We start from the raw sequence: 72089 nt of genomic DNA on the forward strand, positions 1-72089 counted from the left end.
TAATAAACAAAAAATTATGTTGCAGTATATGTAAGATCAAAGTTGTTTTTTGCATGTTTCTATCAAAGTCTAAGTTAATTAAATAACATTTAAAATGTTAAAAACACATTAATATTTAATGGACATAGCATTTTCTCTTCTTCAAAAATGACACACAGTAGTTTTTAATCCAGTGAAGAAGGCAGTTTTTCTGTCATCCTCATCCACAACCAAATATGCTTTTAGTCTGTCAATCCCAAAACACAGTGACGCATGGGCAGGCCCGAGGGTAGGAGACGCCTATCCAGAGAAGAGCCGGGACCCACGATGTTCCACCGCCAACGGAGACCTGCAATACGCGAGAGCCGCCAAAGTCCTGAGTCCCCAGGTGGCCACCGCTTCCAGCTGTCAGATCCGGTACTGCTGGCAGGAACAAACACAGGTTAAGGTGGGCGTGTGTACACCCAGCAAACAGTCAGCAAAAACAGAAATCCTCCTGAAGGAATAAATCCAAATACTCCCAGTGTGCAGAGGAAAACTGGAGAACGTGCAGTGTCAATGGTTATACTCAGTAAGTCAGAAGTGAGGAGTGGAGACGCCAACTCCTCCAACTTCCACAAACTCGGCTACAAGCTGCAAGTATAACTCACAACTGCAAAGGCTTTAGAAACAATGAATGTGCGAACGGCACAAAATGGCTGAGAAAGTTTATCTGTAGGGTAAGCTGATAACTCGGCAGAGTGTGATGTCTCTCCCAGACTTTTATAGATGGTGATGATGATGATGATGATGATGATGTCATGTGTGACAGCTGTCAGCTCCGTGCACCTGGTGGACTCCTCCGACAACTGCGTCCTCTGGTGCCTGAAACCCGACAACAGGCAGGGCACCCACTGGTGGTGAGCCAGCAGTACCTCCTCTTCGGGCGGCCCACACAACAGGACCCCCCCCTCAACGGGCGCCTCCTGGCTTGTCGGGGTGACGCTGGTAGAAGTCAGCCAGGAGGGCGGGATCCAAGATGAAGCTTCTCTTCACCCAGGAGCGCTCTTCTGGTCCGTAACCCTCCCAGTCCACCAGATACTGGAAATCCCGACCCTTCCGACGGACGTCCAGAAGTTTCCGTACTGTCCAGGCTGGCTTGCCTTCAATGATGCGGGCAATAGGTGGCGCTGGTCCGGGGGGGCAGAGGTCCGAGGTGTGGTGTGGTTTGATTTTTGACACATGGAAGACCGGATGGATCCGCAGTGAAGCTGGGAGTCTAAGCTTCACTGCGGTGGGACTGATGATCTTGACGATGGGGAATGGTCCAATGAACCGGTCTGTGAGTTTGGGTGAGTCCGTCTGCAGAGGGATCTTCCTGCCCGAGCTGGTAAGTTGGGGCCGGGGCTTGCCGGCGATCTGCATCTGCCTTCAGGAGAGCAGAGCGGGCTGTCTAATCCCAGGTGTCTGCTTCAACTGACGCCCTCCAGAACCGCTGCCGGACCACTGCCACGGTTCTGTGCACCCCTGGATGGCAGGAGAGCTTGGAACCATGACAGAAGTCCAAAACTGCAGTCCGTGCGTCTGGTGGGACGTACAGCCGGTTTGGTGGTCCACCGCCGGGATCCAGATGTCGGGTCAGGGCCTCCCTGACCACTTCCTCAACGTCCCACGTGATGGTGCGATGATAGTGGACTCCGGCAAGATGGTATCAGGTGGATCCGACAGCTTAGGTCCAACCTCATCTTCGTGCACCCGGGACAGTGCATCAGACCTCTGGTTCTTAGTCCCGGGGCGGTAGGTGATCTTGAAGTTGAACCAAATGAAAAACAGTGACCAACGGGCTTGCCTGGGGTTCAGATGCCTGGCGGTCTGGATGTATTCCAGATTCTGATGGTCAGTGAGAACAGTAAAGGGACCACAGCTCCCTCCAGCAGGTGCCTCCACTTCTCAAGGGCCTCTTTCACTGCCAGGAGTTCCCGATTGCCAACGTCGTAGTTCCGTTCTGCGGGGGTTAACCTGCGGGAGAAGTAGGCACATGGGTGGAGAACCTTGTCGGACTCCCTGCTCTGGGACAGCACAGCTCCTATCCCTGAGTCAGACGCATCCACTTCAACTATGAACTGGCAGTTATGATCGGGCTGCACCAGTTCTGGTGCAGCCGAAAACCGGTGTTTCAACTCCTAAACGCCTGGCTTCGCATTGATCCGACCAGGTGAAGGGGACTTTTGTGGGCAGTCAGGGCAGTAAGGGCACAACAACCTGGCTATAGCCCTTAATAAAACTCCTGTAGAAATTTGCGAAGCCGAGGAACTGTTGCAGCTTCCTACGGCTTGTCGGTTGGGGCCAATCTCTCACCGCTGCTACCTTAGCGGATTGGGTGTGACGGAGTTGGAGGAGATGATGAACCCCAAGAAGGACAAAGAAGTAGGGTGGAACTCGCACTTCTCGCCCTTCACAAACAGCCGGTTCTCCAATAACCACTGCAGGACCTGACGTACATGCTTAACATGGGTCTCAGGGTCCGGGGAGAAGATGAGGGCTATCGTCTAGATATACAAGACGAATCGGTGCAGGAAATCCCGCAAGACATCATTAACCAAGGCTTGGAACATCGCGGGGGCGTTGGTGAGGCCGAACGGCATGACCAGGTACTCAAAGTGACCTAAAGGAGTGTTAAATGCCGTCTTCCATTCGTCTCCCTTCCGGATCCGAACCAGGTGATAAGCGTTACGAAGGTGAACACTGAATCCAATAGAGACAACGGGTATCGGTTGCGAACCGTGATCTCGTTCAGCTCTCTATAATCAATGCATGGACGGAGTCCGCCGTCCTTCTTGCCCACCAAAAAAAGAAACCTGCACCCAACGGGGAGGAAGAATTCCGGATTAGCCCGGCAGCTAAAGGAGTCCCAGATGTAGGTCTCCATTGATTCGCGCTCAGGATGTGAGAGGTTGTACAGCCTACTGGACAGATACTCAGTGCCGGAACCAAAATCAATGGCACAATCATACGGTCGGTGCGGGGGAAGCGTGAATGCCAGATCTTTGCTGAAAACATCAGCAAGATCATGATACTCAGCCGGCACCATCGTAAGATTGGAGGGGACTCGGACCTCCTCTTTAACAGCCTCACCGGGTGGTACCGAGGATCTTAAAGACTCCCGGTGGCAGGTTTCGCTCCACTGAGCCACAACCCCAGATGGCCAATTGATCCGGGGATTATGCTTAACCATCCATGGAAAACCCAAAATAATCCTGGAGGTAGAAGGTGTCACATAAAACACAATCTCCTCCCTGTGATTACCAGAGACAACCAAGGTTAAAGTCTGTGTCTGGTGTGTGATTACTGGGAGGAGAGTGCCATCTAGTGCCCGCACCTTCAATGGTGAAGGAACGGCCACCAGAGGGAGCCCTACCTCCTTAGCCCATCTACTCTGTCCAGTAGATTCCCCTCTGACCCTTGTGTCAATCAGTGCTGGTGCAGAAAGGGTTAATATCCCCGCTGAGGATTGTGACTGGGAGTTGTGTGCATTTGCGTGAGACACCCGTGTGGTTTGTATGACTCACTCTTAACCCAGTCTCTAAGGTTTGAGTCTTGTTGTTTGACCGCCTGGGGCCCCTTATTCTGCGTATGCTCATTCGAGCTGCAGTAAAACCACTCTCCACGTGCCAGTCTCCTTTGTTTCTCCTTTGCCATTTTGGCCCTGCTTGTTTCCATAGCAACATCAGCAGGGGGAGCTGGTGTCCCATGGAGAGCCCTGGCCTTGGAGTGGGGAGAAGGCGGGGCTGCTTCGGACCCGGAAGGGGGAGGGACGACGCGCACCCGGCCACATCCTTCGCATCGCTCCAGATCTGTCAGCCCATCTAAATCCCATGGTTGATCTTTACCCACCAGGTGCGCCTTTTGGGCCGGAGACAGCCCCTTTTACAAAGGTGGTGCAGAGCGCCACCGAATTCCAGCCAGCCCTCCCTGCCGCAATGCAGCAGGCGACTGCATATTCAGCTGCACTACGGTGCCCCTGTCGGATGACAGTAGCACATTTGAAGCGGATTCGCCTCTGTTAGGATGATCAAAACACCTGTTGAAACTCCCTGATAAACCCAGTGTACATCGACAGGAGCCGTGAGTTCTGCTCCCAGAGCGCCGTAGCCCAGGCGCGTGCCTTGCCTCGAAGCAAATTAATCACATAAGCCTCCCGGCTGTGGTCTGACGCATACATCACGGGGCGTTGTGAAAAAAACGAGCGCGCACTGCATCAAGAAGTCCGCGCACGTTTCGACACAACCCCCGTACAGTTCCGGGGGGCTGATGTAAGCTTCGGGCGACGGGGGGGTAGACCTTTGAACTACCACTGGATTTTCAATATTTAGCAACAGGGTCCGCAGGAGGAGTGGCTGCAGCTGCGCCTGACTCGTGCGCCTCCACCTGAGCGGTGAGAGCCTCCATCCTACGGGTGAGGTGAATATCCTGCTTGGTTAATAGATCCAATCCGAGCAATAAGGTTGGTGAGTATGTGCTGCAGCGCACCCAACTCACCTCCTGGTGGAGCCTGTGCACCTTGCCTTTCCATTGGTGGTTCAACTGGTGGAAAACGCCCCTCGGAGTCCATGATGTGGCCGAGTTATCCTGTTGGGAAAGTGAAGTACACGGACCCACGCCAGGGGGCGTGAATGAATGGCCAATAGGATGTCCGAATAAATAAATTTATTCTGCAATGTGCACAAACAACCAAATATGCTTTTAGTCTGTCAATCCCAAAACACAGTGACGCGTGGGCAGGCCCCGAGGGTAGGAGACGCCTATCCAGAGAAGAGCCAGACCCACGATGTTCCACCGCCAACGGAGACCTGCAATACGCCAGAGCCGCCAAAGTCCTGAGTCCCCAGGTGGCCACCGCTTCCAGCTGTCAGATCTGGTACGGCTGGCAGGAACAAACACAGGTTTAAGGTGGGCGTGTGTACACCCAGCAAACAGCAAAAACAGAAATCCTCCTGAAGGAATAAATCCAAATACTCCCAGTGTGCAGAGGAAAACTGGAGAACGTGCAGTGTCAATGGTTATACTCAGTAAGTCAGAAGTGAGGAGTGGAGACGCTCCTCCAACTTCCACAAACTCGGCTACAAGCTGCAAGTATAAGTCACAACTGCAAAGGCTTTAGAAACAATGAATGTGCGAACGGCACAAAAACGGCTGAGAAAGTTTACCTGTAGGGTAAGCTGATAACTCGGCAGAGTGTGATGTCTCTCCCAGACTTTTATAGATGGTGATGATGATGATGATGTGTGACAGCTGTCAGCTCCGTGCACCTGGTGGACTCCTCCGACAACTGCGCCTTCTGGTGCCTGAAACCTGACAATAGGCAGGGCGCCCTCTGGTGGTGAGCCAGCAGTACTTCCTCTTTGGGCGGCCCACACAACACATGAAGCCTTTCAGCTGTAAAATAAACCAAATTTCTGAATGTATCTTCAGATACGGATACAGAAGGACCTGTAGATGAATGTCGGTTTTTCGTGGTGGCTTTTTTTTCTTCAGCTCAGAGCAGAGACATTGTTTCTAGCTGCTCTTCACAGATGTGTGGCCACAGAATGCGCTGACTCTCTGATCTCTGCTGTTTGCACTTTGATACACAAACTTTAATTATTGGTTTAAAATTGCAAAGCTACGACTCTATAATCTTGAAATATGATTGATTTGGTACATTTTCAGCAACATTTCAGTTCATTTTTCAGAAATTCTGTGCTTGGTGGCACAGCCAATTTGACCCCAAGAGCTGGGGAGAAATTTGCAGTACTGGGCAGGGCCACCCAGCGCAGCCCACCATGGCTACAACCCTGGCTACAAGGTACTTTACAATGTACTTACAAAGCAGTGCTAAAAGTGCATGCTGTTCTGTCCCACCTGTCTCAGTCCTTTACTGATGATTTACATGTATTTCATAGCGGATTTAATACCATAAATCACTCTACTGAGTGTGACAGTTTGTAAATTTGGCCCTTGATATGCCCCACTCCCACTGACTGACCATCTACTGACCATATACTCCTGTATACCAATAGCTGCACCTCCAGTCACAGTCTGTAAAGCTCCTGATGTTCACGGACGACACAACCCTCATCGGACCCATCTCTGATGCATCCCATCAGTCTGCCTACATATGGGAGATCGATTACTTGGTGTCCTGGTGCAAACAGAAAAATCTGGAGCTCCCTGGAAGTTCAACCTGCCAAAAACAGTGATGGTGAACTTCTACACTGCCATCATTGAGTCCATCATCTCCTCCTCCATCATCATCTGGTACACTGCTACCACTGCAAAGGACAGGAGCAGACTGCAGCGTATCATCCACACAGCAGAGAAGGTGATCGACTGCAGTCTGCCATCCCTACAGGACCTGCACGCCTCCAGGGCCCTGAGGCCTGCAAGAAAGATAGTGGCCGATCTCTCTCACCCAGGACACAAACTTTTTGTCACCCTCCCCTCTGGCAGATGGCTGAGGTCCATCAGGACTTTAAAACCTCAAGACACAAAAACAGCTTCTTTCCATCCACAGCTGGACTCATAAACAATGCCAGAGACCCCTACTTACCCTTCTCCCCCACTCCCACAAAGTACAGACTGATCATCCCTGCACTGAAAAGTACGTTACGTCTGCATGTCTTTGCACAGCCCCATTCCACTATATCATATTTATTTGACAGTGAACATATGTAGTTTTGTCTATTTGACTCCTTTATGTCCTACATAAGTATTTTTTTCCTTTTATTTTGTTGTTGTTTGTGCACCAATGACACCAGATTAAATTCCTTATATGTGAGAACTTACTTGGCAATCAGTTAGATTCTGATGAGTCCCCCCCAAAAAAGCCCACAGAGTGTTAAAAGTCTGTCTTTACAAATTACAGAGAGTTTGGTTTCAGATACTCGTTGACACTTGCACAGTAACCAAATAATTGAAAACCTCAAACATTGAGCCCATTCTTACAAATTAAATGTTTTCAGGCCCACTGCACTGACATCTCTTTTATATAAATGTATGTATGCAGACATATTATTTTCTGCAGATTTCAGTTTGGAGCACTTCCAGTTTGCATATAGAATTCAGAGGAGCATAAAATTCACACGACATGCAGATGGAAATGTTGAAGCTGAACAACCACAAATATTCCAGTCTTCACTCGGAATCTTTATTTCCATGTAAAGTTAATTAAAAATAATAGTCACAAGGCAGATTTATTTCAGCTTTGTTTCAGATTCACAGTGGGTCAGAAATTTGCATACACCAACAACACAGAAAATTCCAGAAACCGATGGAATTAGTTGTAAAAGCTTCAGAATGACAAACTGACACAATTCAGGGTTAAAGTGGCATCATCACGGCCAAACAATAGAAAACCTGATACTATATTAAAAAAAAAAAAAAAATGCTCTGAGCTAATAAAATATTAAAGAATAATTGCTGTTTTTCCCAGATACATACATACACACATACATACATACACACACACACACACACACACACATATATATATATATATATATATATATATATATATATATATATATATATATATATATATATATATATATATACAGGGCTAGAATCTGTAATTTGAAAAAGTTCCTTATCGGTAATTTTGTCTTTCCAAGTGACACCATATAGCTCTTAAAGATCTTGTATGAAAAGCACTGTTCTTGATGGCGATAAGTTGTCCGGCATGAGGAGTCGTACAGAAGTATGTTCAAAACACAAGCTTCATGTACTCCAGCTTTGCAGTCATAAAAAGTTCAGTAAAAGTTATGACTTATTACTTATTATTACTTATGATGTCAGATTTCTACAGATCATTTCTTAATTGGCTGCATCAATAAACAATCTCACAGCCACACAGTAGTGACAGTGTTGCCAGATGCAGCTGTAACAATAAGCTAATAAGCTGTATAATAAAAAAAAAAAAAATCAAGACCAGGCTTCCAGAGCAGAATTTTGGACCTCCACAAGTCCAATTCCTCCTTATGAGTTTGTCCTTGTAAGTAGTATGGCTGGTCCGTCTCCTCGGTGTTTCACTTCTCATCACTTCACAGTTATCGCCGGGCAGATGGGGGCCACACGCACACCACGTTCACTCACCCACTACATACCTTCTGTCTTGCAAGAATAAACTGCACATATGTGTATTAATGTACATAAATGGTTCTGTCAGAGTGGCATTTACTATTACTATATACTGCAGGCAGGGGAAAAAACAAAACAAAAACTAAGGATGTAGGTGTGGTAGTTGAAGGCATCAGACAGAAATGTTTCATTATTAAGCCAGAATGCCATCACTCTGACCTGAAACAGTGCCGACCAATGAGGAAGCCATTAAACCAAAACACAGACTAAAGAAAGGCTCGGACTTTCTGCTGTAGAGGAACTCCATCCTTTGCTGCTTCTTATTTACTTCCCTGGTACGGGACACAGATTACCTTCCCAGCCAAGACTGGTACCCGTTTACAGCTGGGTGGACTGAGACAATGGAAACTAAATGTCCTCTCCAAGGACACAGAAATGTGCCATAAGCAGGATTGAAACCCAGGTCTACATATCGGCAGAAGTGCTCCTTAACCACTGGGCTCCCTGGTCTGTTCTGTGGTCAGATGTAAACTGTTTTCCAGTTTGTTTGCTTTTTAAAGTTAGTTTTGGGTTAATGGCTTCCTGCATAGTTGGCAACGTTTCCAGTCATGGTGATGGTTCCTCAGGCCAAACATCTGTGAGTTAAAACGGTCTTCAAACGCTAACAGCAGACATAAAAATTAATCACTCGTATGAAGAATTTTGTTTCTGGTTTGTTGCAAACTCACATGCAAATACGTAAGAAAATGAACTCTGGAAGTAAATCTTTGACACACCATGTTGGACAGAAATGGTTACATAGATATCACTTCAAACAAAAGCACAGTCGGACTATGAGGTCCGTGGATTCAGTGCATCAGATGGAGAAGATGAGCTCCAGGATTCCATCAGTCTACCCTGCTGGAACAAAGACAGAAACAGAGAGAAGGAAGAAGATTTGTCAGCACTGGTGATCTGGGTCTGCTGATTTACTGAACAGTTCCTTCTTTTCTCCAATCATCTTTCTCGTGAAAAGAATTTTTATCTTCACCGGCCACGGCTCTTTGTTTTTAAACCTTCCCCATGGATGTAATTTTGGGGCTGCAATTTATCTGAAAACACTGGAATTGGAAGGTATTTAACGTCGTCAGAATTAATCAGTCTAGGACTGTGGTGTCCAAAGTATTCCAGAAAGGACCAAGAGGGGGCAGGTTTTCTTTGCAGCCACTGACTCCAGCGGGTGATTTCACTGATGAATATCACTTTGCAGATGCGATGGGTTCATCAGTGAAATCACCTGCTGGACTTGATGGCTCCAAAGAAAACCTGTCCCCTCTTGGTCCTTTCTGGAATACTTTGGACACCACTGATCTAGGATAAGTAGAAAACTCAGACATAACCAAGCCTATTCAGTGTGTTAATCCAGACTGAGGTGATATGAGCAGGACAAACCAGGCTGAAGATGTGAGAACTTAGAGAGCAAAAATATGAAGCTTTATCTGACCTGGACACACTCTGTTCACGTCTACTGGTGCCTTTCTACCATCTATCTTTCTGCAGTCTACCATCTCTTCAGGACCTGTACGCCTCCAGGTCCTTGAGGCAAGCAAGGAAGATTGTGGCCGTTCCCTCTCACACAGGACACAAACTTTTTGTCACCCTCTTGCTGGATGGAATGTTCCATGACGACTGTCCTTAGACCACTTAATGTTACAGACTGGATTTGCCCTGACTGCTTTTGCGTACAGCTCTGACGCATGCCCAAAAATGTCATCATTTGCATACAGTCTAAACTGATAAAAACAAGGTCTTCGTATCTCTGTTGGGGTCAAACCCATCGGCTCCATGAAGTGTTCCATTCTTTGCTTATCATGTTGACACAAACACAACACATGCATCACAAAGTTTTGATATAATATGGCGAGGAGCCAGGGGTCGTCTGTGCCCACACAGGTGTTGACCACGCTGAGCTTCCTGGCATCAGGGGCATTCCAGCGTGAGCTGCCTGATTGGTCAGGAGTGTGCCAGTCAACCTTGCGCCGAGCTGCAATCCAATCCAAATGTCATCAGGTACATTCCAACATTACAGTGCATTTTGCAGCGAGAGCCGGTGTCGCGGACTGAACGGTCCCCCCCGATGACGCGGTTCACGGATTAACACCTTGTTTCTTCTTCAAACTGCCTCCAGTTATCATTTATCTCAGTGACAGATATCTGAAGCTTTTGTACAATAATCATTTCCACATAAATTCAGCATTATTTCATCATAAAAGGCGGCGGAAATGATCAGCGCACCGCGGTTAAATGAGCTGCTAGCTGCTGCATTGACTGAGCATTGGACATTTCAAAGCGACATGGAATTTTGAGTTTCTGCTTAAAACGGCCTCGTTTCTGCTTAAAACTGACCTTTGAATGATTTAAGAGGTTTTTCCTTTATCATCTGATGATTAATAATCCCATTAATCCATTTGATCGCTTTGGTTAAAGAGACTCTGTCTCAGACGTGCTGCTGTGATCTGAAATGACGCATGATGCGCAGATGCAAAAGATGGACCGATTTTTAGGGGGTTTGGACCGTTTGGTCTGCGACACCGGTTTCCCGAATGTAATCAAAGCTATTACTAACTGAACACACACTGATATGAAGGCGCCACCACATGATGAATTTGTTTCTGTTAATAGGAAAAATTTTCATTCCATCAATGTTCAAATCAAATCATATGTGGAGGCTGCACAGTCTGCAATGGGGGGGGGGGGGGGGGTCTTGTGTTTAAATAGTTTATTCATGCAATTGTTCTGAACAAAAAAACACATTTGCTTGATGGGGAACTGCAGAGCTTCTTAATAGGCTTCCTGTGCGCCATATTTGTCAATAAACGCGTGTGTAAATTGTGAATGGTCAGTGGAGGCGCACCTCACCTTTTTAGTGTCAGTGTGTGTGCGCTGTTCTGTTCGTAGTTTTCACATTTTTCCAGTTTCATAATTAATCGGTTTAACAGAATACTGAATAAACTGTCCCTGCGTGTCTCCACGTCTTTTGCAGTCATCTGTAGTATCATTTCTTTTCTGTGTTCATGTTGTCTGATGTTCAGAACCTCCATGACCAGTAAAAAATCAAGGACCGAGACATCACCCGGTATGACGTAGCCGGGGCCCCACCCTGGAGCCAGGCCTGGGGTTGGGGCTCGCACGCATTCACCACCTGCAGAGGGGGCCATGGGGGTCGGGTGCAGAGAGGATTGGGTGGCGGTCGAGGGCGGGTGGCCCGGCGGCCCAGTCCGTGCTCACAGCCCCTGGCTGTTGGGACGTGGAATGTCACCTCACTGGGGGGGAAGGAGCCTGAGCTTGTGCGGGAGGTTGAGAGATACCGACTAGAGATAGTCGGGCTCACCTCCACTCACAGCTTGGGCTCTGGTACCCAACTCCTGGAGAGGGGCTGGATGCTTCATTTTTCTTGCGTTGCCCACGGGGAGAGGTGGAGAGCTGGGGTCGCATTGCTTATTGCTCCCCAGCTCAGTCGCCATGTGTTGGAGTTTACTCCAGTGAACGAGAGGGTCGCGTCCCTACGCCTTCGGGTCGGGGACAGGTCTCTCACTGTTGTCTCGGCCTACCGGCCAAGCGGCAGTGCAGAGTACCCAACCTTCTTGGAGTCCCTGGGAGGGGTACTAGATAGCGCTCTGACTGGGGACTCCATTGTTCTCCTGGGGGATTTCAATGCCCACGTGGGTGGTGACAGTGAGACCTGGAGGGGGGTGATCGGGAAGCACGGCCTCCCCGATCTGAACCCGAGTGGTGTTCAGTTGTTGGACGTCTGTGCTAGTCACAGTTTGTCCATCACAAACACCATGTTCGAGCACAAGGGTGTCCATAAGTGCACTTGGCACCAGGACACCCTGAGCCGGAGGTTGATGATCGACTTTGTAGTTGTATCATCTGACCTTCGGCCACGTGTCTCGGACATTCGAGTGAAGAGAGGGGCAGAGCTGTCGACCGATCACCACCTGGTGGTGAGTTGGATCCGCTGGGAGTGGAGGAAGCCGGTCAGACCTGGCAGGCCCAAACGTATTGTGAGGGTCTGCTGGGAACGACTGGCGGAACCCTCTGTCAGCGAGGTCTTCAACTCCCACCTCCGGGAGAGCTTCTCCCAGATCTCGGGGGAGGTTGGAGACATGGAGTCTGAGTGGACCATGTTCTCCACCTCCATTGTTGATGTGGCCGCTCGTAGCTGTGGTCACAAGGTCTCTGGTGCCTGTTGCGGCAGCAATCCCCAAACCCGGTGGTGGACGCCGGAAGTAAGGGATGCCGTCAAGCTGAAGGAGGAGTCCTACTTATCTTTGTTGGTAGGTGGGTCCCCGGAGGCAGCTGACAGGTACTGGCAGGCCAAGTGTGCCGCAGCCCGTGCGGTCGCAGAGGCAAAAACTCGGGTCTGGGAGGAGTTCGGGGAGTCCATGGAGGAGGACTATCGGTCAGCCTCGAAGAGATTCTGGCAAACCGTCCTGCGCTTCAGGAGGCGGAAGCAGCAGGAGCTGTTGACCCTGACTGGGGATGTTGTCGGGCAGTGGAAGGAATACCTCGAGGATCTCCTCAATCCCATCGTCACGTCTTCTGAAGAGGAAGCAGAGACTGGGGACTCAGAGGCAGACTCATCCATTATGCAGGCCGAAGTCACCAAGGTGGTTAGAAAGCTCCTTGGTGGCAAGGCTCCTGGGGTGGATGAAATCCGTCCTGAGTACCTTAAGTGTCTGGATGTTGTGGGACTGTCTTGGCTGACACGCCTCTGCAACATCGCATGGCGATCGGGGACAGTGCCTCTGGATTGGCAAACCGGGGTGGTGGTCCCTCTGTTTAAGAAGGGGGACCGGAGGGTGTGTTCCAACTATAGGGGGATCACACTCCTCAGCCTCACCGGTAAGGTCTATTCCAGAGTACTGGAGAGGAGAATTCGACCAATGGTTGAACCTCGGATTCAGGAAGAGCAGTGTGGTTTTCGTCCTGGTCGCGGCACACTGGACCAGCTCTACACGCTCCATCGGGTGCTCGAGGGTTCATGGGAGTTCGCCCAACCAGTCCACATGTGTTTCTAGGTGCAGCCAGGGTGTAGAGGGGGTCTGGTTTGGGAACCACAAAATCTTGTCTCTGCTGTTTGCGGACGATGTGGTTCTGTTGGCTTCGTCAAATCAGGACCTTCAGCGTGCACTGGGGCGGTTTGCAGCTGAGTGTGAAGCGTCCGGGATGAGAATCAGCACCTCCAGATCAGAGGCCATGGTTCTCGACCGGAAAAAGGTGCTTTGCCCTCTTCAAGTCAGTGGAGTGTCCTTGCCTCAAGTGGAGGAGTTTAAGTATCTCGGGGTCTTGTTCACGAGTGAGGGACGGATGGAGCGTGAGATCGATAGACGGATCGCTGCAGCGACTGCAGTGATGCGGTCGCTGTATCGGACCGTTGTGGTGAAGAGAGAGCTGAGTAGGAGGGCAAAGCTCTCGATTTACCGATCGATCTACGTTCTGATCCTCACCTATGGTCATGAGATTTGGCTCACGACTGAAAGAACGAGATCGCAAGTACAAGCGGCCGAGATGAGTTTCCTCCACAGGGTGGCTGGGCGCTCCCTTAGAGATAGGGTGAGGAGCTCGGTCACTCGGGAGGAGCTCGGAGTCGAGCCGTTGCTCCTCCACATCGAAAGGAGTCAGTTGAGGTGGCTCGGGCATCTTTTCCGGATGCCCCCTGGACGCCTCGCTGGAGAGGTGTTCCGGGCACGTCCCATTGGGAGGAGGCCCCGGGGAAGACCCAGGACACGCTGGAGGGACTACATCTCTCGGCTGGCTTGGGAATGCCTTGGGGTTCCCCCGGAGGAGCTGGGGGAGGTGTGTGTGGATCGGGAGGTCTGGGCGGCTTTGATTGAGCTGCTGCCCCCGCGACCCGACTCCGGATAAAGCGGAAGAAAATGGATGGATGGATGTTGTCTGATGCGACGTCGTGGGGAAACCCTGCTCAAAGGGCCTATTTCAGGGGTGGCCAAGTTCGGTCCTTGAGAGCCACCTTCCTGACACTCTTAGTTGTCTCCCTGCTCCAACACACCTTAATCCAATGAAAGGCTCATTAAAAGTCTGCTAACGAGTCTTTCATTGGACTCAGGTGTGTTGGAGCAGGGAGACAACTAAGAGTGTCAGGAAGGTGGCTCTCAAGGACCGAACTTGGCCACCCCTGGTCTATTTACATGAAATTGCACATTTAAATAGGGCGTGGTCAGGGAGGAGTTTGATTCCACACTCAGCTCCATATTCAGTGGGATGTACAAACACAACATGTGTGGATTCATGCCTACGCACACTTTCATGCATCTCAATATACTTGTGTTTACGCCAGATTCAGCGTTTTGGCGGACGCCAAGTTTTAGTAGAAAGTCCACGCAAGTCTTTGTACATGAGGCCGCTGGTGTCCATCACAGCATTACCACATTATCATCACTATTAATATAAAGCATTTACTTTTACAACTGCTTCACAGTCTAATTGAGTCGACTCCAGTTCTCAGTGTTATCACAACAAAATTAACGCAGTTATCATTTGAAAAACAAAAAAACAAAAAACAAAATACAGTCTTGTAAATTTTGCAGTTAATTCATGGTTTATGTGTTTGCTGTCCATATGGAACTACACCACAACTTCTTACAATTTTACTCCAGTATGCTTCATCATCTTCTGGTCTCAGCTGCAGTCTTACCTCTTCCGCTGTTGCATCCAAGACCACTTGTATTTCCTATTCGGTCCATTCGGGCTCCAAAGCAGCCAGAAGCTCGCTTTTTTGCAGCCATCAGCAGATCCTGCAGCAGGATCTTCTGACTCGCAGTTCTGCTGTGGCCCTGTGTTTGAGATCGCTCTGGATCCAAAGGCTCCTGCTTGGCATCATGGTTCATGCTCCATTCCTGGTTGTGGTCAGACTCTTCGTAGTCAAAGTTGTCCTCCTGGGCTGCGTCAGCCAGAGTGTCCTCAAACTGTTCCACTAAAGACTAGAAGAGATGAAGATGGTTTCAATGAAACAGGTTTCAGACAAATGTTCTTAAGGTGATATTCTCACTATATTACATCACAAACACCTAAAGGGAAGTCATAACTTGGACCTTTGTTTGGCAGAGGTGGCAATAGTTGCGCTTTGTTGCACAGACAGGGGAACATGTTCAAAGTCTGGATCTGCACTCAGCTGGGGCCTCATGTACAGTGCTTATACACAAAAAGCTGGCGTACGTTCGTCTCCCATTTGATATTTTAAATGATTAGTCTTGCCAGTACTGATCCGATACCTATTTTGAAAGCATTAAAAACACAACCATTATTACTTCACAGTTTTTATTTTGCTTGAACATGACCAACAATATTGCTTGGCTTTTGTAACAAACAGTTTCTGAGTTATTTTGCTTGTATCAACTACATCAGGGCACAAGTTCAAGACTTGGAAGAAATTATTTTAAATTTTGAGAACATTTATTGTGTGGATCTCAAAACTAGAGCTACAATTTGCCAGAAGGTACATCTAAGATGCAAGCCTAGATTTGATATTTTGGTACACTTATTGTTCGGTCAGTGACTGAAGTTTCTTCTCTTGAACAGTATATGGCACACTCACTCTGAAAACATGAACTGTTTTCAGGACACAAGCATTTCCTCATTTCCAAAATGAGACAAGAACCCGCCCCAAAAAGTCCTTAATTTACTCATATTTGAAGACAATCTGGGTGTCGTTCCCTGGCTGATGTGTTATTTTAGAGGTATAAAACCCTATAGCTCATCAAAAAGCGCCACATTAAATGTTACTGGCAAGGCCTATTTTACCAATTTGGAGTGGTTTTAGATTTATTGAAAGTAAGAATAATTGACAAAAATGACTTGTGTTGTAATATTTAATATCAAACTTTTCTGCATGTTTCTGTCAAAGTTAATAAAATAAAGTATCTTGAAAAGGTTAGAAATAATGCTAAAAAGGTTAAAAACACATCAATATTTCATCATGGATATAGCATTTGCTCTCAGCTTCAGAAATGACACAGTACCTTTTAATCCAGTGAGGAAGAGGACTGTATCTCACAATTTAACACTGACACCGACTGTGAATGTAAATTTGCACACAGTAGCTTAGTTTTTATGTTGTATTGACAGTTTTGGTTTTCCAACATTTTTAAGTGGGATTGCATAACTTTTCTTTAACAGAATAAATTAAATCTAAATATAAAAAACAATGTTTGAACAACAGCTGCCTGAACCTGATTTGCCAAACCAGGTCTTTCAAAAATGAAATCTGAATTAAACAAACAAACAAACAAAAAAAACTTTCTACAAATGATTGTGGGATCATTTGGAAACAGTAAACAGTTTGTACAGTTGCTCTTTTTTTAAACTGGGGTGAAAGAGAAGAAGAAAAAAAAAACCACCACATCCCAACTCCAGGTGTTTGATCATAAGAGCATAACTTAAGTCAGTAACAAACTTCCCAGAAAGGAACCAATTAGCAAGGGAGTGGCCAGTCCCCTCACCAACATAGACACAAAAGATACACCTTTCTACTCATAGGCAATGGTCTGTACAAGACTCTCTGCAAAACAAGCAATCAGTAACACATGAATCTCAGAAACATCAGCAATCTACCCAGAAAACATGTTTCTCACAAAAGAAACCAAAGAATCAACTGTCGATGCAGAGTCATTGACAACCTGCTCATTCATCTCACAGATGAGTCGAACTGGGGGCTTTACAGTGCAAAGGGAAGCTGGCTGCACACAAACATTGCCCTGTTCAAACGCACTGAGCTGTATAACAGTGTCACATTCAGGGAAGGAAACTCATGGAGCATCATCTACTGAGGGATAGAAGACTTTATCTGGGGTGCTGAATGGACGGGGTGGGGGGGGTGTCCACTCCCGTCCCAGCCTGAGAACATGTTCCGTGTTTGGAAGGACACGAACTTACAAGTATAACATTCCTTCATGAGGCACGTGTCTCTGCCTTCTGTCCTCGTGGAAATATATAAAACATCTTTCTCGTTTGCGCTGGGCTGCAGCGGCCAGACACAGCACACCTCATCCATGTCTTTCTTGATTTCAGGCATTTTTCCACACTGATTACAGGCCAGTGCAGGAGGTGGGGGAGGTGATGGTCTCGTGGTTAAGGTGTTGCGCTTGAGACCAGAAGATCCTGGGTTCAAATCCCCGCCTGACTGGAAAATCACTAAGAGCCCTTGGGCAAGGTCTTTAATCCCCTATCGCTCCCGGTGTGTAGTGAGCGCCTTGTATGGCAGCACCCTGACATCAGGGTGAATGTGAGGCATAATTGTAAAGCGCTTTGAGCATCTGATGCAGATGGAAAAGCGCTATATAAATGCAGTCCATTTACCATTTACCATTTTAGTGCAGTGGTAAAATTTCCATCTGGTAATCAGAGTTTACAGGTTTGAATCCCATGAGTGACATTTTATTTAAACCAGGGTTATTTAACTGCGGGGTTCTGTATTGCCTCCCCTTTTATGTATTATTTATATCAACCCAGTGATATTCACTAATTATACAACTGGTTTTTATTTTATTGTTCTCCACATCAGTGGCATGACGTGATGCAGCTGCTTGCACTGTGTTCCTGCTCGACAGACACCGTTGCATGTGTGAACCGTTGCACTGGGATCATGCACGCCTGCCCATCGGCATGCTGTTTTTGTGGTTCGCTTATACAAGCTGCTTCGCCGTCAGCTGCCCTACGTTGTAGTTATTTATACTATGTGTGAAGGGGCCCTTAACAAAGTGTCCTTTGAGAACGAGGAAATGGAGAGTGATAGTGACTTACAGTTGTATGTAAAAATTTGGGCACCCCTGATGATTTCCATGATTTTCCTTTATAAATCATTGGTTGTTTGGATCAGCAATTTCAGTTACATATATCATACAGCAGACAAACACAGTGATATTTGAGAAGTGAAATTAAGTTTATAGGATTTACAGAAAGTGTGCAATAATTCTTTAAACAAAATTAGGCAGATGCATATAAATTTTGGCACCTCAAAAGAAAAAAAAAATACATCAATATTTAGTAGATCCTCCTTTTACAGAAATAACATCCTCTAAACGCTTCCTATAGCTTCCAATGAGAGTCTGGATTCTGGTTGAAGGTATTTTGGACCATTATTCTTTACAAAACATCTCAAGTTTGTTGGTTTCCGAGCATGGACAGCCCACTTAAAATCACACCATAGATTTTCAATAATATTCAGGTCTGGGGGCTGAGATGGCCATTCCAGAATGTTGTACTTGTTCCTCTCCTTGAATGCCCTAGTAAATTTTGAGGAGTGTTTTGGTTTGTTGTCTTGTTGAAAAATCCAGCCCCAGTGCAACTTCAACTTTGTCACTGATTCATGAACATTGTTCTCAAGAATCTGCTGATATTGACTGGAATCCATGTGATACTCAGCTTTAACAAGATTCCCAGTACCTGCACTGGCCACACAGCCACAAAACATGATGGAACCACCTCCAAATTTTACTGTAGGTAGCAAGTGTTTTTCTTGGAATGCTGTGTTCTTATTCAGCCATGCATACTGTCCCTTGTTATGTCCAAATAATTACATTTTAGTTTCATCAGTCCACAGCACCTTATTCCAAAATGGGGCTGGCTTGTCCAAATGTGCTTTAGCATACCTCAAGCAACTCTGTTTGTGGCGTGTATGCAGAAAAGGCTTCCTCTGCATTACGGCATCTCCTTGTGCAAAGTGCGCTGTATAGCTGAACGATGCACAGAGACACTATCTGCAGCAAGATCATGTTGTAGGTCTTTGGAGCAGGTCTGTGGGTTGACTATGACTGTTGTCACCATCCTTCACTTCAGCTTATCTGAGATTTTTCTTGGCCTGCCACTTCGGGCCTTAACTAGTGCTGTGCCTGTGATCTTCCATTTCCTCATTATGTTCCTCACAGTGGAAACTGACAGCTGAAATCTTGGAGATAGCTTTTTGTATACTTCCCCCAACCATGATGTTGAACAATCTTTGTTTTTAGGTCATTAGAGAGTTGTTTAGAGGCTCCCATGTTGCCACTCATTAGAAGAGATGCAAGGAGGGGAAACATTTGCAACTGGTCACCTTAAATACCCTTTTTCATGATTGGATTCACCTGTGTAAGGAGGTCAAGGGTCAAGCTTACAAACCAATTTTGTGTTCCAATAATTAGTGCTAAATGTATTCAAATCAATAAAATGACAAGGGTGCCCAAATTTATGCACTTGCATAATTTAGTTAAAATAATTATTGTACACTTTCTGTAAATACTAGAAACTTCATTTCACTTCTCAAGTATCAGTGTGTTTGTCTACTATATGATATATTTAACTGAAATTTCTGATCCAGACTGTCAGGCTGAGTGAAGGCGAGGCACAGACAGAGGCTGGACACAAATGCAGGCTCACAAACAGGAGGTATGAGTAAAAGGATGGTCTTTAATACAAGCAAGGGTTCAGTAAACAGGAAGGCAGTCCACAGAGCAAAAGTACCAGGCAGGGGTGACAGAAGATGTAGTCAAAAAACAAGCAGGGTCAGTACACAAGCAAACTGGATTTTTAGAACTGAGGCTAAAGGCAGGATCCCGAAAACAGAGCAGAGTCAAAGCACGGCATGGCATAAACAGGACAGAGACAAGGTGCTGGTTGATAATCATCAACAAACGAGCAATGAGGGAGTGATCAGATACAGTTTAAATAAGGAAGGCGATGACAGTAAAACAAGACGCACGTGAGGACAAAAGATCTGGAAAGGGGGGCGTGGCTGACAGATGAGAAACAGGTGCAAGAGAGTGAGGGAAGAAAACGCAATGCAGACAGAACCAAGAGAACTAAGTGACATGCTTAAGGCAGACAATAATTAATGTGAGCAAAACAAAAGGGGAAAGCAACTAGGAAATCAATCAATCAATCAATCAACTTTTTTCTTATATAGCGCCAAATCACAACAAACAGTTGCCCCAAGGCGCTCCATATTGTAAGGCAAGGCCATACAATAATTATGAAAAACCCCAACGGTCAAAACGACCCCCTATGAGCAAGCACTTGGCCACAGTGGGAAGGAAAAACTCCCTTTTAACAGGAAGAAACCTCCAGCAGAACCAGGCTCAGGGAGGGGCAGTCTTCTGCTGAGACTGGTTGGGGCTGAGGGAAAGAACCAGGAAAAAGACATGCCGAGAAGGGGGGCAGAGATCGATCACTAATGATTAAATGCAGAGTGATGCATATGGAGCAAAAAGAGAAAGAAACAGTGCATCATGGGAACCCCCCCACAGTCTACGTCTAAAGCAACATAACCAAGGGATGGTCCAGGGTCACCCGATCCAGCCCTAACTATAAGCCTTAGCGAAAAGGAAAGTTTTAAGCCTAATCTTAAAAGTAGAGAGGGTATCTGTCTCCCTGATCTGAATTGGGAGCTGGTTCCACAGGAGAGGAGCCTGAAAGCTGAAGGCTCTGCCTCCCATTCTACTCTTACAAACCCTAGGAACTACAAGTAAGCCCGCAGTCTGAGAGCGAAGCGCTCTAATGGGGTAATATGGTACTACGAGGTCCCTAAGATAAGATGGGACCTGATTATTCAAAACCTTATAAGTAAGAAGAAGAATTTTAAATTCTATTCTAGAATTAACAGGAAGCCAATGAAGAGAGGCCAACACGGGTGAGATATGCTCTCTCCTGCTAGTCCCCGTCAGTACTCTAGCTGCAGCATTCTGAACCAACTGAAGGCTTTTTAAGGAACTTTTAGGACAACCTGATAATAATGAATTACAATAATCCAGCCTAGAGGAAATAAATGCATGAATTAGTTTTTCAGCATCACTCTGAGACAAGACCTTTCTGATTTTAGAGATATTGCGTAAATGCAAAAAGGCAGTCCTACATATTTGTTTAATATGCGCTTTGAATGACATATCCTGATCAAAAATGACTCCAAGATTTCTCACAGTATTACTAGAGATCAGGGAAATGCCATCCAGAGTAACGATCTGGTTAGACACCATGCTTCTAAGATTTGTGGGGCCAAGTACAATAACTTCAGTTTTATCTGAGTTTAAAAGCAGGAAATTAGAGGTCATCCATGTCTTTATGTCTGTAAGACAATCCTGCAGTTTAGCTAATTGGTGTGTATCCTCTGGCTTCATGGATAGATAAAGCTGGGTATCATCTGCGTAACAATGAAAATTTAAGCAATACCGTCTAATAATACTGCCTAAGGGAAGCATGTATAAAGTGAATAAAATTGGTCCTAGCACAGAACCTTGTGGAACTCCATAATTAACTTTAGTCTGTGAAGAAGATTCCCCATTTACATGAACAAACTGTAATCTATTAGACAAATATGATTCAAACCACCGCAGCGCAGTGCCTTTAATACCTATGGCATGCTCTAATCTCTGTAATAAAATTTTATGGTCAACAGTATCAAAAGCAGCACTGAGGTCCAACAGAACAAGCACAGAGATAAGTCCACTGTCCGAAGCCATAAGAAGATCATTTGTAACCTTCACTAATGCTGTTTCTGTACTATGATGAATTCTAAAACCTGACTGAAACTCTTCAAATAGACCATTCCTCTGCAGGTGATCAGTTAGCTGTTTTACAACTACCCTCTCAAGAATTTTTGAGAGAAAAGGAAGGTTGGAGATTGGCCTATAATTAGCTAAGATAGCTGGGTCAAGTGATGGCTTTTTAAGTAATGGTTTAATTACTGCCACCTTAAAGGCCTGTGGTACATAGCCAACTAACAAAGATAGATTGATCATATTTAAGATCGAAGCATTAAATAATGGTAGGACTTCCTTGAGCAGCCTGGCAGGAATGGGGTCTAATAAACATGTTGATGGTTTGGATGAAGTAACTAATGAAAATAACTCAGACAGAACAAACTATATAATGTGACTAATCCAAAAAGTGGGAAACTAGGAGATCAATAATAATAAACTAAGCAGCAACAGAACTCACACAGAATAATGTATAAAATAAATAAATAGACCGATAATAAGAAGACAATACAAAATAACTAAAACAGAGAATGCAATAAATCACAAACAGAACCTTATCAGATATGAAACACTAAAGATAATAAGCAAGAACTGAGACTAAAGCATAATGTAAAGAATGTGAAAAGCTAAACAAATACATACATGACTAATAAAATAAAAGATAACTAAGAATGAAACTAGTGACCCAAGCATACAGAAAGAAAAGCAATAAATGACTAAACCTAAAATGCAATACATGAGAGAACCAAGAATACAATAAAAAAACAACACCAGGGACACAGAATAATGCATGAAAATGAATAATCAGAACCAAACAAGAATGAAAATAATCAAACGGCAAAAAATAAAACAATAAAGTCAAGGCCAGGCTAAACTGAAGGAAAAGAAAAGGGGACGAATAAGACCGGAACCCAAACAGGACAGAACCATGACACAGACAACCAATGATTTCCAAAGGAAAATCATGAAAATTACCAGGGGTGCCCAAAGTTTTACATATAACTGTATAAGTTAGCTCAACCTAGTACCTCACATGTGTAGGGGATAGGTAAAATATGTGTAACAACTAGAAAAGGTTATGGTTCATAAATGATAGATTTGTATAAGTAAATTAGTAGTTTTAAAGTTGTTTTAAAGTTATTATTAAAGTGACTAAAGAGTTTATTAAAATGGAAAAACAGGAAAGATTTCAGTGGTAATGCAGGCAAAGGTGCCGCATACTGCTGATAATGACCCGATATTGGTTAATCGGGTAGGTTATGACTATGAACAGTACCTTACACTTAGCAAAGATGCAGATACTCACTATGGTGGATGGAGCAGTTGACGGTCATCGTGCACAAAGGAGATGTATTGCATGGAACAGGAGATACATGCTCTACTATGGACTCTACTGTTACTAGTTTTGCATCTTTATGGACTCTGACTCCTACGTAGCGCTAACCTACTTATATGTAATGCTTGGGGACCAAGTGTGGACTGTTGAAAATTAAGTGTTCTTGAGAAGTTGTTTTATAATGTGGGTCGACATTACATTTTTGAAGGGAAAGAGTAGCAGAGGGTAAATAATTTGGGGGACCCTCCCATAAAACATTTTTGTTATATTTAATGAGCTGCTAATGTTAATTTGCTTTGAATGTACACACTATCAGTTAATTGGCAAGTTATTTAGTAGAAGTAGTAGCACTTTGGTGCCACAAGGGGGTGCTAGGTCGTAATTGGAAAAGGAGTGGAAGGTTCATGAGTAAGTATAAAAGGATTCAATGAGAAAGAGTGCGGAAGTACGCAGATGTCAGATTGCCTCTTCTTTAAGACAAGCGTAACATAAAGCACTTTAACACAACCACCACCGATACAAAGTTCTGTACATTATAACATATATTAAAACATACATTTAAATAAATTAATAAGAAATAAAATCAAATAAAGTCACACTGGGGCTGAAAGCCAAGTAGAAAATAGGTTTTAAAACAAACTTTACAAGTGGGGAGTGAAGGGGCCTCTCTAACAGACAAGGGCAAGCTGTTGCACAGTTTAGGAGCAACAACAGAGAAGGCCTTCTCCCCTCTGAGCTTCCTTCTGGATCTTGGTACTTCCAGGAGCAGCTGGTCAGTTGACCTGAGAGACTGACAAGGTATGTAGGGATGAAGAAGCTCAGAGAGGAAGGCGGGGCAACACTGTGAAGAGATTTAAAAACAAACATAAGAATTTTAAAATGGATCCTAAAATATACAGGCAGCCAACGAAGTGAGGCCAGTACAGAAGTTATGTGTTCTCACATCTGAGTTCCTGTCAGAAGTCATGCAGCAGCATTTTGAACCAGCTGCAGACTCGACAGTAGCGACTGACAAAATTAAAGCAGGATCACTGTTCCAAAGTGCTGCCTAGACAGTTGCCAACCGCCTTAGATAATAAAAATTGGATGTAACCACAGCTATGAGGTACTCTTTTTAGGACCACACAGGCTTATGTACTCTCTGGCATTTTTGTTCATTTTGGTAGATAGGTTGCTTTTTGGTGTTTTTGCACTTTACTTTTATCTTAGGTGACATGACTTTAGGTCATGTCAACATGGGGAGTTGTTGGACTGTATGTTTCATGACCTCCTTGGTCTAATTGATAACTTCATATCTCCTCTAGGATGCCATGATGCATACTGTTCTTGGCTTACCATGCTACACAGACAAAACACAGTTTTGATTTGACACATACCACTTCAGATATACAACGCAAGCAGTCAATGATATAAATGTTAAATGCTCTACTGATCCACGCGCAGGGCAGCGGTTCGCCTGTCTGGGCGCGAGGTCAAGAGCTGGCGGAAGACGTAGGTAGAGCGCTGGGTGAGGGCAGATTACAAGCTGTAGTAGCAACTTGGTTCAGTGAAAACATATTTCAATATGAGCTGAATTTGAAGTCCATTTCTTGTCAGTCTTTGAGTCTTCTGAGTTCGCTCCCCTCATTAAACTACCGGGAGGCGGGAAAATCTCCAACATTAGCTAAAGCAAGAGAACTGGTGAGTCGGAGAAATATCTGAGAATGTACAGGAATGTAGGATGAGGTGGTTTGAACATGTGACAGGTGAATAAAAAAGAATGGAAGTAAAGGGGAAGAGAAAGACGGGAGGGAGAAGTGGAGATGGATGAACAGAGCAAAGGAAAAAAGGAGTTGAGTGGGGAGGAGGATCTGGACCAGGTGCAGCAAACAGGAAGCGGGATAAATGAGCTTTCACAAAGCGGTGCATTTGTGTTTCCTACCCAAAGCTGAGCCAGGTCACTGGTTGACGAGGGCCGTCCCAGTACGTGAGCGCTAACCAGCGTGTGCTGCCACACCAAGGCCAGCAGGACACCCAGGACCACCATCCTCACGTTATCCATCAGCTGTGACTGATGCTGCAGCCACGTGCGCTAACATTTATAGTGGCGAACGCGCACATGCTCACAGTCACAGGCTCATCATTCGTGACATGGATTCAAGAGCATTCTGACGCCTCCGAACGATAAGACTGCTGCTCCCATCTCCTTTTAACAGCTTGTTGGTGCTGCCTGATATACATGTGTGTGTGTGTGTGTGTGTGTGTGTGTGTGTGTGTATGTCTACCAGTCAACAGTGACAGGAACTCAGCACCCATGTTGGAGCCTGGAACTCAGACGTTGCGTGTATTGACAGGAATGCAGCATTCAGTAATCAAATACTGACCATGTGCCAGACACGTGCACAGATGTTTTTCGGGGGTGGTGCTCAAGCCCCAAAAAAAAGGGCACCCATCGCCAAAATTATTCATGAAATAAAACCTTATGATCAAATTGCCTAAATAAATGATAAACAGGCAAAAACAGGCCATATTGTGCATGTGTTTTAAGAACCAAACCATACATTAAATAATCATCAAAAATATATATTCTAACCCCGCTGCTCTGAATACATAAAATAAAATACTAAGGAGGCGAGGTTCTCTACTGAGGTGAAGGGAGCAGGATCGTACATTAAGTAGATGCTGCACAGGAGCAGCATCTCCTGGAAGGTTTTTATGACCTCACTGTAGCTTATTTGTATGTCTTGCTCAATGGCAAGCAGGATTAGGTCAGAGAGACTCCCGAGAATGAGAATAAGAACCATATTAATCCTGAAGGAAACTGTTTTGCCAGAGAGCCGAAACAGAAAACATTGCTTTTTTTTTCTTTTTTTTTAACAGTGAGAACAATGAGTGCAACATGTTTATGCAAAATGACTGAAGACACTTGGACATGATGTTGGCAGTATTGCACATAGCTCTGAGTAACTGAAAAACTCTGATCGTGATGTATTCATCCTGCAGAAGGGGGAGGAGTTATACAGTCTGATTGTCACAGGTAGGAAATGGTAAATGGACTGCATTTACAATGATGCCTCACATTCACCCATTCACACAGTCACACTCACACACTGATGTCAGGGTGCTGCCATGCAAGGTGATCATGACACACCGGGAGCACCTAGGGATTAAGGACCTTACCCAAGGGCCCCTAGTGATTTTCCGGTCTGACTGGGTTTTGAACCAAGGATCCTCTGGTCTGAAGCCCAATGCTTAACCGCTAGACCATCAGCTACCCTAAGGAAGGACCTCCTGTGGGGTTCTGTGGAGCACCTCGATGGCCTCAGTCTTTTGCTGAAGGTGCTCTGACAGGACGTCAGTGTGGCATGCAGGGGGGGAGGTGTTGTCACGGATGGTGAGCAGTTTTCTCAACATCCTCCTCTGACACCTCCATCACAGACTCCAGCTCAACCCCCAGGACAAACCCAGCTCTCCTGATGAGCTTGTTGAGTTTGTTCATGTCAGCTGCTTTCAGCTTGCTGCTCCAGCACACTACAGCGTAGAAGATGACACCGGAGAACACTGAGTGATAAAACATCTGCAACATATTTCTGCAGACATTGAAAGATCTGAACCTCCTGAAGAAGTAAAGTCGTCTCTGACCTTGCTTAAACACAGCAACTGTGTTTACAATCCAGTCCAGTTTGTTGTCTGTGTGGACACCCAGGTACTTGTAGTAGACCACAATGTCCACCTCGGTTCCATAATGGTAACTGTTGTGGGCTGGGGTGTTTGGCTGGCTTTGTTTTTGTTTTCTTTCTCCCACCAGGTGGTATGCATTCAGGACTGAGTGGCTGAGCATTAGGACCTCACCCTGAACACCTGAGGCTTGTTTTCACGTGCAGGTCATCAGGGCTCACAGCTGTGGTGTATTCTGTCTTGATCAGAGATTGCTGCACTTAAACCTTGAATGCACAGTGTGTGATTGCCAGAGACTTGACCTTGTGAGCAGACGTGTGAGATCGACGTCAGGAGAACAATCTCACCATTACGGACGCAGAGACCGCTCCAGGTTTGACGCCACAGTCTGTGAAGGAGGATTGGGTGAGGTCTCACGCTCTTCAGCACACTTCCTGAGGTAATTTGGTTTTGGTGACTTTTATGAAGTAATGACAGTGGATTTGGTGTCCCTCACACCTTGTGTTATTGAGCTGTCACGTTATGCTAATTGTCTAATCAGCTTCTGCTGCAGTGGAGATTTGAACTGAGTTGTTCCGTGCCTGCAGGGTGAGAAGCTGATATATATATTTAAGCCAGGAAGTGTTTGCTGATTGTGTGCACCTTTTGAGCTGTGTCTCTCTGGGTGGAGAGTGTTGGACTCCATGTTTTCTTTCTTCACAGACTCGGTTTGTCGCGGCCACCTGGGGGCTGTCGGCGGGGTCCCTGGGTCCGAACTGCTGTGGCTCCGGACCGTTTGCGCTGCTGAGAGCGCGCCGTGTTTTCACCTCACCAGACCGCGGACATTTTTGGTTGTTTATCACTGCACTCATTATGATTATTAAATTCTGTTATCTTTTGAACCGTGCTCTGCTTTTTTCATGCTGGGTCGGTGCTCCAACCGCATCCGACACATAACAGGTAACTGGGTTCGGACAGGTCTTTCATCTTCTGAAGTCCACCACCAGCTCCTTCGTCTTACATATGGTGAGCTGCAGGTGGTTGAGTCTACACCACCTGAGGTGTAGAGTATGAACAGGAAGGGAGACAGGACCGTCCACTGTGGTGCCCCTGTGCTGCTCCTGATGGTGTCAGATGTAATGTCCTGAAGCCTCACATACTGTGGGCGGCCCGTGAGGTAGTTGGTAATCCAGGCTACCAGTGGAGCCTCCACCTTCATGTCAGAGGAACCACCAGTCAGATTCGGTAGAACTGCCATGGATTTTTCACAGAATCTCGCTCAAAGCCCACGTCTTCCTGGGTTTTGGTACTATTCTGTTGGATTATACTTTCAGTTTTTTTTTTTCTGGGTTGACAGGAGCAACTCAAACTGATGGAAACAGACTACATTTTTAGATGTTGTATTATATAGATGCCTTCACTGAATAGCTCATTTCTACCTCAGCATGCAAGCTGAGCGCACACACACTCTGCCTGCCTCTTCACCCTGCCCCCAGATGGGCGGGCCGTTCCCCTCAATGTGGATCAGTAAAGTTACGTGATTATGATAGAAAGCTGTTGCATTTTGACATTTCTGTGGTGGGTGCACGCGTTGTCGTAAACAATATGTGTAAAAGTAAAACTGTGTTCTGTCCGTGTACCGTGATAATCAGAAGGACAGTATGCATCATGGCATATAATGTAAAGTTATTATTATTACAATCATTATCTGTACAAGGAGATATAAAGTTATTAATGTCAATCATATGGAGTTAGCAAAGTAGTGAATTAGCCATGCGACATACTGCTCCAACAAGTGCTTGTCCAGCTGGCACACACTGTTAGAGAGTGGAAGGATGGTATGCTTGTGCCAGTTGGACTTCCAGTGATGCTCTGCTGGAATCTCCTGTTGAGATGTCCAGTCAAGGTATCAATAAACGTACAGTACACATTTGTCCTGTAGTATGACTCCACAGAGTCAACCTCATCACTCACTTGGATGAGTGAGGCGTTAATAGCATTTTTGAACATCTTGCATCCCCTAGGGACAGGTCAGATGGACCTCTTTCACAGATCTCATCAAGTAGCATCATTATAGCTTTCAGATTTCTCTGAAGGGCCTTCAGTGCTTTTCCCTGCAAGCCTAACGGGTATCTGACAGCCTCTTAAGTTCCACAATGTGGCCTTCTGCATTCAGTGACTGCTGCAATCTAACTGAAGCAGCATGGTGCTTTGGGGAGCCACTGCAAAAGGCATAGAGCTTCTCCACAAGGTTTAAGGTTACAAAGTGCTTATTTGACATTGAGGCTTCCAGCAGGCCTGAATTCAAGCAGTGTGCTTTGCAGTGCACATACAAGACCTGGTAACACTTTACTTCAATTTTCAATTTATTTCAATGATATAGCACCAAATCACAACAAAATTACATCAAAGTGCTTCACACAAGTAAGGTCTAACCTTACCAACCCCTAGAGCAAGAACACAAGGAAAAACTCCCTCTGAAGATTTGAGGAAGAAACCTTAAGCAGACCAGACTTAAAGTGGTGACCCTCTGCATGGGCCATGCTACCGACACAATTAACAATACCAATATACAGGAAATTTTGGGAGTCCATGCTGGTGCACAGGACAGGAGGCCTGCAGAAAAAGACACCCACACCCATCTCTAAATGGAGCCACACCGCAAACAGAGAGAGAGAGAGAAAAAAAAACAATCAGGCAGCAGAAAGATGTGTGAAGATGTATGAAGCCTACAGTATAATTTGTCAGCATTAAACAAGAAAAACAGATGAAATACTAAGGTGATTGCTGGCCACTAGCCATAAGCTTCACTAAAAGACCCAGAATTTAGATAAAGTTGAGGCTGCGGCCCTCTCCGTTTCCTAATAAAATTAATTTAAAAGAGTAAAAAGCATAACATACTATGCCAGTATGCTAGCCACAAAAAAGGGAAAATAAGTGAGTCTTAAGTCTGGACTTGAAAGTCTCTACAGAATCTGACTGTTTTATTGATGCAGGGAGATCATTCCACAGAACAGGGGCACGATAAGAGAAAGCTCTGTGACCCGCAGACTTTTTATTCACCCTAGGTACACAAAGTAGTCCTGCACCCTGAGAACGCAAAGCCCGGGCCGGTACGTAAGGTTTAATTAGGTCAGCTAGGTAGGGAGGTGCCAGTCTGTGAACAATTTTATAGGCTAGTAGCAGAACCTTAAAATCTGATCTCACTGGGACAGGAAGCCAGTGAAGAGACATCAAAATGGGTGTAATGGGTCAAACTTTCTGCTTCCTGTCAAAAGTCTGTCAGCAGCATTCTGAACCAAGTGGAGACCCCTAATGCTGGACTGCGGTAAACCAGAAAATAGAACATTGCAATAGTCGAATCTAGAAGAAACAAACACATGAATCAGGGTCTCAGCATCAGCCATAGACAGGAAATTGTTAAAAAGTGTCGACAGTGACAGAGTCTGCAAGTGCTTGTCAGTGTCGGTCTGTATTAAATGTGTTCCAACACTTCATTTTAGTGTTTTTGTTTCATTTAATTTCACTTTGGTTAGTGACAGTAAAGTCCACTTCCTGGTTGGGTCACCAGTCATATGAAAGTTGAAAGTACTAAACATGTGACGTGAGGCTGAGTTTTAATTTGAACATCAAACTTTCCCTCAAGGACGTCGCTCTGCGTCTCAGATCAGCTGTCATTGATTTTCACGTTTTTATAATCAAATTTTAATGCACAAATAATTTATAGCCAGTGCAGGATTTTCAGTCACGTGCCATCCTTCTGGTTGGAATATCGAGAAAAATGATTGGTACACTGACCACTGCCACGGTGCTTGTGTTCAATTTACAGCTATTTTTGTCTTATTTTGTCTGTGATGTTGTGATCATCACACGACATCATTCCAAGGAAAGATCAGTGCAAAGAACTCGTTGGAATCTCAAAGTGTGCTTTGAAGCTTTGACTCGAGGGTTTTTGTTGGCTGAAATCAAAACAAACTAAGCTAAGATACCTAATTATCAATTGATAAAGACTGCAGCCGAAGCACTCTGGATTTTTTGAAACTTTGAATCAAAACTTTGAATCAAAGCTACTCTCGCAGGGATGCAGCCAAACAATTTCATCAAAATTCAACAGCTTCATCAAATGGTGAGTTTGAAAGTGTTTCAACGTTTCAGATACATCAAACAAACTCCTATAGAGACTAACAGAGTGATAACATCACACTCTGAATGGTCGCCTGTACAGTTTACAGCGGTTCTTGGCCATGATCATTAAATGCGTTGATTGTTGTCATCTGATGACAGATGATATTGTGCGAGTGTGTGTGTATGAGAGAGAGATTTTAGTAAGGCTTCTGTATTTAGCTTCAGATCTACACTCATTTGCCAGTTTATTAGGTACATCCAGTGAAGCACAATGCAGCCCTGCAGCAAATTCTCCTCATAAAGAAGTGAAGATGTGCCCTCTTAAAAATCATCCGCCTCTGACTTATGGAAGGCAGTAAGAGATAGAAGAACAGCATGATCTGCTGCTGGTGAGACTGTAACCTGCTGTGTGGTTGAGTGGTCAGTGTCTGAACAGTTTCCCCCGTTACTGGCCATGCTGGTGAGGTTGCCAACCTGGACCAAGGTGTTATAATGTGGATTTATTCAACACAGACCGTTATTCTTTCATAATGATGTGTTGTTTTTTTTATACCACATGAACTTGTGACGGCAGATGTTACGGTGTAAACGTGGCATCGTTTGATATGCTGTTGCTTGCTTTGCTTTAGCGGCAGTAACGTCCGGTCCAGTGTGTTGGTTTGGGCTTCGTCACATTTCTGAATATCATGCTGGCTTTTATGCCACATTTCAAATCTATAATAACCGTTTGCATGGTCAACAATAGTACAATGTGCACCTGACATGTTTTTCCTTCACCTGAACTTAAAGCTGGAGTGCCAGGAAGCATATTGAAATTGAGATGATTGTTAGAATTTTGATGGGGACTAAAGTAATTTTGTTCGTTAGTGTGAATATAAAGGATTCCCAAAATATTAGTCTGAACATGATTAAAATTTGTCCATATCGAAGCAAATTCTGAATTATTGGCACGTGCCAAAAATTCGAAAGTTAGGACGGCATCGAGGTGACGTCAAAGGTCACGTGGAGGGGTTTCACGTTTCAAAGCGAGGAAGACCGGTGATATACAGAGAAAGTGCAAAGACAAGACGTCATTTGGAGCGAGAGAAAAAGAGATGATCAACGATGGTGAACATTGTGAACCAAAGAGATCGTTGGGAGCAGCGACGACAGAAGACTGGCGATCGAACTCACGAGGATTTTGCAGCGCTGCTTTTGGACAGGTGAGGTGAGGTGTCTGACTGTGTACAGTTATGGTTATTATCTGATATCTAGGTCTATAAAACAATGATTTTTCAGCCGCTGAACATAAAAAGGGTGGGGGAATGGGACTGTTCGTTGGAGATTATTTTCTCGGATGCCAGATAACTTTTCTCTAACGCACTTCCGGCTTGAATTCGTCTGCAGGTTTTGATGTTTGCTGGGGCGAAATACGCTATGGATTTCCCTCAAATGATGTATGTTCCCACAAATTAAAAATTCCCCCAAATTTTAAATGGGTTCTAAATATGATGTAGTTTATATATATTAAACTTCAGACTATATTTTATCTATTGAAGATTGCCGATATTCCAGCTTTAAGGCCTAATATGTATAATCAAGCTACCTGGGTTTGATAGCCAAGCCAGAGCAAGGCTCCAAGCTCACTCATGCTCAGTACAAATGCGCAGTTCGCTTGTGCACAGGTACCAGTCACATGGATGAGTTTAAAGATCAACAAAGGTCCTCATTTAATGTTTTCCTGCAGATGACTGACCTTGTTCCCATACTAACTAAGAAATGGCTTCTTTGTTATGATGATAAAGATGATGTGTGCATACATGTTAATGCTCCTTATTTGTTTACAAAAATATATTTCCCTCCGTTTCAAGTGCACATTTGTAAACATTTTTTAAAAGACTTTAAAAAGTAAGTCCCTTCAGCTGCTCCCTTGTTTTCACGGCAGATCTAAGGTGGGTCACAAGTCCTACGCTGGATGCAGCTCCACATTCCATGGAGAAATGGGGCAGGGTTTGAACCAAGAACCTTCTGCACTGAAACCAAGCACACTAACCACTTTTCCACCAACCCTGCTCATTTATTAAAACACTTACGATCACATAAATAATATTCTCATATCCATTTAAATAAATAGACTCATAGGTGACAAATAAAATTCAATAAATATGCATAAATAAATAACATTCAGTTGAAAAGGTCCTTGTAGGAGGTGCTGCAGGTCCAGTCATGAGTTCATCTGCTCTTTGAACCTGCAGAGATCAAATCATCATCATTAGGATTCATGCTTTCATTCATAAAAGGAAGACATATGTCTGTCTTATGTCTTCCTAAAGAAAACAGTAGAAAGAACTTCATTCATCAAATGAACCTTGTTTTGTAGAACAGTATAATTTACAGTCTGTCTGATACCGATATTAGGGATTTAAAAATATATCTGCTAATATATACATAAAAACTAGCAATGATTCCAAAGATTTCTTTATCAAAGTCTTATGAAAAAGAAATGTAATTGAGACTGGATGGTTTACAGATGAAATGTAAATTTTATTGTAAATAACTATAAATATAACCAACAACCAACCAGCGTACATCATGTTTCCTTCACTCGGATTGGTAGATGCTGTGTTGTATCACTCAGCAGTTGCATGAAATAGACTTCTCATCTATTTTGGCCCTGCAGAGCTGGCTGGCATAATCCTACGGTCACATTAGCTGTACAGGACAGCGGCAAAGAGACGACTTGCCATTCATTTTCAGTCAGAGTGAGTATTTTGCAGCAGTAAGAGACAATAGTTGCTCAGCTGCCAGCTAGGCATGGCCAAAATAAACCTTAAATCCATTTTATGCAAATACTGAGCAGCGTGGCACAGCAACTGCCAATCTGAGTAAACTGGCAGTGTAACATCAGCTGGTTGTTCGCTCAAACAAAATAATGCAAGATGGTGAAATACATTAAAAACAGCTTATTTCTGTGTAAATCTACTATGTTTCTCATATATTTTGTAAAAGTTACAGAGATATTAGCATGCATGCCCCGGCAACACCCATCTGTCATTTGTAGCTAAAGTGACCATCGCATAATGACCACTTGTCTTTTGTCACTGAAAATTGCCCACTCTGATTGAAAATGATTGACAGCTGGTTGCTTGGCCTCTGTTTCTTCTCTGCAATGTGACCAAGGGGTGATGGGGGTCTCAGCCATGTTTGACAGCATTGTAAACAATGCTATCTGCTCACCCTCTGCTGGACAAACTATATAATAACAGCGTTTCCAACAGTTTGCCTGATGGAAACACATTGTGTTGTTTATTCAGCAAAATAAGTTTTCATATCTGCAAAAATAATGCAGACACACACACACACACACACACACACACACACACACACACACACACACACACACACACACACACACACACACACACACACACACACACACACACACACACACCAAAACAAGTGGATAATCGTGTCTAAAATCCTGCACAGGATTTTTTGGATTAAACTCATCACGTCTTTTGTATACATGCATGTGATGCTAATTTATGGGTGTATTATGTACTTACTGTCATACAGAATCAAAGTAACACAAGCAGGTTTTTCCAAAGTGTGTATCTGAGCTTGATTCATCCAAACACCACATTAGCTCCACGTGAAGCGGTCAGCCTGGATGTCAATGACTTACCATAAGTGCGTACAGTATTACAGCCCAAGGGGCTCATGGAGCCTATTCTGACCATCCGCTGACCAAAGCAGCTGGACGACCTCCTGGAGGAGTCGCTGCGGACGCTTTTCAGGTTCTTAGCTGACAGAAGCTCTCTGATTGTTGCCTCACTGAGTCCGGTCTGGGATGGCTCTTTATCTTTTACTTCTTCCACATCCAAACGGTCAAAACTTTCCTCTTGTTCAGGGACTATCTGGTCAGCTCCATCCTGATCAGAAATGGACTTCTCCAGTCTTTGAAGGAGCACCTGCAACATCCACACACAAATATGTTTAAGTTCTTAAGGTTCACATTCAGAAGTTCCAAACAAACTGACTGCATGACCACTGGAAAGATGGATGAGGTTTTCAGTCCACTTATGGCACTGTGACTGTATGAAGCCTTCAGTTTAGTTCCGTGATCGGACTTAGATTACAGTCAGGAACAGAGCTCATATGGAAAATTAACAACAGACATCCTCATTCACCCTGTAAGTGGACTAAATACTGATTGTAATACATGGAACATGAGATCCAGCAAATTTCTGAACCCACCGTTAAGGTGTCCATGTCACTGTCGCTCAAATAGGGGCTGATGGGAACCGTGCTGGAAAGCCGCAGGTACCCGAGCAGGAGGACGCCAACAACAGGAATGGAAAAAAGCTGCATGTTTCTCCGGCAGACTTGATTGGTTGGATCAGTTGCTTAAACACACGCCGGCACTCACCGCTCTTTTATACTTCAGCCTGACATACAAAGCTATGGTAGGAATTGACGTTGCATTCCGGACACCTGATTATGATAACGAGAGCAGGCGGAAACGACTCCTTTTAAAGTGTTGTCTCTGTGATATGCGGCATTCAGATGACATAGCTGCTTCCTTATGGTACTATGTTTTGTACTTTAACCCCCACACCCCCTCCAGCGTGGGACACTGTTGTCACCCAGCTATGGGAAGTAGTAACCGCACAGACATGACGGCGTTACTAAACTTAGGGTGGTATGTGATGGTGGGAATGTCACTGTCATGAACTGACTAAAAAGCCAAATTCCCAAAACAACAGCCTGAAGGGTCCTAGAGCAAAGTATTAATGCCACACCAGCTCCAGCACCGTGATATGTGGCTTCAGATTCACAAGAAATCACACACCCAGCCATCAGACAGTGAGCACAACCCTCCGTCCATGGTTCAGCTGCAGTTCTTCTTCTTACACCTTGTGCGGTTGCCAGATGTTTGAGACAAGTCCTTCAGAACATTTGTGGTATTCCACATTTTCCAATATATTTCATTTTCAGATATTGTTTTGATGGATTTATTTTGGTAATTTAATTTTGTAGTAATAATGCAATGGCAAAAGTGAGCACAAAAGCTGCCATTGAATGATTCATGAACAATGAAAGCTTCAGCTCTGGAAAACTTTGACTTTGGCACAGAATTTCTAGGCGCAACCAGGGTGTAGAGGGGGTCTGGTTTGGGAACCACCGAATCTTGTCTCTGCTGTTTGCGGACGATGTGGTTCTGTTGGCTTCGTCAAATCAGGACCTTCAGCGTGCACTGGGGCAGTTTGCAGCCGAGTTTGAAGCGTCCGGGATGAAAATCAGCACCTCCAAATCCGAGGCCATGGTTCTCGACCAGAAAAAGGTGCTTTGCCCTCTTCAGGTCGGTGGAGTTTCCTTGCCTCAAGTGCAGGAGTTTAAGTATCTCGGGGTCTTGTTCATGAGTGAGGGATGGATAGAGCGTGAGATCGATAGACGGATCGGTGCAGCATCTGCAGTGATGCAGTCGCTGTATCGTACCGTCGTGGTGAAGAGAGAGCTGAGTAGGAGGGCAAAGCTCTCGATTTACCGATCGATCTACATTCCGATCCTCACCTATGGTCATGAGATTTGGCTCACGTCCGAAAGAACGAGATCACGAGTACAAGCGGCCGAGATGAGTTTCCTCCGCAGGGTGGCTGGGCACTCCCTTAGAGATAGGGTGAGGAGCTCGGTCACTCGGGAGGAGCTCGGAGTCGAGCCGCTGCTCCTCCATATCGAAAGGAGTCAGTTGATGTGGCTCGGGCATCTTTTCCAGATGCCCCCTGGACACCTCGCTGGAGAGGGTTTCCGGGCACGTCCCATTGGGAGGAGGCCCCGGGGAAGACCCAGGACACGCTGGAGGGACTACATCTCTCGGCTGGCTTGGGAACGCCTTGGGGTTCCCCCGGAGGAGCTGGGGGAGGTGTGTGTGTATCAGGTGGTCTGGGCGGCTTTGCTTGAGCTGCTGCCCCCGCGACCCGACTCCGGATAAAGCGGAAGAAAATGGATGGATGGATCTCAGATAGTAAAGGTTGCAGTGTTTATATATAATACAAATAATAAATGTTAATGGAAACTCAGCCTCATGGGGTGTGCAGCCAGTACCTTCTGTGTGTTGGTTGCAAGCCCAGATAAATGACTAGGATTGCGTCATGAAGGGCATTTGGCAGGAAATAAGCCAAAATTAAAAACAAAAACGTGCAGAGTACAAATCAAATTTCCATATCGGATAAGTCTAAGTCGAGGCCCATGTTAACAACCACCACTGGCGCCGTTGCCCAAAAGGGTGCTGGCAGAAATTGGGCTGCTGCTGAGTGAGGAAGAAGAAGAGGAGGAGAACGTGTCCATAAACAGCAGGAGAAGAGTAAAACTAGAAGTGTGGAAGTGAGAGTCAGGACTTTGAATGTTGGCAGTATGACTAGTAAATGGAGAGAGCTGGCTGATGGCAAGGAGAAAGGTAGACATATTGTGTGTGCAAGAGACCAAGTGGAAGGGAAGTAAGAGCAGGAGCAGAGGTGGTGGGTTCAAGTTGTATCATGGTGAGGACAGGAAGAGAAATGGTGTTGGGGTCATTTTAAAGGATGAGTACGACACACTCTCGTATGTCAAGAGTGTTGGAGGTTAAGAGAGTGTCTGACAGTGTGATGAGTGTGAAGCTGGGAACTTGAAGGTGTGATGATAAATATCATCGTGACATAAGGTCACATAAGGTCACTGCAGCACAAAATCTCCGAACTTCGGATTAACGCCAAAGCCTACTATGAGTACCGTGAAGCAGGCATTATGGTGTTTACTGAGACCTGGTTGCATTCGGACGTCGCGGATTCCCTGGTCGAAATGGATGGATTTTCACTTTTTCGGGCGGACAGAACATCAGCCTCAGGAAAGAGCAGAGGTGGAGGCATTGTGGTCTACGTGAATGACAAATGGTGTCGACAGGTTACGGCGAGAGCAATGGTATGTACTCCTGACGCTGAACTCCTTTGCTTATCTTTGAGGCCCTGGTATTTACCTAGGGAGTTTGGGAATATTATCCTGTGTGCAGCATACGTCCCCCCCAGCGCAAACGCAGCAAGGGCTGCGCGTCTTACAGCTGACTGTATACACGATCAACTGCAACGCACACCGGGTGCGCCAGTTTTTATTCTGGGTGACTTTAATCACTGTAAATTGGAACTATTGCTACCGGATTATGAACAATATGTGAGATGTGCTACACGAAATAACAGCATATTAGACAAATGCTACGGAAATGTTAAAAATGCCTATACTGCCACCTTGAGGCCCCCTGTAGCCAACTTGGACCATAGCACTGTTCACTTATTATCTTCATATAGGACTGTATTAAAGAGCTCTAAGCCAAAGACAAAATGGGTAACATTATGGTCTAATGACAGTATTGAGACTCTAAAAGGTTGTTTTCTCAGTACAGACTGGAACATATTTCACAGCCAGGACCTTGACTCTGCTACAGAGAAATTACAGACTATATTCATTTCTGTATTGAAAGTGTTGTCATAAAAAAGGATGTTGTTATATATCCAAATAACAAACCCTTCATTACTAAGCAAATCAAAGACTGTATTAACAGAAAGAAAATTGCTTTTAAAACTCATGATAAGGCTACACTGATATCAGCACAAAAAGAACTTAATCAGCAATTGCGTGTAGCAAGGAGAAAACAGAAAGAGCTTTTAGAACTTAATTTTAATATTTCAGACACCAAGAGAGTCTGGGATTCTATGAAGGCTATCACAAACATGAACCCTTATAAAAAGCATTTTATATCACTTGATGACTCCAAAATGGCCAATGAGTTAAATGATTTTTATTTGAGATTTGAGACACATGATTTCTCTGAAAAGTGTAACAAGGAGCTGGACTCTCTACCCCCCTCTGATAATGCGTCACATAGACTGTGGATTGATCCACAACAGGTTGAACGTCTCTTTCGGCATGCTCTGTTAAAAAAGGCTGCAGGGCCAGATGGGATTTCATCATTTTTGTTAAAAACATTTGCACAGGAGCTTACTGCAGTTTGGTGTCCTGTTTTTCAACAGTCTATAGACACCCATACAGTCCCTGCCCTGTGGAAACTTTCTATGATCATCCCGGTGCCCAAGAAAGCAAACCTCAGCAAAAACAATGATTTTAGGCCTATAGCATTGACATCAGTTGTGATGAAATGTTTCGAGAAATACATTGTGAGCAGGCTGAAAATAGATGTAGATGGCAAATTAGATCCATTTCAGTTTGCTTACAGATGAGGGCGATGCACAGATGATGCGATTTCCACCATCATGCATCTTGTTTTGAAACATCTTGATGACAAGTCATCATATGCCCGATTACTTTTTACTGACTTCAGCTCCGCCTTTAATACGCTTCAGCCATACTTATTAATTCAGAAACTTAAAGCGTTGGATGTCAATCCATCACTTATATGGTGGTTTCACTCTTTTTTGACAAACAGAACACAGCAGGTTAAGGTAAATTCTAGCCTGTCCCAAATCAAAGACATCAGTACTGGAGCACCGCAGGGATGTGTGAGCTCACCTGTCCTTTTTACTTTATATACTAATGAGTGTTCAGCCAAGCACCCTGGGAACTATATTTTTAAATATTCAGACGACTCAGCACTTCTGTGCTTGCTTCAACAGAATGATGATTTGAATATCTATTGAATATTCAGACGTAAGGCAGTTTGTTGAGTGGTGTGATTCCAGTTACCTTACTTTAAATGTTAAAAAGACAGAGGAAGTCATTTTTGATCCAAAGTTAGTTGGCAATCACAACCCTGTAATTATACACCAGCAACCAATCACACAGGTGCAATCGTACAAATGTCTTGGTGTCTGTATAGACAGCTCCCTTACATGGAATACCCATGTTGACGGCGTTTGCGTTTTCATGGAGTCGACCAAAAAATTATGTTACTGTTTTATAAGGCAGTTCTTGAAAGCATTCTAAGATATGGCATAACCTGTTGTGGGCTGGGGTGTTTGGCTGGCTTTGTTTTTGTTTTCTGTTTCTCCCACCAGGTGGTATGCGTTCAGGACTGAGTGGCTGACGTGTAGCTGAGCATTAGGACCTCACCCTGAACACCTGCGGCTTGTTTTCACGTGCAGGTCATCAGGACTCACAGCTGTGGTGTATCTGTCTTGATCAGAGCTTGCTGCACTTAAACCTTGAATGCACAGTGTGTGATTGCCAGAGACTCGACCTTGTGAGCAGACGTGTGAGATCGACGTCAGGAGAACAATCTCACCATTACGGACGCAGAGACCGCTCCAGGTTTGACGCCACAGTCTGTGAAGGAGGATTGGGTGAGGTCTCACGCTCTTCAGCACACTTCCTGAGGTAATTTGGTTTTGGTGACTTTCATGAAGTAATGACAGTGGATTTGGTGTCCCTCACACCTTATTATATTGAGCTGTTACGCTATGCTAATCGCCTAATCAGCTTCTGCTGCAGTGGAGATTTGAACTGAGTTGTTCCGTGCCTGCAGGGTGAGAAGCTGAGTTATATTAAAGCCAGGAAGTGTTTGCTGATTGTGTGCACCTTTGAGCTGTGTCTCTCTGTGTGGAGAGTGTTGGACTCACCTCATGATTTCTTCCTTCACAGACTTGGTTTGTTGTGGCCGCCTGGGGGGTGTCGGCGGGGTCCATGGGTCCGAACTGCTGTGGCTCCGGACCGTTTGCGCTGTTGAGAGCGCGCCGTGTTTCCACCTCACCAGACCGCGGACTTTTTGGGTTGTTTATTACTCCACTCACTATTATGTTTATTAAATTCTGTTACCTTTTGAACCGTGCTCTGCTTATTTTATGCTGGGTCCTGTCAAACGCTGGGTCGGTGCTCCGACCGCGTCCGACACATAACATAACCACTTGGTTTGGGAACCTTCCTGTGTCCCTAAGATCAAAATTAAACTACCTTGTTCTTACAGCAATGAAAATCATTGGTCTGAAACAGTATAACAATCCTCAGTCAATTTTTGATCAGTGCGTGATGAAGCAAGCGGACAGAATTCTTTCTGATCCCTCCCATGTTCTGCACACGCAATACGAGTTGCTACCATCGGGCCGGCATTTCAGAGTCCCCCATTGCAGACTGAATAGATATAGGAACTCTTTTGTTCCTATATCAATCATAGCCCTTAACAAATATCATAATAAACACCGCTAACAATCAGGCACATTAGGAGGTTTTAGTATTTGTATGTTTTTTATTTATTTATTTTTATTCTTTATTTATGTATTTATTTATTGTTATGAACTGTTTATGTCTTGTTCTGTATCTTTGTATGGGTCATGATTTTTGAGAAGTCCAAGACAAATTTCCCCATGGGGACATTAAAAGTATCTATCTATCTATCTATCTATCTATCTATCTATCTATCTATCTATCTATCTATCTATCTATCTATCTATCTATCTATCTATCTATCTATCTATCTATCTATCTATCTATCTATCTATCTATCTATCTATCTATCTATCTATCTATCTATCTATCTAATCTATCTAATCTATCTAATCTATCTATCTATATGCATGCCCCACAGGTAGGTTGTGAGATGAAGGAAAATGAAGATTTCTGGCATGAGTTAGATGAGGTGGTGCAGAGTGAACCCAAGCATGAAAGATGGTATCAAGGACAGGAATGTGGAAGGGCAGAAGGATACCACTGTGGTGAATACCTACTTTAGGAAAAGGGAGGAACACAGGTTGAAATATAAGCAGTGGTGGGCACAGATAACCAAAAAATTAACTTCGATAACAGATAATCAGATCTTCAATAAAGATAAAACAATAATCCACCCAAAAATGTATCGGAAGTTACAGATAACCGATAACAGATAAATTCCAATATAGTCTCTGGTACATTTACAACTACTAATAAAACAAACTGAAGTTTTAATGCCACAATAGCTTCTAGTAATATTAAAAGTAACAACAGACCCAAACAATGAGACAACATTTTTGTCTTTGAACATTCTGCCCCTGGTGCGTGACTACGCGCCAGAGATTCTGCAGAAGCGGAGGGCATACGCAGAGGCAAAAGCAGTTCTGAAACTTAAGAAGATACGCTTTCAAACTCTGTTTCCAGCGAAGTTAAGAGTCTACTATGAGAGCGGACCTGTGCTGTACGGGTCTGTGGAAGAGGCGACGCCGGATATGAACAAGAGAGGGCTCACGGTTACGGAGGTGTCCAGTCCAAGCCCGACATCAATCTTGGATAAAATTCAGCAACTAACTTGGAGCACAGTTAAGACCAAGACCCGGGCTGATAACACGAAGGCTCCTAGCTATCAAGAAAAATTGCAAATGTTTCGGAGGTAAAGATAAGAACTGAGCATGAAGAGCGCAGGTGGTGAGTTGTTCATTGTCTAAAATGGAAGGACTATTGAAATAATAAGAGTCAAGAAATCATTGACAGTTCAGACTAAAAGTGCTAAAACTGCTTAAGGCTAGTTTAAGGTGATATGTCGGGACACAAGGACAGTGGACAGTAAAATAGCTAGTTTTACTGTTGTAGGCCCTCACCCTCCAACGAGGGGACGATGCTCTCCCTCCAACCCCCTTTTCCAACTGGGGTCAATCAGGATCGTCAGCGTGATCCCACCTTTGGAGGTCAACTATTTTTGTTCATTATTGTTCCTTTTTGTTCAAGCCTGTTTTAGGGCATATTGTTGTGTGTTTTAGGGTGTTGCCGTAATGACCTGTTGTCAAATATATATTGAAACGTATATGTGCAGATAATGAAAGTGGTTAGTTATAATGTGAATAGGTTACTCAATCCAATCAAAAGAAGCAAGATTCTAACTAAACTAAAACGGATAAATACTGAAATAGCATTTCTACAGGAAACCCATCTTTCTGAAACAGAACATGCCAAACTCACTAGAATGGGATTTAAATATCAATATTCATCATCTTATTCTGCGGGTCATAGGAGGGGAGTGTCAATTTTAATATCAAGTAAAATTACATTTGAAACACTATTTGAAAAAAAAAAAAGATAAAGAAGGCAGATATGTCCTTTTAAGGGGAAATATGGATGGTTCACTAATGACCTTGCTAAATGTTTATGCTCCCCCCAAATTCTGAATGGAGCTTTTTTAGGCAAATATTTGATTTAATAATAAATGAAACTCAAGGTATTTTAATATGTGCAGGCGATTTTAATCTGAGGTTAAGTTTGGATCTTGATTCATCTAACCCAAGAATAACTCAGCCTAAACTTAGAAATAAAAAATTCAAAGGTGCACTGGATGATCTGGGACTGGTTGATCTGTGGAGACAACTTAATCCAACAGCAAAAGACTATACATTTTTCCTCAAACCCACATTTGTTTTTCTCACGAATTGACTACTTTTTTATTTTTAATAAGGATCTTCACAGGGTGTTTGACTGTACAATAGGCAGTATGGATTTATCGGACCACAGTCCATTAACTCTAGACATAGATATAAATATGGATCGTAAAAAAACCATGTGGAAGCTAAACAATTATGTTTTGAGCCAAAAAAAGACTCAAATTAAAGCAGATATCAAAGAGTACATAGAGGACAATGATAATGATGAGATAACTCCCATAATACTTTGGGATGCTTGTAAAGCTGTCCTTAGAGGAAAAATAATAGTCTATAGTTCAAATCTAAAATGTTCAAGGCAGCATAAATTACTGATACTGGAATCTGAATTGGCAAAGCTGGAACATTATTACAAACAAAAAGGGGACCACAAAATAAAAACAGAAATAGTCAAAAAGAAAAACAAAATAGATGAGCAGTACACTAAAGATATTCAGAAGAAAATGATGTTTACGAAGCAGACGTACTATGAGGGTGGGGCAAAAGCTACTAGACTGTTGGCTTACAAATTAAAAAAACAGCAAGCAGAAAACTCAATTTACAAAATTAGAAATTCTGAAACAAAGCAGATTGAATATAAACTACCACAGATTAAAAATGTTTTGAAACATACTATAAAAAATTATACTCAAAGGCTCCATGTGACCAAGTGAAAATGCAGAGCTTTTTTGATCAAATTCATTTACCAAAGTTGACAATGGAACAAAGAAAAGATCTTGTAAAACATATTTCAAAAAATGAAATTGAGGCAGCAATAAAACACCTTAAATCAAATAAAATGGCCGGACCAGATGGGTTCTCTCCAGAATTTTACAAGGAAATTAAGGAATCCTTGGTTCCAATTTTGGAGCATACTTTCAACTGGATCCTGCAAGAAAATAAAACCCCTCCCTCATGGAGTGAAGCGGTAATATCATTAATTCCAAAGGAAGGCAAGGACAAACTTAAATGTAACCATTTTAGACCAATAAGTGTCCTGAATCAGGACTACAAAATTTTCACCCATATTCTAGCCAAAAGAATGGAAATTGTTCTCCCACAGATCATTAGTCTAGATCAGACTAGTTTTATTCGGGAGCGTCGGACACAGGACAACATATGCCGTGCCCTACATGTAGTAAATCACATAACAATGCACAATAGGCCTGCAATTCTAGTAGGTTTAGATGCAGAGAAGGCGTTCGACTGTGTAAGCTGGTCTTTTCTGTATGAAACCTTGGGTAGATTTGGTTTTGATGATAAAATAATAAAAACAATCCAAGCATTATACTATGAGCCAAAGGCAAAAATGAAGGTGAACGGGGCAGTATCTCAATCTATAAAACTAGAGAGAGGCTCAAGACAAGGCTGCCCCCTGAACCCGTTGCTATTCGCTCTTTTTATGGAGCCATTAAGTCGGTACATCCCCCAGAACCAGGATATCAAGGGTATTGATATGAAAGGGGGTAATCAAAAAATTTCATTGTTTGCGGATGATGTACTACTTTATTTATCCGATCCAGAGACTTCTTTTATACATTTAACTACACTATTAGAAGACTATGGAACATTCTCTGGCTACAAGTTAAATTTATCAAAAACACAAGTTATGTGCTTTAGGTATAATCCCACAAAAAACATGTCTGAAAAATACCCACTAAATTGGGGAGCTACTAAAATGAAATACCTCGGGGTTGAAATCCCCAAAGATTTAACAAATTTATACACTGATAACTACTTACCATTTAATAAAAACCTCAAGGAGGATGTTCAGAGGTGGAGCGCCATTCCCCTTCTTGGTTTTGGATCCAGAGTACAATCAGTTCAAATGAATATTCTACCTAGACTACTTTACTTGTTCCAATCCCTTCCTGTGGAGATACCAGACCACCAATTCCAGGAGTGGGACAGACTAATTTCACGTTACGTCTGGCAAGGTAAAAGACCAAGAATCAAATACAAAAACTTACAATTATCTAAGAGTAGGGGGGGAGTGGCGCTCCCTTCCCTTAAAGATTATTATGTGGCTGCACAACTTAGACCACTTGTGTGCTTATGTAATTTTGACTACTTTGCTAAATGGAAAGAAATTGAAGAGGCATCAACAAATGCATATCCAATTCAAGAGCTAATAGGAGAAAAAATTAGATTGGACAGATTAGACTATTTGAAAAATCCATTTATTACCTTACCTATTAAATTATGGAATAAGACAGTACAATGCAATCATTTAAATAATGTGGTGGGAATATTGAAATGGTGTGGATATGATAAAGATTTTGCACCCAGTAGGTTAGATGCACGATTTAAAGAATGGACCTCACAAGGGAGGGTTAACTGCTTATTGTACCTTATTAAATCAAGGGAAAGTGAACAATTTCCACGCATTGAAAACGATCTATGGTTTAAACAATAGTGATTTTTTCAGATTTCTCCAAATTCGAAACTACATTGGAAAAATATTAAAGAATACTAAAGAAAAACTCCAAAATAATCTTTTAATCAAAGTGTTTGTTGATGCCTATACTTCACTTAATGATCATAAGACAATTTCAAGGCTCTACAAAGGACTATGTCAATCAAAAGGACTTGAGTGTCATGTGAAACAAAAATGGGAAAAAGAGGGGAATTTATGTATCTCTGATGAGGAATGGACAACAATCTGTGAGGTACAATGGAAAACTACCAACTCAACAATCTGGAGAGAGTTTTGTTGGAAAAACTTGATTTTGACTTGACTTGACTTGCAACACAACACAAGGGTGAATTTAATCAAGCAAACAAGCAAGCAACGTTTCGGCCTAAGGCCATCATCAGGCAAATAATTTCCATGAATGAAAAGCCATCTTAAATAGGGTGTGGCTGATTACATCACAGGATGTCATCATAGAAAAAACCTACACTTCCATAAAACTCATACAATAATATATGTCACAATGAAACATATTACATAAAAAACAGATATATACGACAGCTCAATAGACATACACACACATATACATATATATACATATATACACACACATCTACATACACATATACATACATATGCACGCACATGCCCATTCATCAAGGGACCTGCCTCAATAAATAAACTAGACAGAGGAAATGGAGCATATACCATAGGACTATAATAGAAAAATGTCATAAGAAGATATTGAGAATCAGTTCATCATTAAGCCCCTTAGGTGCCAAAGGTTGTAATGTTTCAATCCAGTAGGCCTCTCTTTTTTTTTCAAAAGTTTATCATGGGCTCCCCCTCTAAAGGGAGGAGGGACCTGTTCAATGCCACAAAAACGAAGAGTGCTTACATTATGATGTGCATCATTGAAATGAACAGCTACTGGATAATTCCTGTCATTTCTGCAAATTGAACTTTTGTGTTCACTTATTCTTTGTTTTAATTGTCTTATGGTCTTGCCCACATATGCTAAACCACAAGGACAGCATAAGAGATAAATCACGTGTGGATACACAGGTTATTACATTCCGAATGGATATTTTTTTACCGCCGTGGGGGTGCTGGAAAAAAGTAGTTTCATAAGTATTATTACATTGCGCACAATTCCCACACCGGTAATTTCCATTCGGAATAGGTGCCAGTAAACTCTGGATAGATGTAACTTTAGGGGTAACGTTGGCACGAACAAGGTAGTCGAAAGATTTCTACCCCTCCTACTGACAAAAAGGGGAGGGTATCTAAAAATTGTAGAGAGCTCAGGATCAGATGTCAAAATGTGCCAGTGTTTTTTAAAAATAGCCTTGATGGTAGCAGAGTGAGGAGAATACTGTGTAATGCAAGTAACAGAGAATTCCTTTTACTGTTTCACAGTCTTTTTTAACAGTTCTGAACGTGTTTTCTTCAAAGCCAGGTCGAGAGTTTTTTTGTTTAACAGCCTTTGTGCCTTCTCTTACGCACCTGTCGTCAAGGTATGTGCGAAGTGATTTCTTTTTTTACGTTTTTGGCATTTCAGTGCCTTTGACTTCTGCACTCTCTTCCTTGCACATGTGAAACACCTTATAGATGATGACATATAGTAGAGAAGCTTGAATCTTCGACTGGACTGGGTTGCTTGACGTGAGGACGTTTCGCTTCAAATCACAGAAGCTTCCTCAGCTAAAATTCTTGCTCTGGTAGACTGTCTTCTGTCTTGACTCTTGTAGAGAAGAATAAACCAGAAGCCAACAAAAGCTGGAGTTTTTAACCTAACCAGACCCCACCTACCGAGAGGCTGACTGCTATAGGCTAGTGACTAAACAGTAGCTCTAATTTGCACCTATTGTGCTCTAGTTAGCACTCTCCTAATGACAGGACGGAAGCCTCCCCTGATGGCTCCCTTGACGACTCTCTCCTAATGACATGAATGACTCATTGCCATGAACAAAGACTGAAACTGCTTTGACCTGAGTACCACATTGTAAACAGGGGACAAAGAGTGTCTGAGACCCGCTCCGCGGTTAAGGGTGGGTTTCAACTGTTTTACAAAGAATGCTTCCTTGACACTTCTCTCAAACCATTTCTTCTCTCTGGCTAAGATTTTAACTTCCTTGTCCTCAAACGTGTGGTTAGTGTCTTTCAGGTGGACATGAACTGCAGACTGAGGTCCTCTGGCGTTGACTGGTTTAAACTAAACTGGGATTTTGTGCTGTCTGAAGATCCTCTGTAGTTTTTCCCCTACTCCTGCTAAATAAGGGAGAGACACTCCTCTTCTTCTTGTCTCCGTCTCCTGTCTATCTGGTCTCTTTGTTTTCTGGGACTTCTGCACTTTGTCCAGGGACCAACGTGGGTACCCACATACTGTGAGGGCTTTCTGTACAAGTTGTTGTTCCCTCTGCAGTTGTGGGCACCTGTAGGGCTCTGTGTTGAAGAGTCCTGATCACCCCGAGCTTGTGTTCAAGGGGGTGGTTTGAGCCAAAGAGCAGATATTGGTCAGTGTGAGTGGGTTTTCTGTAAACCTGTCTGGAGCTGCCTGTTCTCTCCAATCGTAACATCACAGTCCAAGAAGACTAAATGGTTGTTTCTGGCATCCTCACGTGTGAACTTGATACTGGAGTCCACCGAGTTGATGTGTTCTGTGAAGTCCTCGACCTCCTGTTGCTTGATTTTAACCCATGTGTCATCGACATATCTGAACCAGTGACTGGGAGAGATGCCCGTGAACGACATCAAGGCTGTCTTCTCCACTCGCTCCATGTACAGATTGGCCACAATGGGGGATACTGGAGACCCCATCGCACAACCATGGATCTGCCTGTAGTAATTCCCCCTAAACAGGAAATACGTGGTGTTAAGACAGATCTCCAAGAGTTGGCAGATGTGGTCTGGTGTGAGTGAGGGGTTTTTCCGTAATTATTGTATGGCCTTGCCTTACAATATAAGGCGCCTTGGGGCAACTGTTTGTTGTGATTTGGCGCTATATAAATAAAATTGATTTGATTTGAGTTTGGTCCTTTCAGGTAGAGACACATCTTCCAGCAGTTCATCTCCACCTGAAAGACACTAACCACAAGTTTGAGGAGAAGGAAGTTAAAATCTTAGCCAGAGAGAAGAAATGGTTTGAGAGAGGTGTCAAGGAAGCATTCTTTGTAAAACAATTGAAACCCAGCCTTAACTGCGGAGCGGGTCTCAGACACGCTTTGTCCCCTGTTTACAATGTGGTACTCAGGTCAAAGCAATTTCAGTCTTTTGTTCATGTAATGAGTCATTCACGTCATCAGGAGAGAGTCGTCAAGGGAGCCATCAGGGGAGGCTTCCATCCTGTCATTAGGAGAGTGCTAACTAGAGCACAATAGGTGCTAATTAGAGCTATTGTTTAGTCACTAGCCTATAGCAGTCAGCCTCTCGGTAGGTGGGGTCTGGTTAGGTTAAAAACTCCAGCTTTTGTTGGCTTCTGGTTTATTCTTCTCTACAAGAGTCAAGACAGAAGTCAGACTACCAGAGCAAGAATTTTAGCTGAGGAAGCTTCTGTGATTTGAAGCGAAACGTCCTCACGTCAAGCAACCCAGTCCAATCGAAGATTCAAGCTTCTCTACTATGGAAACCACCTGGACAACTGAGAGCCTACACAGAAACATTGTGACATATATTATTGTATGAGTTTTATGGAAGTGTATATTAAAAAGGTTATGTTTTTTTCTATGACAACATCCTGTGATGTAATCAGCCACACCCTATTTAAGATGGCTTTTCATTCATGGAAATTATTTGCCTGATGATGGCCTTTGGCCGAAACGTCGCTTGCTTGTTTGCTTGATTAAATTCACCCTTGTGTTGTGTTGCAAGTGAGGCAGTGTGCGAGAGTTTTTTTGTTTGTTTAGCAGCCTTTGTGCCTTCTCTTACGCATCTGTCGTCAAGGGATGTGTGAAGTGATTTCTTTTTTTAAACTAGAGAGAATAACATTCAATATTAGATTACACGAGATAAGTTTGAAGAGCGATGGAAGCGGTGGATTGAGTTTATTACAACCACTAGACCAGACTTTATTTAACTTCTCAGAGTTTGTATTTCATTTTTTGTATTTATGGCAAATTTGTGTTTACATCACCGGCACACCCTCTAGGTTACATGTTACTTGGAAAATGTTTATCTTTCTGCAAAAATTGAAAATAAAGAATTAAAAAAAAAAAGAACATTCTGCCCCTGCTGGAAGCACTTGTTTACTACAGAGCTCCCAGCACAGAGGCACTCTGAGAGCAGCCATAAAGCCAACTCTCCATCAATCACAATGCTCTGGTCAGGCGGAGGTCTTGAAAAATAAAGTCATGCTGACTTATGGTTTTGATTTATAAATAACATTAATACCAATAAAATAACTCCATTAATGTCAATTCTGTCATTTGTACAAAGTTAAAATATAGCATATATCTTTTAATGCTGAATAATGCACTAATTCTGAGGTTTTGTAACAAACACAGACAGATCGCAAAGGATTCTGGGTAAAAGTGCCTCTGATGAACACTGATTGGTTCAGTCATTCATTATGTAAACCAACACGTAAACGTATCTGTAAACACCAACACGTCTGTCGTGTGTTGGTGTTTACAGATAAATGTGCTTTTGTAAAATATTCCATTTTTTTATTTGTAAAAACAGGCATTTTTACGGAGCCCTGGAAGTGTCATCACAAAATGTTTTGCATGTGGAGAGAATGTGCGCACGTTTTATGATGTTGTAAAACGTGCTTTACACTGTGCAAGATGATTTTTCATACAGGAATTTTTTGGACCAAGTTTCAGGTTAATCGCGCGTCCTGCATCATGTAGTGTACATGGAGTAACAAGCTGTGTTTAACATCTCAGGACCACCTCCTGATCGCCGATCGTATGGTCCAATGAAAATCAAACCTGTTTGATATTATTCTGGTCGGCCGTCATGAGGGTATCCTGCTGTTGAAAAGCTACAAGCATCTAACCGCTCGCACTGTGCATGTGCAAACACTGCAGAGCTGTCTTGTAATATTATTTTATTTTATTTTTTGCTGTTGTTTTGTTTTTTTTAAACTTAATTTGTAAAAAAAAAAAAAAAAAGCCATTTGCAAAGCCAAAAAGTTGATTTGACAATCATCTGATATAACCGGGGTCAAAATAAATAGAACACTGGTTCCCAGATGCTTAGTACTTAGGGCGAATACTGCCATGAACACTACTGGCCAGTAGATGGCAGTAGAGGCCTTGAAAACAAAATTCCAGATAATCCCTGTCTGCTACATTTAAAATGCGTGAAATTTAACAAACGCAAATACAATAACAACGTCTATAAACCCAGAGAATATATTCACGAGAGTTTTAGGCACTAGAGTTTAATGCTGTTGTCCGTGGAGCCTGAACAGAGTGTCTGAAATGCAACTGTCCTGTCGTGAACGTACTGAGATTACATCATCCTCCCCATAATGCACATGCTGGGCACAGCATGTGCTCACAAAACCTTAAAAATTAGCACATTACTTTAAAGCTAAAACATACATCTGATATTTTCACTTTATTTTATAAATATCAGACATGACAGTAATTTTAAATAACTTGTCCACAATTAGTTTGGAAAAAACTTTGAACCATAACTTAAAAATGTATGTCTCTGGATGACTTAGGATGACTTATTGCCAGCATATTGGTATGGTGTTAAAGGAAATGATTTTTTTTTTTGGCCATTTCTCCTTTGTCTACAGAGGATAGAGACGCTTTTCATAGAAGCAGCTCTCTTCTATTAGCAGAGGGTATAACTGTCCATCTGTTACAAAACTTTTAACCGGTAGGTGCTGAACTAATTTTAAAAATGCTTGTCGCTGTTCAGCTTTGTTTACTTTGTTTATCGGTCTAAAAGTTATTGGACAAAAATTAATCGGAAGATAATTGGTCCGATAATGGTTTTTAAAGTTATCTAAAAAGATAATCCGATAATGAAAACATTATCTTCAATAATTATCTGTTATCGGAAGTGTGCCCACCACTGAATATAAGAGTGGGGCAGGTGCACACAGGTGGACTACATTCTTTGTAGGAGATGCAAACTAAAATGAACTGGAGACTGTAAGGTGGTGACAGGACAGAGTGTAGCTAAACAACATAGGATGGTGGTTTGTAGACTGACTCTAGAGGTGAAGAAGAAGAAGAAAGTGAAAGCTCAATAAAGGATCAGATGGTGGAAGCTGAAGGAGGAAGACAATTGTGTGAAATTCAGGGAGCAGGTGAGAGCACTGTATGGAGGGGAAGCAATTTTGGACAACTGGAAAAGTATTGCAGATGCAGTGAGAAAGACTGCTAGGAAGGTCCTGAGTGTGACATGTGGACAGTGGAAGGAAGACAAGGAGACTTGGTGGTGGAACAACGATGTCAAATAGTCAGATAGTCAGAGAGATGAAGAAAGTAAGAGTACAAAGGACATGTGGATTAAGGCAAAAAGAGAGGTGGCAAAAGCTAAGGAAAAGGCATATAGTGAGCTCTACAAGAAGCTGAATTGTAAGGAAGGAGAAAAGGACTTGTACTGATTGGGCAGACAATGGGACAGAGCTGGAAAAGATGTGCAGCAGGTTAGGGTGATAAAGATGCAGATAGTAATATGCTGAGATGCAAAGAGAGTGTGTTGAGAAGGTGGAGGGAATATTTTGAGGGGCTGATGAATGAAGAAAATGAGAGAGAGAAAAGGTGAGAGAAATTATGTCAAGAGAGTAAATCAGGAAGTACAAGAGATTAGTAAGGATGAGGTTAGGGCAGCTATGAAGAGGATGAAGAGTGGAGCAGGTGACATTCCGGTGGAGGCATGGAAAAGTTTAGGAGAGATGGCAGTGGAGTTTCGAACCAGATTGTTTAATAGAATCTTGGGAAGTGAGAGGGTGCCTGAGGAGTGGAGACAAAGTGTGCTGGTGATGTGCAGAGCTGCAGTAACTACAGTGGCATAAAGTTCATCAGCCACAGCATGAAGTTATGTGAACGAGTAGTAGAAGTTAGACTTAGAAAACAGATGAAGATCTGTGAGCAGCAATATGGTTTCATGCAGAGAAAGAGCACTACAGATGCAATGTTTGCTCTGAGAATACTGATGGAGAAGTATAGAGAAGGCCAGAAGGAGTTACATTGTGTGACTGTGGATTTAGAGAAAGCTTTTGACAGGGTGCCAAGAGAAGAGTTGTGGTATTGTATGAGGAAGACTGGAGTGGCAGAGAAGTACGTGAGGGTAGTGCAGTACATGTACAAGGACAGTGTGACAGTGGTGAGATGCACAATAGACAGACTCATTCAAGGTGAAGGTGGGATTACAACAAGGATCAGCTATGAGTACTTTCTTGTTCACAGTGGTGATGGACAGGTTGATGGATGAGCTCAGGTAGGAGTCTCTATGGACTATGATGTTGCAGATGAGATTGTGATCTGTAGTGAGAGTAGAGAGCAGGTTGAGTCTAGCCTCAAGATGTGGAAATAGGCTCTGAGGAGAAGGGGAATGAAAGTCAGTAGGACCAAGACTGAGTCCACGTGTGTGAATGGGAGGGAGCCCAGTGGAATAGTGTTTAAATACTTGGGGTCAGCTGTCCAAAGAAATGGAGAGTGTGGTTGAGAGATGAAGAAGAGAGTGCAGGCAGGGTGGATTGGGTGGAGAAAGGTGGCAGGAGTGATTTGTGACTGAAGAATCTCAGCAAGAGTGAAGGAGAAAGTCTACAAGACAGTAGTGAGACCAGCTATGTTGGATCAAGGCTTAGAGATGGTGGCACTGACAAAAAGACAGGAGGCAGAGCTGAAGATGTTGTGATTCTCTTTGGGAATGACAAGAATGGACAAGATTAGGAATGAACATATCAGAGGGACAGCTCAGGTGGGACGTTTTGGAGACAAAGTCAGAGAGGACTGAGATGGTTTGTACATGTGCAGAGGAGGGACCCAGGGTATATAGGGAGAAGGTTGCTGAGGATGGAGCCACCAGGCAGGAGGAGAAGAGGGAGGAAAAAGAGGAGGTTTATGGATGTGCTGATGGAGGACTTGCAGGTGGTTGGTGAGACAGAGGAAGATACAGAGGACAGGGTGAGATGGAAACGATTAATCTGCTGTGAATGGTAAATGCTTAATGGACTGCATTTATATAGCACTTTTCCTTCTGTATCAGATGCTCAAAGCGTTTTGCAATGATGCCTCTTATTCACCCATTCACAAAAACACACTCACACACCAATGCCAGGGAGCTGCCATACAAGGTACTCACTACACACCGGGAGCAACACGAGGATTAAAGACCTTGTTCAAGGGTCCTTAGTGATGTTCCGGTCAGGCTGGAATTTGAACCAAGGATTCTCTGCTCTTAAGCCCAATGCTTAACCACGAGACCATCACCTCCCCTGTGGCACCCACTAATGGAAGCAGCCGAAAGTTGAAGAAGAAGAAGAAAATGAATGTTTATAGCAAATGAATTAGTGTTCATGTATGCTGCATGCTTTGTGCTACATGCTGGTTGCTGGAGGAAGATGGTGCCAGTGTGTGCAGCATGCCATCTGTTGCTCCCACTTTTGTCTGTTTTTAATGTTTGTAGTGTTTTTAAGCCTTAGCACCTCTCAGATTGAGTCTCTGTTGGTGTATGATCACCAGTCCCTCTTGGGTTTACAACAATATGTCAGAGACTTAAGTGCTTTTAAACATAATGGACAGAAACGTTTACTCCTGCTCCTGTTGGAGCTTCCGTCTTACTTTCTCCGGGCCACAGTGCTACCTTCCCGGCGAAAGTGTTGTTGTCACCGCGGTAAATGCAGCAGCTGGATGGTAAAGTTAAGGATCTGCCTTGCATGCTCCTAGTATGTCTCCCATACTGCACAAGGATCATGGTATCCCCTCACGGTACACCAGCACTTCCTTGATCCCATTGACAGCTGTCTGGTACATGTCACCAGCTTGAATGACATAGGCCTGTTCCGGGTGTATGGCTCCCTCTTCCCATGGTTTCGCTGGCATGGGCTAAATCTCCACAACCTGAGGATGCTACTCTGTGTTCAGTGATTTGCTGGGCCACAAGTTCCAGCTCTGACCAGAATGGGCCTGGTTAATGCCAGATCGCTGGCAAACAAAACATTTGTCTTAAGGGATTTATTCAACTCTCATGATCTGGATTTCCTTTGTGCAACATCGACGTGGATGAATGCTGATGAGTGTAGCCCTCTTGTGTAACTCTTACCGACTGTTTGTACTTATTTTACAGCCCCAAATCCAATGAAGTTGGGACGTTGTGTAAAATGTAAATCAAAACAGAATACAATGATTTGCAAATCCTCTTCAATGTATATTGAATTGAATACACCACAAAGACGAGATATTTCATGTTTCAACTGATAAACTTTATTGTTTTTGTGCAAATATTTGCTCATTTTGAAATGGATCCCTGCAACACGTTTCAAAAAAGCTGGGACAGTGAATAAGTATTTGGGAACTGAGGACACTCATGACTGGGTATAAAAGGAGCATCCCCAAAAGTCTCAGCCGTTCACAAGCAAAGATGGGGCAAGTATCACCGCTTTGTGAACATGAAAAAATGAAAAAATATGAAAAAAAAATAGTCCACCAGTTTAAGAACAATGTTTCTCAATGTTCAACTGCAAGGAATTTAGGGATTCCGTGATCTACAGTCCATAATATAATCAGAAAATTCAGAGAATCTGGAGAACTTTTTACATGTAAGCGGCAAGGCCAAAAACCAACACTGAATGCCCGTGACCTTCAATCCCTCAGGCAGCATTGCATTAAAAACCGACATCATTGTGTAAAGGATCTTACTGCGTGGGCTCAGGAACACTTCAGAAAACCATTGTCAGTTAACACAGTTCGCCACTACATCTACAAGTGCAAGTTAAAACTCTACCATGCAAAGTGAAAGCCATACATCAACAACATCCAGAAACACTGCTGCCTTCTCTGGGCCCGAGCTCATTTCAAATGGACAGACGCAAAGTGGAACAGTGTGCTGTGGTCTGATGAGTCCACATTTCAAATTGTTTTTGGAAATCATAGACGTCGTGTCCTCTGGACAAAAGAGAAAAAGACCATCCAGGTTGTTACCAGCGCTAAGTTCAAAAGCCAGCATCTGTGATTGTATGGGGGTGTGTTAGTGCCCATGGCATGGGCAACTTACACATCTGTGATGACACCATCAATGCTGAAAGGTACATCCAGGTTTTGGAGCAACACATGCTGCCATCCAAGCAACGTCTTTTTCAGGGACGTCCCTGCTTATTTCAGCAAGACAATGCCAAGCCACATTCTGCACATGTTACAACAGCGTGGTTTCATAGTAAAAGAGTGTGGGTACTAGACTGGCCTGCCTGCAGTCCAGACCTGTCGCCCATTGAAAATGTGTGGCGCATTATGAAGCAGAAAATACGACAACGGAGACCCCGGACTGTTGAACAACTGAAGTCATACATCAAGCAAGAATGGGAAAGAATTCCACCTACAAAGCTTCAACAATTATTGTCCTCAGTTCCCAAACTCTTATTGAGTGTTGTTAGAAGGAAAGGTGATGTAACACAGTGGTAAACATATCACTGTCCCAGCTTTTTTGAAACATGTTGCAGGCATCCATTTCAAAATGAGCAAATATTTGCACAAAAACAATAAAGTTTATCAGTTTGAACATTAAATATCTTGTCTTTGTGGTGTATTCAATTGAATATAGATTGACGAGGATTTGCAAATCATTGTATTCTTGTTTTATTTACATTTTACACAACGTCCCAGCTTCATTGAAATTGGGGTTGTAATAGTTTTCTGCACTTTTTCATTGAGAAGGTTGCTTCCACAAGTGCTCTTATTTCTCCACCCACTTTTGACCCCTCTGTATCTGTTCCTTGCCCAGTGGCCTTCAATGGATTTGAACCTGTGACTGTCACTGTTAGAGGGTGTGGTGGCTGATATAAAACCATCAGGTTCTCCTCGTGATGTGGTCCCTTCCCACTTTTTTTTAAAAGAAGTATTCTCTACCTTAGGGCAGTCAATTCTGACTATTATAAATAGCAGCCTGTCCTCTGATGTGGTTCCAATAAGCTTCAAACACACAGTCGTACAACCTTTGCTGAAGAAGCCTGGCCTTGAAAGCACTGTTTTAGCAAATTTCAGGCCCATCTCCAGGTTGCCATTTGTCTCTAAATTTCCAGAGAAAATTGTCTATGCACAACTAAAAACTTTCCTTGATGAATGTAACATTATGGAGGAGTCTGGTTTTAAAATGTTGCATAGCACAGAAACTGCCCTTTTAATTTTTTATTGACATTGTAATGGCAAATGATAGTGGCATCTATGTTGATCTTGTCTTGCTCGACTAGACTGCTGCCTTTGACACTGTAATCAATCAATCAGTTTTATATTGTAAGGCAAGGCCATACAATAATTACGTAAAAACCCCAACGGTCAAAATGACCCCCTTTGAGCAAGCACTTGGCGACAGTGTGAAGGAAAAACTCCCTTTTAACAGGAAGAAACCTCCAGCAGAACCAGGCTCAGGGAGGGGCAGTCTTCTGCTGGGACTGGTTGGGGCTGAGGGAGAGAACCAGGAAAAAGGCATGCTGTGGAGGGGAGCAGAGATCAATCACTAATGATTAAATGCAGAGTGGTGCATACAGAGCAAAAAGAGAAAGAAACACTCAGTGCATCATGGGAACCCCCCAGCAGTCTAAGTCTATAGCAGCATAACTAAGGGATGGTTGAGGGTCACCTGATCCAGCCCTAACTATATGCTTTAGCAAAAAGGAAAGTTTTAAGCCTAATCTTAAAAGTAGAGACACTGTAGACCACAGTATCTTGTTATATCATCTGCCGCAGCTAGTTTGCATTGGTGGTAGTGCCTTGGACTGCTTGAGGTCCTACTAAGCAGACAGGACTATGAGCGTTGGTATTTGGGTTTGTCTGTCCTCCTCCGCTCCACTCTTATACCGGGGTCAATTTTAGGACCCCTGCTTTTCTCTGTGTGCATGCTTCCCATAGGCTCTGTCCTCAGAAAACATGGTGTTGCTTTTGATTGTTATTCTGATGACAGCCAGATATACATGTCCCCCTGAGGAAACGTGATGCCTTTTCTCTCAAAAACCTGCTGTCATGTCTTGAAGATGTTAAAGCCTTGATGGTGTTGTGTGGGCTGCTGAAGAGGAGGTACTGCTGGCCCACCACCACCAGAGGGCACCCTGCCTGGAGTGCGGGCTCCAGGCACCAGAGGGCGCTGCCGCCTCACAGGAGCAGCCGGGGTGACAGCTGACACTCATCACCTATGACAGCTGTCACCACTCATCTGATCTGCATCGGTATATCAGCAAGACGTCATCTCCACCTCTTTGCCGAGATATCGTTCTACCGAGGAGGTAACGAACTCAGCCGTTGTGTTGTCTTTCAGACAGTGACTTTGTTGCTTGTGTTTTGACAGTGGTTGCAGTACCAGATCCGACAAGCGGAGGCAGTGGCCACCTGGGAGTTCGGGACTTGGCGGCTCCAGTATTCCCGGGGTTCGGTGGCGGAGGAAATCGTGTGGTTCCGGTTCTGCTTTGGACAGACGTCTTCTATCTTCGAGCCTGCCCACATGACACCTTTGTGAATTGACTTTATTATTTTTTATTGTACTCTGTCGTGCTTGTTGTGCTTATTTCACAACAGTAAAAGTGCTATTTGACTTCCTCCATTGTCCGTTCATTTGCGCCCCCTGTTGTGGGTCCGTGTTCCAACACTTTCACAACAGATGGCCCTGAACTTCCTAAATTTTAATGATAAGAAAACAGAGGTGATGGCCCTAGTGGCTCCTGTGTACCCTTCACTTTTGGTTTGGCTCCATTGACAGCTTATGCAAAGTCTACTGTAGGAAGAAAGCCACAGAATGAATATAATATTATAAATTGGAATATTGAAAATTATCACTTGTTGATAATTTTACCTCAAAAAGGGGGCACCACCCATGCTGCCTCGATGATTTATAACAAGGTTATAATATCATTGATTTTAGGGTCAGTCAATAGGAAATATTAAAATCAGTCTCAAACTTTCAGGCGTAAGCTACGCAGGTCAGATCCGACACCCTCTGTAAAGCCATACATAAAACACAGACAACTTCACATGTTTAAGATATTTATTTAACTCTGGCAGGAGTTAAATAACAGGACATATCACAGTGAGCAATTTAATAATGACGACATTCAATGAGCAATGATTATATGATGTTCAGATAATTTGGTTTCGTAGCGGGAGTTGTAGGAGTTAAAAACATCCTAATTTAGCAGGGAATTTACTTTGTATTTATTAACTTGAGAGAAGATTAATGATTTTGAATAGAGTTAAAGAAAGCCACTCTGTTTATCTGACATCACAGCCCGGTCTTACTTTGCGCAGTGCAGCGGGTCTCCGTGAGGTCCAATGCTGGACGCTGTCTGGTTCAGTTGATGCTCTGTCCACCACACAGCTTCTTCAGGGACCTCGACAAAGAGGCTCTGCCGGTCCGACCCGCCTGGTTTCATCGGTGGCGGGGCTGATCGCTGTTATTGTGCTGTGATTTCGCGGTGGCGGTTCAAGTCGCTGTTGAATGTCTCAGCTGACCTGGATGTCTTCCTCTGCAGTGCTCTGGAGTCTGGCTCGTCAGAATAAAGGTTTGAGCATCTTTATTCTCTATCAAAAATCAAAAATTCATCTTTCGTCGTCGTCTTTTGCAAGCTGGGTCAAATCAAAACTCAATGCAAAAATAGCTGACTTTAGAAGAAAATGTTTGTGAAAGGAATTTTGAGTTGAAGAAAGAAAAAGGTTTAATTTGAAAATTCAAAAAAGGAAGTTAAATGCGCCTGCACGTTTAACTTGACAAAAGTTGCAAAAGTTATCTGTCGGAAAAAAGTAAATTCTTGTCAGTGTGCCCAAACAAGAATGAGTCTTAAGTAGCACGTGGCTTTAAACAAAGTGTCATAAATTGTTTTGTTGATTGCTAGGCTGCATCTTTAAAATCAAGAAGCGCACAGCAAACGCAGAAGAAAAAAGAGTTAAGAGAAAAAGAGCGATTTCCTGGGCGCAAGCTCTTTTAAAGGTTTAACAAGCTCCACCCCCAAGAATTCTGGGTAACGTAGTTTCTGTAGTTTCTTTGTCTAGTTTTATATAGATATAAATCAGTGTGGCTCCAAAATTCCCCCTTCAAAACCCAAACAAGACCTGTAGAATAAATCTTGTAAGTGGTTTACCTGGAATTATATACCACACACATATAAGTAAATGTTCCCCAATGAACAGAGTATAACACATCAAATATAATACTTTCATGAAAATTCAGTAAGGTGTGCATGGTATGCATAAGGTATCATGCGTGAAGTGAAAAGAGTCACATGTGATTTTCTTTTCTCCTTTTTTTGTTACTACAATACAATTACATTTTCTTTTAAATGCGGTTATACTTTTAAGTCTGCAGGAGTCATCACCTGCCCTTCCCCAAATCGCCCAACAGGGGTCACTCTTGTTCCATAGCTGGATTTTGTATTTATCTGGCAGAAATGTGAAAAGCGTAATACTGAGTGAGTTGTTTTCTTTTGAGTCTAGTGTAAAAAAATCTCTTTTTAGGACTTTTGGTGAAGAAAGTGTCTTTCTTTGGAGGTTTTTTTTATGTGAGAGGGGAGTTCAGTTGCATCAGGTTTGGGGTACTGATAAGAATTCACAGCTCCATGAGGAATGCACTTTGGGGAGTCTTAAATCCTGATTAGTGGTGGTGGTTTGACACAGAGTCAAGCTGTGCCTGGCTTGGAGCATCTCCTCCTTGACACCTGGAGACATACAAGGCCTTGCTGTATGGAGTTTAAACTTCATGGCCTCTGCATAATGCAAGCTTAAGATGCTGGTTGTTTGATCACAGCATTCCGCTACACTACTGTTACTAATTTGGGTTTTAAGATGGACAGCGATTTTTAATTGAACCACCAAATTAGGAGCAGCAATTAGTTCAAGTTTCTTTTGCCTCAGGCAGCTTGCTCAGGTGAAGCCTTTTCTTGCACATCAGTACTTAGAAACAGTAATCCATGCCTTCATTACCTCTCCGCTGTATTACTGTAATGCACTTTATTTTGAAGTTAGCCAGTTCTCCCTTGCACATCTGCAGTTGGTTCAGAATGCTACCACTCATTTGCTAACTGGAGTACAAAAGAGGGAGCATATTGCACCTATCCTGGCCTCCCTCCATTGGCTGCCTGTGCACTATAGGGTTCATTTTAAGATTCTTTTATTTGTTTTCAAATCTTTAAATGGCCCAGCGTTGTCCTACCTCTCAGAGCTTTTTCACACCTACGCCCCTGCATGGTGCCGCCGGTATCAGTGTGGGCAGCTGCCTGGCACCCAGAGCAGCTGGACTTGCAAAGCAAATTCCCAGACTAGGCTTTGGTGAAAGAGAAATCATGGTCTTTATTCCAGGCCTTGGTTCGGTACACATGTGGTCAGTCAGCCAAGCAGAAGTACCAGCAAGATTAGGCAGATATGCAGTCATAAACAAGCAGGGTTCAGACACAAGCAAACACAGACATCTGGGATGAGGCAAGAAGCATGGTCAAGGAGTACAGAGCACGATTTGGAACACGCCAAGACAAAACTCAGGACTGTGGAAGGCGCTGGAAAGTGTACAAAGACAACAATCTGGCAGTGAGCTGTGAGACTGTGAGAGTTAAATAAGTTCATTTCGAACTTGAGATTTTCGTCCAAACACCATCCAAACTTCGCACTATGTGTGAAGGGGCCATAAAAAATGTCAGCTTCGTGGGCCTTCCCCCCCAGACCCCCTCATCTATGCCCCTCTTAACCCCCTGCCATTTTAAGCATTTTCTTTATTTGCGTCTCACATGCCTGGAAAAAGATGCTCACCATGTCATTTAGGTCCTTCAGACTTTTTTTTAGTAAATGCTTCTCTGGAGCATAAGCATGACTAAAAACCTTCAACTTCTGGGGGGCTTCGCCCCCAGGCCCCCCTAACTACAGCCCTCTTAACCCCCTTCCACTTTAAGCATTATTTAAGATGTAGATGTAAATTCATATTCAGACTTTTCGGTTAGCTGACAATATGGCCAAATTAGCTGAGATTTCAGGCCTTCTTTTTAAGAAAATCCTCCTCTACACCACTCCATCAGGAAGCAGTATTTTATATTTTTAATTGATTTATATGAAGTTGTAGAGATTTGCTTTCAGTTTGAGTTTAAGAAAGATCATTTTAGATTTTTTTTTGTCTTTCAGATTCAGATGAGATTTATTGTCATTGTCATTCCCAAGTGCAACAACAACAAAATTACATTTACACTCCAATTACCTCAGACAAGATACAGCAATTAATCCACATTATTACTTGTTTACCGTAATAATGGCACACATCAGAATTAAAGATAATACATATACATTTGACATTGTTCATGTGCACTAAACTTGAAGCAGTCATCCAAATTGAGGAAAAGTGGGTGAAGGCTGCAGCAGGAGGGGCCCGTGCCGCCCAGCTTGGGGAGTTGAAGGCTGCAACAGTAAAAACCACGCTGCCTTCAAGGTGGCAGGGAGGAAGCAAGGGTGAGGGGAGTGGAAAAACATGGGGAGGGGGGTAATAGGGGTGGAGAAATGTGTCGTGTGCAGATGAGTTAAATTTCTGTCAGTTTCTGTCCGTGTGTGTGTGTAAAGTCTGACATTGCTAGGCAACAGCTGGGGTGGGGGTGGGGGAGCCGGATTCCTTCTGGGGGAAAAGCAGGGTATTTGGCCTTCAGGAGCCACTAAGGCTGCCATGTTAATGTTCGACAGAGAGATACAGAATTCCATTTACTACACCTCTGATTGTCTAGAGTCCAAGTTTATGAAGAAAATTGTCCGGTCCTCAGCAGCACATTCCTTTGCAATGCAGCATATGTGCTCCAAGATCGTATCCATTTTGCATTTGAGTTCAAAAGTTCACGCAGTCTGAGATTACACGGCATTGCCCAACTCATTAATCATGACGGACAGATGAGGGGACGAGATTCTGGAAGCAGCCATCTTGCTAATATTCCTGTGTGTCAGGGCCAAACCTCTCACCATAGAAGTGAATAGAAATAAATCCTCAACATCTTCCACAGACAGTGGCAGCAACAAATTAAAATGTGTGAAATACCAAGTGTTCCAATACTTTTGAGGGCAATTGAGAAACACTCGGGCAGCACTTTACATCTCAAACAAGCAAACAGCGCATGAATCAGCTGCTGCCTGCTCATTATATTAATCTAAAATCACAAGAGAAACACGTGTATATATAAGGCAACCCGAAATAAAGCATAAATGCTGCTTTTAACAACCTGGACCTCATTTCTGGCATAAAATACAGCCTTTTACTCACCAGGATAACTTTGGTGTCATTAGGTGGTTCAGGCGATGTGATCAGGTTCAAATCTGGCTCAAAGATTTTTCTTCTTCAGTTAAGGTGGATTAGAACTTTTTGTGGAACACAGCGTGAACTACTGTACAGGAGGAACCTAGCAGTAAACATGTGTCACCGATTTCAAAATAAATAACTCTTTCCATCAAACGTGTGGTGCCATGACATGTCAATCATCTGGGTGGCACCTGGGGTGTCCAATCAGATTTCAAGGGAGTCCAGTGCAACTCGGCTACCCCCATGTCAGGAAGTGCTCAACATTTGACATTTCCTGTTTCACTGTGGACTCAAAATTTAGCACTTGCTGTTTCAATCTCAACCTACTACTGAATTCCTGTGAGAGTCCACAAGATCTCATTTATTTTCAAACCAGGAAGTGTCAATCCAGGGAGTGTTCAACATTTTAATTTTTTGTTTTTAATTTAATGAGAAACAAAAAGTTACACAGAAACCTTACAGAGGGTTAAATACAACAGCAAACACAACATACCAAAGAACAGGTTAATAAAAAAAAACAAAACAAAAAAAAAACAGATAAAAACTAGGGGGGAATTATTAAAAAACCTTTCCAAAGTTAAACACATTTGACATTTCCTGGGTCACTGTGGACTCAAAATTTTGCACTTCCTGTTTGGGATTCAGTGTACCATGAAGAAGCTTCATAATATTTCTCATAATGAGCTCATTGTTATGGTTCGGCGTGGATGAAGGATGAACCCAAAAACAGGAAGCAGAAAAGGTACATTAGAAAAGAGATTTATTTACAATGAGTTCACATACTGAGGTTAATGAGTCACGTGTGCGGCAATCTAGCCCCGTGGAGACTGGCCCGCTCAGCGGTGGAACCAGGGGAACCGCAGCCCAGATGTCTTCAGTTCAGGTGGAACTGACCTGGAGCCAGGTGGCCGCCTGCAAGCTGTCGATGTGACTGGGGAGGAGAGACAGACGAGTGAGTGCTGAGCCAGTCAATTCCAGAAGTGATTATCACAGTCAATCAGGGACAAACTATCACAGCTGGTCCTGGAGTGCAGTTGTTAGACAGAGTGATTCAATTCAATTTCTTCTTAGTGTTTGTTATCAGGAAAAGTCCACAGTTCAGGTTGTACAATATTCCAGTCACAGTTCAGAGTGAAGCGGCTCGTGTGAGCAAAAGGTGACACTTAGCTGGTAGATGCAGAGTGTGTGAGCTCCGCGCACAGGCTGCAGGTCAAGCTGGTCTCGGTGCGGCAGCAACGAGGACGAAGTCAGCTCTAAGCTGAGGGTCAGGCAGGTGGTGTGTGGAAACACCCAAAAAGTCAGAAAAATTCTATTTCTGGAAAAATAGAGAGGCCAAGCTTACCGTGGAAGATAAGCTGAGTCTGGCGAAGATGGAATGAGGAGCCGGGATTCTTATGCAGGTGCTGATTGAATGGAGATCAGGTGTGTCGATCAGCTTGCAGCGTACCACCGGTGCAGAGGGGGAAAAAAGGAGCAGCAGGAACAGAGCAGGCAGCCCACAACAGTACCCCCTCCCCCAATGGGAATCCCCAGGCGACCTACCAGGATGGTCCCGGTAGGTACCATCAGGTACTGGAAGCCCCGCCCCCGACGGCGTACGTCCAAGATCTTCCGGACGGTCCATGCTGGATGACCGTCCACCATCCGGGCAGGGGGTGGCGGAGGAGCAGGAGGACACAGAGGACTAGAGTGGACAGGCTTCTATCTGGAAACGTGGAAGACCTGGTGGATCCACAAGGAACTAGGAAGACGGAGCCGGATGGCCACCGAATTGACCACTCGGTCCACAACAAAAGGTCCAATGAAGCGGGGAGCCAACTTCAGAGAGTCCATAGCCAGGGGAATGTCCCGCAATGAGAGCCACACCTCCTGCCTGGGTTGATAAGCGGGGGCCCAATCCCGGTCCGCATGGCCCTTTGTCCAGGTCTTCAGCAGAGTAGAGCAGGCTGTCTTCCACACCCGATGGCATCTCCTGAGGTGGAGCTGCACCGAGGGAACGGAGACCTCAGATTCCTGGGAAGGAAACAGTGGTGGCTGATAACCCAAAGAGGCCTCAAAAGGTGAGAGTCCAGGGGCAGAGGATACCTGGGAGTTGTGTGCATACTCCACCCAGGGCAGGTGTTGACTCCAGTCAGTTGGGTGGGTGGTGGAGACGCACCATAGGGTGGTCTCCAGGTCTTGGTTTGCCTGCTCTGCCTGCCTGTTGGTCTGAGGATGGAACCCAGATGACAGGCTGACCGAGGCACCGAGAGCAGCACAGAAACTCTGCCAGACTTGCGAGGTGAACCGAGGACCACGGTCATATACGATGTCCAGAGGTATGCCATGTAGCCAGACGATGTGGAGGACTAGAAGGTCTGTGGTCTCCTGGGTGGTTGGTAGCTTCGGCAGGGGCACGAAGTGGGCAGCTTTGGAGAACCGATCCACGATTGTGAGGATGACTGTGTTACCCTGGGATGGAGGTAGTCCGGTGACAAAGTCCATCCCGAGGTGTGACCAAGGCCATCCAGGGACCGGAAGAGGTTGCAGGAGACCAGCGGGAGGTTGGTGTGAAGTTTCGACATCCCAGGTCAGTGCCCCCACAATCATGGATCGAGGTAGGATGGTCACTGGAGTGGTTATTGGTGGGAGAGAATTGCAGAGAGAGTGCATCAGGCTTGGTGTTTTTGCTGCTGGGACAGTAGGAAATGGAAAAGTTAAATCATTCAAAGAATAATGACCACCTGGCTTGCTGGGAGTTCAAGCGTTTGGCTGACTGGATGTACTCAAGATTGCGGTGGTCTGTCCAAACAATGAACGGAACTGCGCCCCCCCCTCCAGCCAATGTCTCCACTTGGCTAGCGCCTCCTTAATGGCCAAGAGTTCCCGGTTATCCACATCATAGTTTCTCTCAGCGGGGGTCAGACATCGCGAGAAATAAGCGCACGGATGTACCCGATTGTCTGTCTCCGACCTCTGAGATAACATGGCTCCTAACCCTGTGTCCGAGGCGTCAACTTCAACGATGAGCTGGCGACCCGGGTCCGGCTGCGTGAGGATCGGTGCGGTGGCGAATCGTTCTTTTAGCAAAGAAAAGGCGGCATCAGCCTGAGGTGTCCACTGAAAAACAGTTTTTGAAAACGTGAGTGCAGAGAGGGGGGCTGCGATCTGACTAAAACCGTGACTGAAGCATCGGTAGAAATTCGCGAAGCCCAGAAATTGCTGTAATTGTTTAACCCCGGACAGAACTGGCCAGTCCACGACTGCTTTGACCTTGGCCGGGTCAGGTTTGACCTGATTGTGAGAAATGATGAAGCCCAAAAAAGACAGTGTTAAACTCGCATTTTTCTGCCTTGATGAATAACCTTTTCTCTAACAGTTGCTGGAGTACCAGGCACACATGTTTAGTGTGGGCTTGAAGGTTCGGTGAAAAGTTCAGGATGTCATCCAGGTAAACGAAAACAAATCGATTTCGAAAATCGCGCAGCACATCGTTAACAAGTGCTTGGAAGGTGGCAGGTGCGTTGGTGAGACCGAAGGGCATGACCACGTGCTCAAAATGTCCCAAAGGTGTATTAAAGGCAGTCGTCCCCCTCCTATCACAGCTGGTCCAGGAGTGCAGTTGTTAGAGTGATTCAGTTCAATTTCTTCTTAGTGTTTGTTATCAGGAAAAGTTCACAGTTCAGGTTGTACAATATTCCAGTCACAGTTCAGAGTGAAGCGGCTCGTGTGAGCAAAAGATGACACTTAGCTGGTAGATGCAGAGTGTGTGAGCTCCGCGCACAGGCTGCAGGTCAAGCTGGTCTCGGTGCGGCAGCAACGAGGACGAAGTCAGCTCTAAGCTGAGCCTCAGACAGGTGGTGTCTGGAAACACCCAAAAAGTCAGAAAAATTCTATTTCTGGAAAAATAGAGAGGCCAAGCTTACCGTGGAAAATAAGCTGAGTCTGGCGAAGATGGAATGAGGAGCCGGGATTCTTATGCAGGTGCTGATTGAATGGAGAGCAGGTGTGTCGATCAGCTTGCAGCGTGCCACCTGTGCAGAGGGGGAAAAAAGGAGCAGCAGGAACAGAGCAGGCAGCCCACAACACTCATAATATTTTATTTTATTTATTTTATTCCTTGAAATTACAAACATTGGTGCAATATCTGTTTGATCCACATGTGCAGTATACACTTAATTTTCTGTAGGAAAAAAAATCCACTGTGTTGGAATACAAGTGGGTAATAATTGCTGTTTACAATCCCCATTAACCTGACACATTGTAATATATTTCTTTTTTCAGGTGCACCTGGTATCCTTTTTATAGAGTTTTTTTTATACGTTATATGTTTTACCTCATACTTTTATACCTTTTATACCTTTATCTACTCGAGAGCTCTGCACAAGAATTCCCATGTTCCCATAAACCTTGCATGAGAGTACAAATGGCAAATGAAGTCTCTATCTAGCTAAAAAAAAAAAAAAAGATGTTCTTTCCACTTCTGGATTATTATTGTTATTATTATTATTATGAGGAAGTTAAAATATTAGCCAGAGAGAAGAAATGGTTTGAGAGAGGGGTCAAGGAGGCATTCTTTGTGAAACGTTTGAAACCCAGCCTTAACCGGGGAGGGGGTCTGAGACACGCTTTGTCCCGTGTTTACAATGGGGTACTCAGGTCAAAGGAGTTTCAGTCTTTTGTTCATTGTAATGAGTCATTCACGTCATCAAGGGAGCCATCAGAAAGGCATCCATCCCATCATTAGAGGGACAGCTGTCCTGCCATTAGGTGTGCTAACTACAGCACAATAGTTGTTAATTAGAGCTATTGTTTAGTCACTAGCCTATAGCAGTCTGTCTCTCAGTAGGAGGGGTCTGGTTAGGTTTAAAACTCCATGTTGGGAAAGTGTAGGTACACAGACCCACAACAGGGGGCGCAAATGAACGGACAATGGAGGAAGTCAAATAACAACACTTTACTGTTGTGAATGGGCACAACAAACACAACAGATTACAACAATAGACAACAAGTCAAATCACAGAAGGTGTCATGTGGGCAGGCTCGAAGATAGAAGACGTCTGTCAATCAATCAATCAATCAACTTTTTTCTTATATAGCGCCAAATCACAACAAACAGTTGCCCCAAGGCGCTCCATATTGTAAGGCAAGGCCATACAATAATTATGAAAAACCCTAATGGTCAAAACGACCCCCTATGAGCAAGCACTTGGCCACAGTGGGAAGGAAAAACTCCCTTTTAACAGGAAGAAACCTCCAGCAGAACCAGGCTCAGGGAGGGGCAGTCTTCTGCTGAGACTGGTTGGGGCTGAGGGAAAAAAACAGGAAAAAGACATGCCGTGAAGGGGGGCAGAGATCGATCACTAATGATTAAATGCAGAGTGATGCATACGGAGCAAAAAGAGAAAGAAACAGTGCATCATGGGAACCCCCCCACAATCTACGTCTAAAGCAGCATAACCAAGGGATGGTCCAGGGTCACCCGATCCAGCCCTAACTATAAGCCTTAGCGAAAAGGAAAGTTTTAAGCCTAATCTTAAAAGTAGAGAGGGTATCTGTCTCCCTGATCTGAATTGGGAGCTGGTTCCACAGGAGAGGAGCCTGAAAGCTGAAGGCTCTGCCTCCCATTCTACTCTTACAAACCCTAGGAACTACAAGTAAGCCCGCAGTCTGAGAGCGAAGCGCTCTAATGGGGTAATATGGTACTACGAGGTCCCTAAGATAAGATGGGACCTGATTATTCAAAACCTTATAAGTAAGAAGAAGAATTTTAAATTCTATTCTAGAATTAACAGGAAGCCAATGAAGAGAGGCCAACACGGGTGAGATATGCTCTCTCCTGCTAGTCCCCGTCAGTACTCTAGCTGCAGCATTCTGAACCAACTGAAGGCTTTTTAGGGAACTTTTAGGACAACCTGATAATAATGAATTACAATAGTCCAGCCTAGAGGAAATAAATGCATGAATTATACTCAACAAAAATATAAACGCAACACTTTTGGTTTTGCTCCCATTTTGTATGAGATGAACTCAAAGATCTAAAACTTTTTCCACATACACAATATCACCATTTCTCTCAAATATTGTTCACAAACCAGTCTAAATCTGTGATAGTGAGCACTTCTCCTTTGCTGAGATAATCCATCCCACCTCACAGGTGTGCCATACCAAGATGCTGATTAGACACCATGATTAGTGCACAGGTGTGCCTTAGACTGCCCACAATAAAAGGCCACTCTGAAAGGTGCAGTTTTATCACACAGCACAATGTCACAGATGTCGCAAGATTTGAGGGAGCGTGCAATTGGGATGCTGACAGCAGGAATGTCAACCAGAGGTGTTGCTCGTGTATTGAATGTTCATGTCTCTACCATAAGCCATCTCCAAAGTTGTTTCAGAGAATTTGGCAGTACATCCAACCAGCCTCACAACCGCAGACCACGTGTAACCACACCAGCCCAGGACCTCCACATCCAGCATGTTCACCTCCAAGATCGTCTGAGACCAGCCACTCGGACAGCTGCTGAAACAATCGGTTTGCATAACCAAAGAATTTCTGCACAAACTGTCAGAAACCGTCTCAGGGAAGCTCATCTGCATGCTCGTCGTCCTCATCGGGGTCCCGACCTGACTCCAGTTCGTCGTCGTAACCGACTTGAGTGGGCAAATGCTCACATTCCCTGGTGTTTGGCACGTTGGAGAGGTGTTCTCTTCACGGATGATGCGAAGGAGATGTGTTGCACTGCATGAGGGAAATGGTGGTCACACCAGATACTGACTGGTATCCCCCCCAATAAAACAAAACTGTACCTTTCAGAGTGGCCTTTTATTGTGGGCAGTCTAAGGCACACCTGTGCACTAATCATGGTGTCTAATCAGCATCTTGATATGGCACACCTGTGAGGTGGGATGGATTATCTCAGCAAAGGAGAAGTGCTCACTATCACAGATTTAGACTGGTTTGTGAACAATATTTGAGGGAAATGGTGATATTGTGTATGTGGAAAAAGTTTTAGATCTTTGAGTTCATCTCATACAAAATGGGAGCAAAACCAAAAGTGTTGCGTTTATATTTTTGTTGAGTGTAGTTTTTCAGCATCACTCTGAGACAAGACCTTTCTGATTTTAGAGATATTGCGTAAATGCAAAAAGGCAGTCCTACATATTTGTTTAATATGCGCTTTGAATGACATATCCTGATCAAAAATGACTCCAAGATTGTCCAAAGCAGAACCGGAACCACACGATTTCCTCCGCCACCAGACCCCGGGAATACTGGAGCCGCCAAGTCCCGAACTCCCAGGTGGCCACTGCCTCCGCGTGTCGGACCTGGTACTGCTGGCGAGGAACAAAAAAAAAACAATTAAATGTGGGCGCGTTTACACCCAGCAATCCACACGGCAAGAAAACTACCTCCACCTCTCGTTGGAAAGAGTCTGCTATATAATGCACAAAAGTCACAAAAGGTTACTGAAAAGATCTCACGGTCAGCTGAGAACGTTACCTTCCAGGTAGAACGATATCTCGGCAAAGAGGTGGAGACGTCGTCCTGCTGATGTACCCCTGCTGATCAGGTGATTGGTAACAGCTGTTGCAGGTGATGCGTGACAGCTGTCACCCTGGCTGCTCCTGTGAGGCGGCTGCGCCCTCTGGTGCCTGGAGCCCGCACTCCAGACAGGGCGCTCTCTGGTGGTGGGCCAGCAGTACCTCCTCTTCTGGCGGCCCACACAACAGGACCCCCCCCTCAAGGCTTGTCTGGGTGGCGGCGGTAGAAATCGGCCAGGAGGGCCGGGTCCAGGATGAAGCTCCTCTTCACCCAGGAGCGTTCTTCGGGACCGTACCCCTCCCAGTCCACCAAATACTGGAAGCCCCGGCCCATCCTACGGACATCCAAGAGCCGGCGTACAGTCCAAGCCGGCTCGCCATCGATGATCCGGGCAGGAGGCGGTGCCGGACCTGGAGTACAGAGGGGTGAGGTGTGATGCGGTTTGACACGGGATACATGAAACACAGGATGGATCCGCAGTGAGGCTTCAGCTTCCGGCCTCACTGCGGCTGGACTGATGACCTTAAGGATCTTGAATGGGCCGATATAACGGTCCTGTAGCTTGGGGGAGTCCACTTTGAGGGGAATGTCCTTTGTGGATAACCACACCTCCTGCCCTGGCCAATACGCAGGGGCCGGGGTCCGCCGATGGTCTGCATGGGCTTTTGCCCTCGTCCGGGCCTTTAGCAAAGCAGAACGGGCGGCACGCCACACCCGACAGCACTTCCGTAGGTGGGCCTGGACCGAGGGCACACCGACCTCTCCCTCAACCACCGGAAACAACGGGGGCTGATACCCCAGACACACCTCAAAAGGGGAGAGGCCGGTGGCTGAAGACACCTGGCTGTTATGGGCATACTCGATCCAGGCCAAATGGGTACTCCAGGCCGCCGGGTGCGCGGCAGTCACGCAGCGCAAGGCCTGTTCCACCTCCTGGTTTACCCGTTCTGCTTGCCCGTTGGTCTGAGGGTGGTACCCGGACGAGAGACTCACCGTGGCCCCCAGTTCCCGGCAGAAGCTCCTCCAGACTTGCGAGGAGAACTGGGGACCGCGATCGGAGACGATGTCTGTTGGAATCCCATACAGCCGGACGACGTGGTGGACCAGGAGGTCCGCTGTCTCCTGGGCTGTTGGGAGCTTCGGGAGGGCCATGAAGTGGGCCGCCTTGGAGAATCGGTCCACTTGGTGTTACCCTGGGACGGCGGGAGGCCCGTGACAAAATCCAGGCCAATGTGGGACCAGGGGCGATGAGGCACAGGCAGCGGCTGGAGTAGTCCTGATGCCCTGCGATTGTCAGCCTTGCCCCTGGCGCAGGTGGTGCAGGCCTGTATATAATCCTGGACGTCGGCCTCTAGGGACGCCCACCAGAAGCGCTGCCGGACAACTGCCACGGTTCTTCGCACCCCTGGATGACAGGAGAGCTTGGAGCCGTGACAGAAGTCCAGGACTGCAGCCCTAGCTTCTGGTGGGACGTATAGTTTGTTCTTCGGCCCAGTTCCGGGGTCCGGGCTTCGTGCCAGGGCCTCCCGGACGGTTCTCTCTACGTCCCAGGTGAGGGTGGCCACGATAGTGGACTCCGGGATGATGGGTTCCGGTGGATCCGACAACTCCGCTTTGACAAGGCATCCGATCTCTGGTTTTTGGTCCCGGGACGGTAGGTGATCCGGAAGTCAAAACGGCCGAAGAACAGTGACCAGCGGGCTTGCCTGGGGTTCAG

General features: G+C 44.3%; 2 protein-coding genes and 1 long non-coding RNA gene across 4 annotated transcripts in view; 1 reads left to right on the forward strand and 2 right to left on the reverse strand.

Annotated features, from left to right (window-relative positions):
- Positions 1-8193: 8193 nt before the first annotated feature.
- Positions 8194-24994, reverse strand: nppa (natriuretic peptide A). Of its 2 annotated transcripts, none has more exons than XM_034171626.1 (3): positions 24839-24994; positions 14774-15059; positions 8194-8973 (listed from the first exon to the last, which is right to left on the reverse strand). In XM_034171626.1, exons 1-3 carry the CDS (start codon positions 24956-24958, stop codon positions 8966-8968), a joined length of 414 nt encoding a protein of 137 aa, XP_034027517.1. In that variant the 5' UTR covers positions 24959-24994; the 3' UTR covers positions 8194-8965. The 2 variants fall into 2 exon arrangements, with proteins under 2 accessions (XP_034027517.1, XP_034027518.1); XM_034171627.1 differs by having other exon boundaries at positions 8194-8970; positions 24839-24991.
- A 7895-nt stretch (positions 24995-32889) lies between these two features.
- nppb (natriuretic peptide B) lies at positions 32890-35066 on the reverse strand. The gene is made up of 3 exons (XM_034171531.1): positions 34915-35066; positions 34343-34628; positions 32890-32906 (listed from the first exon to the last, which is right to left on the reverse strand). Exons 1-3 carry the CDS (start codon positions 35026-35028, stop codon positions 32890-32892), a joined length of 417 nt encoding a protein of 138 aa, XP_034027422.1. The 5' UTR covers positions 35029-35066.
- A 21382-nt stretch (positions 35067-56448) lies between these two features.
- The window catches only part of LOC117511709, a 20641-nt gene continuing 5000 nt past the window's right edge, over positions 56449-72089 (forward strand). Inside the window, exon 1 of the long non-coding RNA XR_004561050.1 lies at positions 56449-56616. This is a non-coding gene — a long non-coding RNA (uncharacterized LOC117511709). The remainder of the gene's footprint in view (positions 56617-72089) is intronic.

This window comes from Thalassophryne amazonica, chromosome 6, assembly GCF_902500255.1.
Source record: "Thalassophryne amazonica chromosome 6, fThaAma1.1, whole genome shotgun sequence".
NCBI lineage: Eukaryota > Metazoa > Chordata > Actinopteri > Batrachoidiformes > Batrachoididae > Thalassophryne > Thalassophryne amazonica.

Coding starts and splice junctions, on each gene's coding strand:
- nppb (XM_034171531.1), bottom strand. CDS start 35,028: ATGCAGCTTTTTTCCATTCCTGTTGTTGGCGTCCTCCTGCTCGGGTAC. Junction 34,629..34,914: donor GTGACATGGACACCTTAACG/GTGGGTTCAGAA, acceptor TGGATGTTGCAG/GTGCTCCTTCAAAGACTGGA.
- nppa (XM_034171626.1), bottom strand. CDS start 24,958: ATGGATAACGTGAGGATGGTGGTCCTGGGTGTCCTGCTGGCCTTGGTG. Junction 15,060..24,838: donor GTGACCTGGCTCAGCTTTGG/GTAGGAAACACA, acceptor CATCTCTTCTAG/TCTTTAGTGGAACAGTTTGA.